This window comes from Rutidosis leptorrhynchoides, chromosome 1 (genome assembly GCF_046630445.1).
Source record: "Rutidosis leptorrhynchoides isolate AG116_Rl617_1_P2 chromosome 1, CSIRO_AGI_Rlap_v1, whole genome shotgun sequence".
NCBI classification, from domain to species: domain Eukaryota; kingdom Viridiplantae; phylum Streptophyta; class Magnoliopsida; order Asterales; family Asteraceae; genus Rutidosis; species Rutidosis leptorrhynchoides.
The window spans coordinates 512,624,734-512,696,822 of record NC_092333.1 but is presented as its reverse complement, the minus strand read 5'-3'; the positions used below and the strand labels follow the sequence as shown (position 1 = coordinate 512,696,822).

General features: G+C 33.9%; 3 protein-coding genes across 6 annotated transcripts; 1 reads left to right on the top strand and 2 right to left on the bottom strand.

Moving 5' to 3' along the window:
- Positions 1–23,969: 23,969 nt before the first annotated feature.
- LOC139876422 (mitogen-activated protein kinase homolog NTF6-like) lies at positions 23,970–26,908 on the top strand. 4 transcript variants are annotated; one of them, XM_071863746.1, is made up of 7 exons: positions 23,970–24,205; positions 24,537–24,666; positions 24,778–24,915; positions 25,032–25,364; positions 25,627–25,810; positions 25,889–26,109; positions 26,584–26,908. In XM_071863746.1, the coding sequence occupies exons 1-6, from the start codon at positions 24,039–24,041 to the stop codon at positions 26,065–26,067; spliced, it is 1,131 nt and encodes a 376-aa protein (XP_071719847.1). In that variant the 5' UTR covers positions 23,970–24,038; the 3' UTR covers positions 26,068–26,109; positions 26,584–26,908. The 4 variants fall into 4 exon arrangements, with proteins under 4 accessions (XP_071719847.1, XP_071719842.1, XP_071719836.1 ...); XM_071863741.1 differs by having other exon boundaries at positions 26,566–26,908; XM_071863735.1 differs by having other exon boundaries at positions 26,563–26,908.
- Positions 26,909–27,180: 272 nt separating this feature from the next.
- On the bottom strand, positions 27,181–31,173 carry LOC139876412 (enoyl-[acyl-carrier-protein] reductase, mitochondrial-like). The gene is made up of 10 exons (XM_071863727.1): positions 30,979–31,173; positions 30,794–30,891; positions 30,262–30,393; positions 28,661–28,804; positions 28,477–28,579; positions 28,298–28,397; positions 28,136–28,212; positions 27,974–28,052; positions 27,747–27,865; positions 27,181–27,468 (listed from the first exon to the last, which is right to left on the bottom strand). The coding sequence occupies exons 1-10, from the start codon at positions 31,119–31,121 to the stop codon at positions 27,375–27,377; spliced, it is 1,089 nt and encodes a 362-aa protein (XP_071719828.1). The 5' UTR covers positions 31,122–31,173; the 3' UTR covers positions 27,181–27,374.
- A 22,763-nt stretch (positions 31,174–53,936) lies between these two features.
- On the bottom strand, positions 53,937–57,177 carry LOC139876403 (enoyl-[acyl-carrier-protein] reductase, mitochondrial-like). The gene is made up of 10 exons (XM_071863715.1): positions 56,956–57,177; positions 56,742–56,839; positions 56,259–56,390; positions 55,624–55,767; positions 55,436–55,538; positions 55,254–55,353; positions 54,945–55,021; positions 54,777–54,855; positions 54,369–54,487; positions 53,937–54,210 (listed from the first exon to the last, which is right to left on the bottom strand). The coding sequence occupies exons 1-10, from the start codon at positions 57,120–57,122 to the stop codon at positions 54,117–54,119; spliced, it is 1,113 nt and encodes a 370-aa protein (XP_071719816.1). The 5' UTR covers positions 57,123–57,177; the 3' UTR covers positions 53,937–54,116.
- Between the last annotated feature and the right edge of the window lie 14,912 nt (positions 57,178–72,089).

Here is a 72,089-nt window from a genome sequence, read left to right as displayed (position 1 = left end):
CACATGGATCTTTTAAACAAGCTTAACGCTATATTTTTAAAAACTATATTTGTAAAAATACAAAAATATATATAAGTAGTATTATTATTATAAAAGGGGGTTTTTACCGTTTAATGACCGGTTTGTCGATTTTTAAAACTTTAGTTGCAGTTAAAACCTAATGTAAAATATTAAAAATAAATATAACTTAATTTAAAGCGTAAAGTAAATAACGATAATGAAATTGCGATAAATAAAAGTGCGATAAAATAAAATTGCGATAATTAAAGAGTATGATAATTAAAAGTGCAATTAAATACAATGACAATAAATAAAAGTGCGATAATTAAAAGTGCAATTAAATATGAAATAAAAGAAATTAAATATGAAATAAATGAATTATGCTTATTTAAACTTCCATAATCATGATGTTTGGCATGTTGATTTTTAGTTTATTCCCATGGGTTAATTGTTCTTTGTCCTGGATTATTCAATATGTCCATACGGATTTGTCCATAATAGTCCATCAGTAATAATCATAAAATACGGAAGTCTTCGTCAAATTATTCTTATTCCAGAAGTCAAATATTCCAACTAATTGGGGATTCGAATTGTACCAAGGTCTTAATACTTTGTTTAATAAATACACCATGATATCGACTGCGTGTAAACCAAGGTTTTACTACTTTGTTAACAATTACACCAATTACCCTTGAATGTAATCCACCCCTGTTTCAACATGTCTATTAACTATTAATCCAGTTCCGTGTCCGGTAAAATGAACAATTATTGGTATTTATAGATATCCCGCCCACCGTACCCAGTCAAGCGTATGTGGTTATATATAAATACGTCAAATTATAAGTCTATATATTAAATTAATGAGGTATCGTTTAGTTAATATAAAGCCCATTAATAGCCCATAGTCTAATTTCCACAAGTGTCGTTCTTTTATCCAAACCCCAATTATGGTCCAAAGTCCAATTACCCAATTTTAGTATTTAGCCCAACATCATGATTACTTCGGCATTAAATAAGCATAATAATAACTTAGCTACGAGACATTAATTTAAAAATAACATTAACCATAACTTACAGTGATTAAAAATAGCGTAGCGTTACACGGACAGAATTTCGACTTACACCCTTACAACATTCGCTAACATACCCTTATTATTAGAATTTAAAATTTAAAATTAAAATTATAATATATATATATATATATATATATATATATATATATATATATATATACGTGAGTGAGATAGAGAGATGATAGATATTATGATAAAATTCGTCCAAAACTCGCGAACTTTATAGGACCTGACCTGATACTGTTAGCCATGCGATCGCATGGAAAATGGTCATGCTGGCCATGCGATCGCATGGCCCTGGAATCCAGCTCACATGTCTTTGTTTGCATTCTGCCGACGGTTTTTATTATAATATATAATATATAAATAATTTATATAATTATTTAAATATTATATTTTATTCTTGTGCATAGTTGACTTGTAATTTTTAGTCCGTTGCGTCACGCATTGAGAGTTGACTTTGGTCCCGGTTCCGGATTTTCGAACGTCCTTGCGTACAATTTAATATCTTGTATTTTGCGTTTCGCGTCTTGTACTCTTGTAATTTTGAGACGTTTCTCACCAATAATTTGAAACCACTTTGATTGTACTTTGTACTTTTGTGCTTTTTGGTCGTTTGCGTCTTCAATTCGTCGAATCTGTCTTTTGTCTTCACCTTTTATTATTTAAACGAATATCACTTGTAAATAGAACAACTGCAACTAAAAGCTTGTCTTTCTTGAGGGATAATGCTATGAAATATATGTTCGTTTTTAGCATTATCAAATATTCCCACACTTGAGCGTTGCTTGTCCTCAAGCAATATAGTCTTGAAATAAAAATACTAGAATCACTTCTTTATTCTTCACACTTTGTACATTAGTGATTTCTATACGGCGGTATAAACAATGGTAGTAACGTTGTGGTTTACAGTCCCACATGACTATAAAAATTTAGATCCTTTAAGGAAATTGGATCTTTATGAAAACATTTGATCTTTTGAAAATTTAATCTAGCTTTTACCCTAGATAAGTTTTCCGAAATAACCCTTCACCGGTGTTTGCAAATTGTTTTTGTAAATTTTAGCTCAAAACTTGCGGTTTTGTGTCACCCACTTGCTAACCTTGTATTGGGAAAGCAACACATCCAGTATACTTGCTCCGTATATTACCTTTCGATAAACTACCGTCCAGTTGTAAAGGAAAGCGTTGAACAAGCAACTGTTTAGGCAATGTCCCCTGACATGCTTTTAATTATGGTCTATAACGTGTCAAATGCAATTACTATCCTTGGTAGGAGCAATAGTAAAGCTCACCCTTATAATTTTTCGGTTTGGCACAGGTCCTGTCTTCGACCATACTATGCAACCACCGTTCTTACGGTTGACACCCGATTTGGTTCAGGTGACCTAATGAATTCCAGGTGAATTCCTAGGATTTTACGTTCAATGGTAATGAACGCATTGAAAATAGATTTTCAGAAAACAAATCGGTTTGTAATTTTGATCAAAATATTTTCTCGTTCAAGCTCGAGTTTAGGTATCATCGAATTCCATGAGATTGTAATTCTCAATCTTTAAAAATCAATCTCAAGGATTGAGTAATATCAGTCTTAAAAGCTGATTTTTGATCTTTAAAGGAGATTATCCTTTTCTGGGGGTCTGATTCATTAGTCTTATCAAGCTAATTTGCACGGCGTCCTCCCCATTTTACGAGACAGATCCTGTCATGGTTAGGATAAGTCTGACCACTTGGAGACCCTATTTGATGTTGAGGTCCGTGGATTTCCTGCTGATTTTAGTGATGACTTTTCTAGATTTTTCGTTAACCTACAGCTGGTCTGGACGACAACTTCATGACTTAAATCAAGAAGCGCGTTTCTTTTTCGGAAGACTTTACTTCCTTTTAATGATGGAATTGATTCATCGTGTAGATCCATCTTTCTTTCAAATATATTATAAGAAATTGGGTAAAACTGATAAAATTGTCCAAAACAAAAGTATCTTCAGTTATTTGTATAAAAATATGTGATATATGTTTTAAATAACTTGGTAAATTTTTCTCACACTTGGCTTTTATTTTCCTTTCTTCGCCTTTTTATTGTCCTCTATTCCATTTTAAATGAATTCTAACATTTTGGGTTGTTTCTCAATTTATGTCCTTTCTGAGGTAACAATAATTTCGGTATTAACACCTAGTTTTATCGTTCATAAATATGTGTAAACATGATTTTGAATTCATTTAATTTGAAAATTTTTACTAGAATTGGGTAGTCAGTATATAAGACTAGGGTTGTTCTTTATTATCAAAGAGCACTAGATTCTAATACAACTACTGTGTTACTAGTATTTTTAATGGTAACCAAGTGTATAAGTCAAAAATTTTAAAAATCCGAAAGAATTTAACCCCTTCCCACACTTAAGATCTTGCAATGCCCTCATTTGCAAGAAATCAGTAACAATTTAAATTATTGAGGGTGATTAGCGTAGAAAAACAATTAAATTTTACCAAAGTTTTCAAACATATTGTTGTTTGTTTGTTGAATGATAAATGGTGCACATCATTTGTTCATTCCGTCTTGTTGTTACATCACTTTTGTTTTTCGTTTTGTCATCAAAAGTACTAGCTTTTGCTGAACTTAATGCCAGTCTTTGAAAATGCGTTGTTTTACCCTGTTGTGTACAATTGACAATATACATACATACGAATATAAACATGCATGGTAATTTGAAATGGGACTTAAAATCCCACTTTCAAATCAAATATGAAATATTAGTACAAAATAAAAATATTAAACATTAAAAGTATCATAATATAATGTGTTTAAACATAAACAAACAGAAATAATAAAAATAAAAGTCATAAAAAATACCAACAGGAACTAAATCAATCTGGATAGGGGTTCCAGTTCATGTCATCATCTGGGTTCCATGGTTGGTGATAGGTGTACTGGTATGCCTGGTTAGGGTCGTAGAGAGTAAATGGCGGTCTCATCTTGGGCTGGTGTGGAGGATAGTAAGCGGTTCGGGTCGGAACGTAGTGATCCTGAGGTGACAGCCGGCTCATAATCTGACGCTGATGATAGTCCCATCTATCATGTTGTCGTTGCCTGGAATGCACATAATCATTCCGGGCTTGCCACTGCTCCATCCGACGAAATCTCTCCGCGTTTGTCATATCTACCTCATCTACACGCTGGTAGACATCAGTCATAGCCTCCCGAATGACATCCCTAATGTCATCCGCTTCCTCCATTTCCTCGTCTGAGCCTCTCTCTACCTGAGGATGACTACCTTCATAGGGTATTGTCTGGTTGCGTCTACTCTTTAATACCTTAGCACCCGCATAAACTCTCAATCTTAAAAGCTCAACCTGTTCCCTACATTCCAAAAGTGGACCCCCTTGGTCCCTATCTACACCCAAATACTCTCCAATTAGAGTAACAAAATACCTCCTCCTATTATCCCCCCTTCCTGTATTCCTTCCACCATCTTAGACAAATAAAAACCAACACAGTAGGGGATATTAACAAAGCTTCTTGGGTCTCGAATACACTTTAGGTAAAATAAATCATGTAAGGTCATTTTCTCCTTGTTGTGACCTCTCTATGTAATTGAGTTAGCCAAAAATCTATGAATTATACGAAGTTCAGCTTTTTTAATATGTAAGTAGGAGTGTTTTCCTCCCAGTGTAAAAACATTATAGTTTGGCATACGCCTCCAGACGGCGTTCGCGTCAAAATTCCTGTCTACCCTTTCACCACGATAAATCAAATTCATACAATCGGGTAGTAGCAATTCACTAGGAGTGTAAATATGTAATGCCCTGGCCATGTCCAGCATGGACATCCTGTACATCCTACGGCCAAGTATAAACCTAAGAAAACTTCTATCATCTAACCTATCTACATCTGCATTTAATGCTATAGTACTCATAAGCTCAATACACCATTCCTTATATACAGGTCTACGAATGGTGAATAAACGTTCCCAATCGGTAAAAGAAGAACTGCCATACCTTTGGATCAGATGCTCCCTAACTGAGTTAGCTAGTTGGACCCTTTCCAAAGGATCCCAATCAATTACCCTAGGCACCTCTAAATCTTTTGGTATCAGTTTGAATTTGTTACTTTGATATGATGGGTAATCTCTCCAGCTTCTATCGAATCTCAGATTAGGATGCAACGTGTGTTCAGGAATCGTTGGGTATTCTACTGGTGGATGTATCGGAAATACTATAAAGGCATTAACAAGTTGTAGCGAATCATAATAAGGCACGTGTTGATCAGGTTGTTGTTGTGGTTCCTGTTGTTGCTCCGGTTCTGGTTCATATTGCATTTCTGGTTCTGGTTGTGGTTGTCTAGATGATGATGTTGCACCATCAGTATCTGTAAATCTCTATAAAACACATTAAACACAAAATTTGTGCATCCAAATACGCATTAGTGTTAGCAAAATAACAAATTAAAACAATTACAATAAAATGTTAAATCAAAATTAAACTTATACACATTTTCACAATTTTTACAATTCTACACTTTTTTAAATAAGCATATATGAAAATGTATACAAAGTTCATAAGCTTTTAACTCAAATAACATGTCAAAATAGTCATTACTAGCAATTAAACAAGTCTCAAATGACAATTATATCAAATTAATCAAGTTCATGAATTTTTTACCTAAAAAGTCCACTTTAATTCTCAAAAATTATGGTTAGGATCAAAGTTTGGATCATTTAGCTACCTAAACATGTTACACTACTTAATTTAGCAATAATTCATGACAAAAATCGACCATAACCTGTTTATATCAAAAAGCCCCAAATTACTCAAGAACACAAACCCTAGATTTCTAAAATTTTTGAAGTTTTTGGCTTCAAATCATGTTAAATAGCATCAATCTAGGTTATACATTCATAAAATACTAACAATTTAACACTAATTACACTAGAAATTAACAAAATCAAATTAGGTAAATATTGGTAATTATCACAAAAACTAGAAAATTTATGAGTTTAGGGGTGTAATTTTTACCTTCTTTGAAAAGCTTCTAAACAATTTCATGATTAGAGCGAGAAATTTGACGAATTATGGTGAAAATTTGCGAATTTTTGAGAGGGTTTTGAGTGAGTTTCGTATATGTATGTGTGAATATTGTGGTAACAGAGAGCAGCTCGCTGAGCTCTTGTATCTGACCAGAATTTTCTATCCATGTGATCGCATGGCTCCAAAGGCCAAACTCCATGCGATCGCATGGAGTCCGGGTACAGTGACTTTTGCCCTTTTTTTTTTTTTTATAAAAACCTTATAACTTTTAAAACATATATTAATAAAATTTTAAAAATTTGTTTCTTTTTAGGATGAGGGCGTTTCGGAACGATGTCCTAGTCCGTCCCTCGACAAAATTTTAAAATTTGTCATTTTTAAACTCAGTTTTAAAAGCAAAGATTTTTGGATTTTTGGATTTTTAAATGTTTTTGGCATACTTTAATTCAATGAGGCTAAAAATAATGATAATAAAAGTTCTCGTCCATCCCTTGGGTAGAGCATTTCGGTTCAATGACCTAGTTTTCAACTCACGACGAATTTTAAAAATCATATTTTTAACTTAGCGAAATAAAGTAAATTTTTGTTTTTAAATTCACACCAAACTTAAATTTAAAATGCATAAAATTAAAAATTCATATTAAAATTAAAAATTCACACCAAATTCATATTATATTTTTGTTTTTATACATACAAACTTATATTAAAAATATTAATTTTTTCAAATATTTACAAACTTAAATATATTGATTCTAAAAAGTTCACAATATTAATTTAATTTTTAAATATTAATTTTAAAAACATGGTAAAAATTAAAATTAAAAATCTTTTTGGTCTTTTATCCCACTTTAATCAATCAAATATTATCAAAAATATACGCCCCTCTTTTCGGTAAAGTAATTTCGGCTATATTACCTAGTTTTACTCCTGACGAATTTCTGAAATATTTTGGGTTGACTGATTAAAGATATTTATACCTTAAGAATAAACGGTAAATTTCGCAGTGATGTAATAAATTTTTGTATGATATCAATAATTTCGGTCGCAAAACCTAATTTTATTGAGTATCAATTTAATACTTTATAGCGAACAATTTAGCGTTTAATATCAAAAGGTTAAAATCAATAAAATAAAAATAAAAACTGTACATACTTACCTGTGAAATAGAATTCTTAGTGACCTGCTTTAGCCCACTCATAAGATAGTCGGACTAATTGGTTTTCCATAGCTACATAGGCGTAACCTCGAGCATTTAACGTTTTTTCTTCGAAACATATGAAAGGTCCATCTCTGCATAAAGTAACGAATTCGGTATTGAAATATGTTTGATTCGTCGAACATTTTCCTTCGTGTGACCATTTTCCGCATTTGTGACATCTTTCAAGGTGTCGTGCTCTTCTTTTCGCTGCGGATTTTGATTTTCCTTTACCAAATTGTAACTTATTATGATCGTTTCTGAGTTCTTTTCTTACTCCATCCAATTTGACTCTTATTACTGATACCAGGTCACTCGGGAGTGTGTCATTATTACGTTTAGTGATTAAAGCGTGTAGCATTAGACCATGGTTTAGTTCACAGGAATTCTTCATCTCGTAAAACCTAAAAAAAAATAAAAAATTCAGAATGGGGGGAGAAGACTAGTTCTTTAGGGCCTGCTAGGGAAAGACCATTCGGATTCCATTCTCGAGAACTACACGAAGACAGAAAATCTAACTCTAACAGAAATACATATTACCCTAAAAAGATTCGAACCTCCCTACACTTATTTGAAATTGTGATTAACGTTATTTTCAATTGGATCATCAACAACTTGTATATCTCTGACTTTTGTTTCAATCCATTTGTTGATTTCCTCCGTAACTTTCACAAATTCAACTAACATTGCCTTTTCTTTTGGCGATAAATTGGATAGTAATTGGTTACATAACTTAAAGTTTCCCTTAATCTTAGCATCGTGAATCTGTTTATAAAGTTTCTTTGTTGAACTGTTAAAAACAGGTTCATCTAATTTCGTATCATCAACGGGGTTCTTTGTGATTGGATCATCATCAAGTGTTTCTTCATCTTCCCCTACACTTATGTGTTTTTATTGGTCTAACAGTTTTGGTTGGTGGAGATTTAAACTTTCGGTTCACGAAGGTGATCGATGTATCACCATCCCTAAGTGTCATTCTACCTTCTCTTACATCAATGAATGCCTCGGTGGTTGCTAAAAATGGGTGACCTAAAATTAGAGGAATATCAAGGTTTTCCTCTATATTAATCACTATGAAGTTTGTAACAAAGGTCAAACTTCCCATGTTAACAAGTAAATTATTTGCCATTCCAACAGGGTGTTTAATGGTTAGGTCAAATGATTGAACACCTATTTTGGTTGGTTTTAATTTACCCATACCTAATCTTTTGTATAAGGAAAGAGGCATAATATTTGCACTTGCTCCTAAATCTGCTAGTCCATTATATACAGCACCGTCATTAAGCAAGCAAGAAATGATAAATTCACCTGGGACTCGTGCTTTAGTAAGTCGAGTTGGTTTGTAAACCTTTTTCGGGTGTTCTTTTCTTGGTTCTTTCACTTCTATTTGAACTTCTTGTTCACATTTTTCTTCGTTTCTTGGAATGGGAGGTTTGTATAAGAATTCTTCTTCATCACTCCAATTTGAATCCTCCCTATTTTCCAATTTTGATTTTTCATATGTTGTTGATAACATATTTATGTTTTCATTTTGAGGGTTTTCTTGGGTGGTAAAATTATGATTGACTTCATTGTCAACTTCCATCGGACCATATATGTAATGTTTAACTCTGTGACCATTAACTTTAAATTCAATCCCATTTGAATTTATTAACTCTACTGTTCCATATGGGAAACTCTTTTGACTATGAATGGTCCAGACCATCTTGATTTCAATTTTTCAGGAAATAGCTTGAATCGTGAATTGAAAAGAAGAACTCTGTCTCCTTCTTTAAATTCTTTTGAACTTCTGATTCTTTTATCATGCCATTTCTTCGTTCTTTCCTTATAGATTAAGGAATTTTCATATGTTTCATGTCTTAATTCTTCTAATTCGTTTAATTGACTTAACCGTAGACATCCGGCTTTATGTAAATCAAGATTACATGTCTTCAAAGCCCAAAATACTTTGTGTTCAATTTCTACTGAAAGATGACATGATTTTCCGTAAACGAGTTTGAAAGGTGTGGTTCCAATTGGAGTTTTGTAGGCTGTTCTAAAAGTCTAGAGTGCATCCTCCAATTTAATGGACCATTCCTTCGGATTTGATCCTACGGTTTTCTCAAGAATACGTTTTAATGCTCGGTTGGTATTTTCAACTTGTTCACTTGTCTGTGGATGATAAGCAGTGGAGATTTTATGAGTTACTCCATATCTTTTAAGAACTTTCTCAAGTTGATTGTTACAAAAATGAGTACCCCGATCACTTATTAAATCTTTCGGTGTTCCAAACCTATCAAAAAGACGTTTTAAAAAGTTGACTACAACTCGTGCATCGTTAGTTGGGAGAGCTTGTGCTTCCGCCCATTTAGATACATAATCAATGGCAACGAGAATGTAAAGATTATTATGAGATTTTGGAAATGGACCCATAAAGTCAATACCCCAAATGTCAAATACTTCACATACTTGAATGACATTTTGTGGCATTTCATCACGTTGATTTATTTTTCAGGCCCTTTGATAAGCATCACAGGATTTGCAAAGAAGGTGTGCGTCTTTGAAAATTGTAGGCCAATAGAATCCCGCATCGTAAACTTTTCTTGCTGTGAGCTGAGGCCCATAATGCCCTCCTGTTGGTCCTGTGTGACAATGGTTTAAGATTTGACTAGCTTCATCTCCGAATACACATCGGCGTATTATTCCATCGGGACAACTTTTAAACAAATGTGGATCTTCCCAGAAAAAGTGTTTTATATCACTAAAGAATTTCTTTCGTTTTTGGTACGATAATCCTTTTTCAAGGAATCCACATACTAAATAGTTTGCATAGTCTGCAAACTATGGAATTTCATTATAATCTATCTTCAATAGATATTCATCAGGAAAGTTGTCTTGTATGGCCGATTCATTTAAAACTTCTAATTCGGGATTTTCAAGACGAGAAAGATGATCAGCGGCGAGATTTTCTGCTCCCTTTTTATCTTGGATCTCAATATCGAACTCTTGTAAGAGTAAGATCTAACGGATTAATCTTGGTTTAGCATCGTGTTTCGAAAATAGGTATCTAAGAGCAGAATGGTCGGTATAGACCACCGTTTTAGCTAGAACGAGATATGATCGAAATTTGTCAAAAGCAAAGACAATAGCAAGGAGTTCTTTTTCAGTAGTTGTGTAATTCGTTTGTGCTCCTTGTAATGTCTTACTAGCATAATAAATAGGTTGAAATCGTTTTTCAATCTTTTGTCCTAAAACGGCTCCCATTGCAAAATCACTTGCATCGCACATTAGTTCAAACGGTAGATTCCAATTTGGAGTTATCATGATCGGCGCATTAGTGAGTTTTTCTTTAAGAATATTAAAAGATTTGATGCATTCATCTGAAAAGATGAATGGAGCATTCTTTTCTAGGAGTTTATTCATAGGAGTGGCAATTTTAGAAAAATCTTTTATGAAACGTCGGTAAAAACTGGCATGCCCTAGAAAACTCCTAACTCCTCTAACATTGATGGGATATGGAAGTTTAGCAATTACATCTACTTTAGCTCTATCCACTTCAATTCCTTCCTTTGAAATTTTATGACCAAGAACGATGCCTTCTTTAACCATGAAATGGCATTTCTCCTAATTAAGTACTAGATTTGATTGTTCGCATCTAATAAGCATTCGTTCAAGATTAACTAGACATGTTTCAAATGTATCACCGAAGACTGAAAAGTCATCCATGAAAACTTCCATGCATTCTTCTATCATGTCGTGAAAAATCGCCATCATGCACCTTTGAAAGGTTGCAGGGGCGTTGCAAAGTCCAAATGACATGCGTTTGTAAGCAAAAGTATCATAAGGGCACGTGAATGTGGTTTTCTCTTGGTCCTCGGGTGCTATTGGAATTTAAAAATATCCAGAAAAACCATCAAGAAAACAATAATAACTATTTCCGGCTAATCTTTCCAACATTTGATCAATGAAAGGTAAGAAAAAGTGATCTTTTATGGTGGCGTCATTTAATTTTCTATAATCAATACAAACACGCCATCCTGTTACAGTCCTAGTAGGAATAAGCTCATTTTTCTCATTTGTGATGACAGTCATTCCACCCTTCTTAGGTACGCATTGAACTGGCTTACCCATGGACTATCAGAAATTGGATAAATTAAACCTGCATCAAGCAGTTTAATAATTTCTTTCTTAACAACATCTTGCATATTAGGATTTAGTCTTCGTTGGCGTTGTACATACGTTTTATGACCTTCTTCCATAAGGATTTTATGTGTGCAATACGAAGGACTTATTCCTTTAATATCATGAATTTTCTATGCAATAGCTAGTTTATGAGCTTTTAGCACAGAAATGAGTTTAGATTTTTCATTTTCAGTAAGAGAAGACGATATTATTACAGGTAATTCAGACTCACCATGTAAATAAGCATATTCCAAATGGTTTGGAAGTGGCTTTAACTCTAATGTCGGTGGTTCTTCTATTGATGATTTATATCGATATCTGTCTTCTTCTTTTAGCATTTGAATTTCTTCTGTTGTTGGTTCATATCCATTAGCCATAAGTGTAGCTAACATTTCAGTTTCATCAATTGGTTCAGTACTTTCTCCTAAAGAACATTCTCCTGTTCCTTGTAATTCTGGAAATTCTTCTAACAATTCTGCATGTGAATCTATAGTTTGAATATAATAATATGTATCATCTGCAGATTGCGGTTGTTGCATGGCTCTATCAACAGAAAAGGTAACACTCTCGTCCTCTATACTTAGGGTCAGTTTCTTACCAAACACGTCTATTATTGCTTTAGCCGTGTTTAAGAATGGTCTTCTTAATATGAGAGGAACTCGAGAATCTTCTTCCATGTCCAAAATAACAAAATCTACTAGAAATACTAAGGTACCAACTTTAACTAGCATATTCTCCATTATCCCTCTAGGATATTTTACTGATCGATCGGCTAGTTTTATACTTATTCGTGTTAGTTTCAATTCTCCAAGGTCTAGTTTAGCGTATAGTGAATACGGCATTAAATTTATACTAGCACCTAAGTCTGCCAATGCTTCTATTGAACTAAGACTTCCCAGAAAACATGGAATTGTGAAACTTCCTGGATCTGATAATTTTTCTGGTATCTTATTCAACAGCACTGCAGAACAATTAGTATTCATTATAACAGCTGAGAGTTCTTCCATTTTCTTTCTATTTGTGATTAGATCTTTCAGAAATTTAGCATATCTAGACATTCCTAAAATTACATCAATGAAAGGAAGATTGACATTTATTTGTTTGAACATATCCAAGAATTTGAATTGCTTGACTTCAAGTCTCTCTTTTCTCATTTTACTCGGGTAAGGAAGTGGTGGTTGGTATGGCTTAACATAAGGTTTAGCCTTAACTGTGTTATCTTCATTAACCTTTTTAACTACCGGTTCTGTTTCCTTATCTTGCTCAGACTGTGGTTCTTGTGGAGTAGGAATAGCTTCATCGGAAATTACAGGTATTTCAGGTGGTTTAAGTGTAATACCACTTCTTGTGGTAATGGCTTTAGCTGTTTCATTTCGGGGGTTAGCATTAGTATCGCTAGGTAAACTTCCCGGTTTTCTTTCACCTATTAACCTTGCTAGGTTGCTCATTTCCTGTTCCAAATTTTGAATAGAAGCTTGTTGATTTCTAAATGCTTGAGCATTTTGTTCATTGGTTTGTTTCTGAGATGTGAAAAACTGTGTTTGAGATTCAACTAGCTTCGACATCATATCTTCTAAATTTGACTTTTTATCATCGGTTTGTGGTGGTTTATTTTGAAAATTGGGTCTTTGCTGATTGTAAGTATTATTGGATACTTGTTGATTACTTGGACCTTGTTGGTTGTTGTATGGAACATTTCGGTTATAATTCTGGTTTTGATTGTAGATCGGTCTTGGCGGTTGATAATGAAGGTGTTTCGTATGCCCGAGATACATATTAAATTAACGTGGCTAACGTGTTATGATCCAAGTCGGGTCATACCCAATAACAAACTTACTGACACCTTATTCGTATTTGATTTTAACGATTGGTTCATTGATCAAATACGCGACACTTGAACTTTAAGAAAAATGGTTTTCTTAAATATTACTTGATGTGTGTATATATATATAAATTATGGAATAATTTATATAATATGAATTTAATTATTTATAGGTAAATAATTAATAATGTTATATTACATTTTGTATAAATTGGTTTTATATAAAATGCACATGTTTATATGTGGAAGTTTATAAAAAGGGTTTTATAAAAATTAATACTTTTATAAAACTTATTTTATATAAACAAGTTTGAAGTGGCATTGGGAGTGAAGTGCACATGCTAGAGACTCTTGTTTTTAGTTGGTCATGCTTTTGTATTGATCCATAAAACTTGTCCCTTGACTCATGGTAACCAAGGCATGCAAACACACTTCAAATACACATAAAAAAGATCAAAAAAAAACTGCACAAAGGGGTTGTTGCAGCTGCTGAATGCCGTAGGCCTTTAGGGTCCAAAGAGGGTTCATATTTTGATCTTTGCAAGCTAATTTCAAGTGCAAATAAATCCTATCTAATAGCAAGGGTGTTGGTGCATAGTTTGGGGTATTATCTCTTGAGGTTTCATGCTTTTGGAACTTGCATTCATCATCATTTCTTGAGAGCTGCTGTCCAGAAATTTTGAGTACATTAAAGTGGGTTTCAAGCTAGATTAACAAGGGTGTTGAGGTTACAAAGTCTAGCTAACTTAGGGGTGGTGTTGGAGGATCAAAAGCTTGAAGTTCTACACTCTTGTTCATCATCCTACTACCATTTTGGACAGCCCTTAAACTTAGTTTAAGGAGGTATATAACTCTTCCTTTTCTTGTTAGTTTGTAAGCTTATGTTCACAACTTGATCCATGGGGTTTAGCTTTAAATTGGTTTAAAGATTAACAAGTTTAATTGGTAATTACACGCTTCCATTTTGTTTTAATCTTAAATGGTTTTAAGAGTTTCAAACTTGTTAAATCCCAACAGATAATTATTCTGATAATTATTTCCAAGCCTTTGGTTTATGTATGAAACATTCTCTCTTTGTTCCATTGTTAGTTCAATACTGAGACAATCTTTTGCCAAATGTAGTCCTCCACACTGCTCACAACTAATTCGTATTGAGTGGATATCTTTAGTCATCTTTTCCATTCGTCTCTCGACAGCATCTATCTTTGCAGAAATGGAATCAAAGTCATGGCTAGAATCGGCTCTAGCTGCTTTAGATGATCTAATGATATCTTTTTCTTGGTGCCACTTATTTGAGTGGGAAGCAGTGTTATCAATAATTTTGTAAGCATCAGTTGCTGTTTTCTTCATAATGGAACCACCAGATGCTATATCGATATCTTTTCGTGTAGTGATGTCGCATCCTTGGTAGAATATTTGTACTATTTGACAGGTGTCTAAACCATGTTGCGAACATCCTCTTAATAACTTTCCAAATCTTGTCCACGCCTCATATAGAGTTTCATTTGGCTTCTGCGTGAACGTAACAATTTCTCCTTGGAGTCTCACGGCTTTAGTTGCCGGAAAGAATTGTTTAAGAAAATTTTCAACTAAAACGTCTCATGTATCAATCGCCCCTTCAGGTAATGATTCTAACCAATCTTTGGCTTCTCCCTTTAAAGTCCAGGGAAATAACATGAGATATATCTGTTCATCCTCAACTTCTCACATTTTAAATAGTGTGCAGATCCTATTAAATGTACGAAGATGTTCATTCGGATCTTCCTTCGGTGCACCACTAAATTGGCATTGATTAGTCACCATGTGTAGAATTTGTCCTTTGATTTCATAATCTGGTGCATTAATGTCAGGTTGAGTAATTGCGTGACCTTGGCCAGTGCGTTTAGCTCGCATTCGGTCTTCCATACTTAGAGGTTCCAGATTCTCCATAATTGAATTTGTTGAATCTGAATCACTAGAGGATTCTGATTTAATGGTTGGTTCCTCGACAATCTCTGTTTGAATGATTGGTGGTTCCGGAGGAAAAATTAATGGTTCAGGATATATGAATTGTCCCTGAATATCTTTCGGATTCTCAATTGTGAGGTCGGGTTCAAAAAATGGATTATCGGAAATTTGAATTGGAGTACTTGGTCGACTAGACGACGATTCTAAAGAAAAATCAACGGCGACAATATTTGCTAGATGTCTTGATCGAGTTACAGGTGGTGAACGTACAAAAGGTGGTGAACGTTTTGCTCGGTGCATTCACTGAATATCCTATTAGTTATAAAAATAAAAATTATATAAGTTATCAAATTAATAGACTTTTCTGATTTTGCCCACGTTTCGAATAGCCAATAGATGCAGCAGGTAGTCAGGACTCTTTAAATCGGAAGCCCACAACTTGCCACTAACAAATCCAACTATTATTACGAACCAGAAAATTTAGGATGTCTATTAATTTAACCGCTTAAAATAATTTTTCGTTGAAATTTAAGGAAATTTTAGAGAAGAAATAGAAAATTCTATGTCCTAAAACTAGAATGTCGAGAAATAAGAAAGAAAAAGAGCGCGTCGAAAAACGTCGAAAAATAAAAGGCGAAAAATAATAATAAGAACGTAGCGCGTCGAAACTTAAAAAGGAACTAAAATTTATAAACAGCGTCGCAAAATTCTAGAGCACCTAAATCTTAGTCTAAAGAAAAAGCACTTAAGGGATTTTACGGCAAAATCTAAAAATCTAGAAATAAAAATAACTATGGCAAAAACGTTATTAAAACTAAATACGAGCGAAAAATACAAATATTACGCTAAAACAAATAAAAAGATACAAAATATAAAAATAAACTTAAGGTTGTAAAAAGTACAATTTTATAAAAATATTATTTTTATATTATTTATTTTATAAAACTATTAATTTTAAAACTAATAAATCTAATTAAAACTTAAATATACAAAATAAACTAAAACTAAACTAAATATTAAAATATACTAACCCTAATTAACTAATTAATTAATAATAATAATTATTTAAAACCTAACCCTAATCTGGTCGTCTGAGGTTTCAGACATGTCCAGTCAACTCATGCGATCGCATGAGTTTTCTGTTATGGAGCCATGCGATCGCATGGGCCTTGGATCTGGTTCAGTGTTGGGCTGCTACAGTACCAGGCCGAATAATTTTATTATTATTTTTTTATTTTCTGTTTTACAATATATATAAAATATAAATATAACTTAAATAAAAATTTAATTTTAAAACTAAAATAAAAACACTTATTCACTTTATAAACTCTTAAAAATATAAATGTATTTTTCTTTCTTTTTGTATTTTTGAATATATTGTATATTTTTTTATTATTTAAAAAAAACGTATATTTTTATAAGAAAAATAATAATCTTTTTTTATAGCGTTGCGCTTCTGGCGTTTAAGCAAGATTTCCCCGGCAGCGGCGCCAAAAATACTTGATGTTATGCTAGGGGTATATGAAATAGTTATATTTTTACAAGGAAATACTATTAAATACGATACAATTTTACACAAGTTAATTTTTTATTTATAGAGTGGATATACCTAAACCTTGCTATAACACTTATAGGCAGTGTACCTAATCGTACAGTAGTGTAGTTTTTAGTAAGTCCGGTTCGTTCCACAGGGATCTTTTAAACAAGCTTAACGCTATATTTTTAAAAACTATATTTGTAAAAATACAAAAATATATATAAGTAGTATTATTATTATAAAAGGGGGTTTTTACCGTTTAATGACCGGTTTGTCGATTTTTAAAACTTTAGTTGCAGCTAAAACCTAATGTAAAATATTAAAAATAAATACAACTTAATTTAAAGCGTAAAGTAAATAACGATAATGAAATTGCGATAAATAAAAGTGCGATAAAATAAAATTACGATAATTAAAGAGTATGATAATTAAAAGTGCAATTAAATACAATGACAATAAATAAAAGTGCGATAATTAAAAGTGCAATTAAGTATGAAATAAAAGAAATTAAATATGAAATAAAGGAATTATGCTTATTTAAACTTCCATAATCATGATGTTTGGCGTGTTGATTTTTAGTTTATTCCCATGAGTTAATTGTTCTTTGTCCTGGATTATTCAATATGTCCATACGGATTTGTCCATAATAGTCCATCAGTCATAATCATAAAATACGGAAGTCTTCGTCAAATTATTCTTATTCCCGAAGTCAAATATTCCAACTAATTGGGGATTCGAATTGTAACAAGGTCTTAATACTTTGTTTAATGAATACACCATGTTATCGACTGCGTGTAAACCAAGGTTTTACTACTTTGTTAACAATTACACCAATTACCCTTGAATGTAATCCACCCATGTTTCAACAAGTCTATTAACTATTAATCCAGTTCCGTGTTCGGTAAAATGAACAATTATTGGTATTTATAGATATCCCGCCCACCGTACTCAGTCAAGCGTATGTGGTTATATATAAATAAGTCAAATTATAAGTCTATATATTAAATTAACGAGGTATCATTTAGTTAATATAAAGCCCATTAATAGCCCATAGTCTAATTTCCACAAGTGTCGTTCTTTTATCCAAACCCCAATTATGGTCCAAAGCCCAATTACGCAATTTTAGTATTTAGCCCAACATCATGATTACTTTGGCATTAAATAAGCATAATAATAACTTAGCTACGAGACATTAATTTAAAAATAACATTAACCATAACTTACAGTGATTAAAAATAGCGTAGCGTTACACGGACAGAATTTCGACTTACACTCTTACAACATTCGCTAACATACCCTTATTATTAGAATTTAAAAATTAAAATTATAATTATATATATATATATATATATATATATATATATATATATATATATATATATATATATATATATATATATATATATATATACACGTGAGTGAGATAGAGAGATGACAGATATTATGATAAAATTCGTCCAAAACTCGCGAACTTTATAGGACCTGACCTGATACTTTTAGCCAAGCGATCGCATGGAAAATGGTCATGCTGGCCATGCGATCGCATGGCCCTGGAATCCAGCTCACATGTCTTTGTTTGCATTCTGCCGACAGTTTTTATTATAATATATAATATATAAATAATTTATATAATTATTTAAATATTATATTTTATTCTTGTGCATAGTTGACTTGTAATTTTTAGTCCGTTGCATCGCGCATTGAGAGTTGACTTTGGTCCCGGTTCCGGATTTTCGAACGTCCTTGCGTACAATTTAATATCTTGTATTTTGCGTTTCGCGTCGTGTACTCTTGTAATTTTGAGACGTTTCTCACCAATAATTTAAAACCACTTTGATTGTACTTTGTACTTTTGAGCTTTTTGGTTGTTTGCATCTTCAATTCGTCGAATCTATCTTTTGTCTTCACCTTTTATTATTTAAACAAATATCACTTGTAAATAGAACAATTGCAACTAAAAGCTTGTCTTTCTTGAGAGATAATGCTATGAAATATATGTTCGTTTTTAGCATTATCAATAACCCACACATATATAAAGTTTAAGTACTCGTACCTAGTATGTAAAACGTAAAATGCGCATGTATTCTCAGTTCCCAAAAACAAGCTTAAGTAAAAAGGGAATGCTATAACTCACAATGATAAAGTAGCGGTAAAGTATGACTCGGAAAATAAGCAAGTGTGTAGGTCCGGAAAGTCCTCAACCTAAGTCAAATAGTACTAAGTCAGTAAATCGTCCAAATAGGTTTAAATGTATGTAAATTAGATCTTAATGGTCATCATCATTCATCATCAAACAAAAGGTGTAAAGTAGGTTTTGTTCATGAAAGAAGTTTAAAACAAAGTATGACTTCGGCCAGTCACCATGACCTCAATACCTACTGAAATATGGTGAGACCAGTGGCCATGGCTCCGTATATGAGTCCTCTAGTTGTGGTAAAAATTCCAGAAGCAAACTCGTCTTCGTTTGACCGTGGCGACGGTCTAAGTGCGAGTAGGTCAGAATTTTCAGCACAACGTTTAAAGGACATAGTGACGATCGGAGGGCCATAAATCCTAGACCGTAACTCGGATTAAGAGGAGTCCTAAATGAAAAGTTATCTAATCGAACAGAGCTATCTGAAAATCATCTTTACAGTAGCCCAGGTAGTACGGGTCAGACCCAGAAACAGTAAAACAGTAGGTCCGGTGGGTTCTTGGTGTTCGATGCTTATCACGGTTCTCATCCTTAGTTCATATAGCTTCAAGTGTACAACTCGTTGATGTGTTTGCATCATCTTAACCAAGGTTTCACCATCATAACACTTGTGCAAGTCCAAGACATGTAGCACAACTCATTTAAGTGTTGCAAGTGTTGCAAGTGTTTTGATGAACCAAAGTTACATCAAAGTCTTAGATTTAACATATACATGAACTATAAAAGTAATATTAACCAAGTTTTGACTATTATGACACAAGTGTAGGTCTAAGACATGTAGCACAACTCACTTAAGGGTTGTATGAAGTTTGATGAACCAAAGTTACATCAAGGTCTTAGATCTAACACATACATGAACTTTAAAACTAATATTAAGTTACAACTTGAAAATAAACTTATAAAATCAAGATCTTAAGTTGTAGAACATAGTTCTTAGTTAGATCTTGAAGATCCTAGACCTAAAAGTCTAGATCTAACATGAGTGTACCAAGTTATAATTAAAGAAAGCTTACTTACATGTTCTTGAACTTTTAAAGTTAATTTTAGTTCAAGAAAGTATGAGATCAAGACTAACTTGTAATACTTGACCATTTAAACCAACAAACATGAAATTAAAGTACATAATATAAAGAAATAAACTAAGTAAACAAGCAACAAGTCATGGTTGTTCATACTTTAAAGATTCAAGCAAAATTCTTGATCTTTAAGAATGTAAACTTTTAAGTTTACAAACATGAATTACAAGTATGGTTTTTGCAACACATGAACTTTAATCTTTACAACAATAAGTGTAGAACATAAACTAGAAAGTTTATGTTCTTGTATGTCTTGTAAGAACAAGATGATATGAAGAATCAAACTAAAGAGTTTGATTCTTAGTAACTAGTAAGTAACAACTTAACAAAGACAAGTAACAAAGCAACAACAAAGAACAAGTAATCAACAAACAAGAATGATGATGATGAGGGTGTTAGCTTCGGTTTTTCAAAGAAAAGAAGAAGAGAAATTGTTCATTATGCTTACAAGTCTTTGAGAGAAAATGAGAGGAAAAGATGAAAGAAGAAGTGAAGTGTTTTGTGTGTGTGAGATAGTGAGGTAATACTAGTGAGTAAGTAATGTAAAAAAAATTAAACAACCTCCCTTGTATCCTTCCAATGCCGACGGTTTCTCAATGGGGGAGGGAGGAGAAGTTTGTCCATAAGGTTTATGCATGTAAATGTCATAAAAGTTGATTACAAGAGGTGATTTTATGGGAAAGATGTGGTAACTATATTCCAAGCAAAGTTAACTCATCTAGTTTCATCTTAAATGATACTTACATGTGTAATTGGGCTAAAAAGTCCATTTAGTTAAGTTGAGTGGGCTAACAAGTCCACTAATACTAATAAAAGCCCAAGTTCCATTAATTAACAAATTAATCCAATAAAGGCCCAAGTAATTAACTAGTAACCATAGTTAATCAAAAATGATTAATAAAACTTAATCATGAATGTAAATAATATTCTAAAATATTATTCGTGTAAGTTTCGTGTGTCACAAAGACGTTTCGGGCCATTAAAGTCAAGTATGATCAATCAAAGTAACAAGTAAATGTAATAACATACATTCGTTAAATCACAAGTATTAATAATAAATATTAATAATAAACGTTGGAAAATCCAGGGTCGTTACAGTTAGGATCCATTTCTTCTAAACAAAATGGCAAAGTTTTGAAATTCTTCCTTAATACCCTTGCTACTCTACAATTGTAAACCCCGTGCATGTGTTTTTCCAGATCGGAGAATGGATGTGTGAACTCTTGATCCTTGTGAGATCTTGTTTTCATACACCAAAGGTACCTATCACAACACAAACACAAGCGGTTTATCCAAACAAAAATAATATATAAAACGTGAAAAGTAACTTTCGTAAGGGTAAACCCCTACGAAAGGATCGAACAATTAAAAGTTTAAACCAAATATCCAACTAAGCTAACCGCTCCCCTGCAGCGGCGCCAAGAAAGTATGATGGTGTTGTGCAACGATATACATCTTTTACCCACTAAATTTATATTTGATTCAAACACTACAAATAAGCACACACAACTAATGAGCACTTAGAACTCGGTTATTATAGTACTTCAATGTAAGTATTCTTATCAAGTTCGTCCCAAGAGAGTCAGTGTATGTCGAATATTTGAAACTAGCAATTGTCCTAGAGTTTGTTTGATTTGGGGGGGGGGGGGGGTGGGGGTTGATTGATTTTGATTAACAACTAAAACATGCACAATTAAATAAACTTAAACTTAACAAGTAAACTAGTAGCAAGTAATAAGTAATGAAATATTAAGACTTAAATCAAATTAACTAAGTAGTGTTCACTTATCTAATCCTCTCTATTCTTGGCTTGCCCCGTTTTGCCCAAATTGCTATCACACTAGTTGTTGAACTATTAAATGTTTAGCATTACTACTAAACCTTAAATCAAATAACACTCCATGAATTCACATAAGCATTGTATTCTAAGATCAAGTTAAGCATGACTTGGTTATTAAGATTATGCTTGGGTTGAAATCACTTAAAACCCTCAACTATCGAAATCATTTAAGATAATCGGCATTACTATGTTGACTAAAGGGCAATTGAAAACCAACCTAGATCAAGAACACAATCACTTGAAATTCTTAAGCTAGTTGTCTAGATCACTCAAGGTGTTGAAGCACACATTGATTCACTTCTCAAATCACTAAGAGAGCTACTCAATATATGTAATCAAAGTAAAGCCTAAAACAAACTCATAACAATGGATTTCTAGCTAACTCAACAACACATGATCATGTAATTCATTCAAACAACATTATTCAATTGATTTTGGGGCAAACACATGCATTAGAGATTCATAGATAAGCAAACACAAGAGATTTAGCCAATCATGACTAAGATTAAACTAATGATAAACATAGAAACATAAACAGTCATCATCTTAAAGTGATTACAAGTAATTAATGCAAAATATGTAAAGTAAAGTGAAGATTACAACCCAAAATGTAAAAGATGAAGATCTAGAGTAAATCTAAGATGAATCTTGAGCTAGCTTCCTTGAATCCACCCTTAAACACCAATGGATGATGAAATTAGGGTTTTGTAGGTGAAATTCGGAGTTGGAGTAGCTGCTATCTAAAGATACACATGAAAAATGACCTATTCTTGTTCCTTATATAGTGCTGAAAATCTGGGCTGAAACAACGACAGGAGCGCCATTTTTGGCTCAGGAGCGGCGCTTTTGGCTTAAGTGAGGAGCGGCGCTTTTGATCAGGAACGCCGCTTTTGGCTTCATTCAGGGGCGGCGCTTTTAGATGAGGAGCGCCGCTTTTGTCTGGATAGGAGCGGCGCTTTTGACTGCTGGAACGGCGCTTCTGGCCACTGGTGGAAAATGGAGCTGAAATGTGCATAAGAACGTCGCTTTTGATGTTGGTGCGGTGCTTTTGCTCCACAGGAGCGACGCTCTTAGTTGAGGAGCGGCGCTTTTGATGCTGATTCTGCACTTTCCAATTCCTTTGCCACTTTTGATCAAGATTTGGTCAATTTTACACCAAATAAAGTCCTTAGCCCCCAAATTGCCATTTAGCTTAATAGCACACAAAATAGGCTCCAAGATCATCAAAAACCGGACAAAGTGAGTGAGATATCACGAGATAAAACATGTATAAATTGAGCGATATCAGCTGTGTAAATGGGTCGTAATTACCCACTTGTTGTGTAACGGGTCAAAAGACGTCGAATTGTATGTTTTGGATTTAATCAAATGTTAACCATGTATTTTTTTGTATATTGAGCACGTTAAAACTATCGTTAAACGGATCTTGCATTATGATGTATTTAACTTTAATGAGACCTAACTTATAAAAAAAAATGTGCTTCGTGTTTGGTAAACGAATTTGGGTCGTTACAACTACTCTTATCCATGAAACATGTCATACAACCACATTATCCCACATCAACGCCACCTCAGCAATTTCTTCATAACACTAAACTCATCACACTCTACTAGTATCCATGACACTTGTCTCACAATCATTTTGGACTCACCTAAATTAATTAATTGATACAACGTACCTCCTTTAATTGAAAATGTACAACAAAAAGTTTTCAAGTGCTCCGTGATCAAACATGTTCAACAACGGCTTGGTGAAGCATAGCCATTCAATGACGCTACAACCACATTCGCTATCACTGACGTCTTGGCAACGGAGTTACAGGGGAGAAAGATGTGAAAGGGAAGAAGAAAAATAGACAAATATACCCTCACACGTCAGGCACCTGACACTATTTAAGAGACGTCGGTTTTACGGACCATCAACGAAACCGGTGTAAACCACAAAGACCAACCATGTCAAAAAAGTTTCGGGATAATCTTGCAATTTGTTACATACTACAGGGACCAAATACGTAATTATGTCTTCTTTTTTCCTACTCCGTATTTGTTAGCAAAATTCCAATGCCAGTCAGTGAGAGTCAATCCAAAATTCAAATTCAAAACCCTCCAAAGTTACTGCAATATTTCACTTTCTGATCTAAAATCTAAAATTCAAATTAACAGAAATCAATGGAAGGTGATGAGGAATGTAAAGGTGAAAGTGTAGTTTTAAAAGGAGTTCCGGCGTACGGCGGTAAATACATTCATTACAACGTTCTCGGAAACCTATTTGAGGTTTCTTCTAAATACATTCCTCCTATTCAACCTATTGGTCGTGGCGCCTACGGCGTCGTTTGGTAATCAATTCTTATTTTTCAATTTATCTTTATTTAGTTTTCTTTTTTATATACCTTATTTGTAAATGTTTGACCTAGGGCACTTTGAACTGAATGCTAAGTAGATTAATTGAAATTAAATTATAAAGTTGATTAACAAGAGTTTTGTGAGTTTTAAACACTTCTTTTTTGTTAGTTAATGAAGTACTATATTTCATTTCTTTTTATGAAATTGGGATTATTAGGTAAATGGATTTAATTTGTTATACAATTTGTTTGTGTGTTTGTATTTTGCTTCTAATTGCATAATGAAAATGAAATGAAACTAGGTTTTACTATTTACTTATTGCAGTTGTGCTAAAAATTCTGAAACAAAGGAAGATGTTGCGATCAAGAAAATTGGGAATGCATTTGATAACAATATCGACGCCAAGAGGACTTTAAGGGAAATCAAACTTCTCTGCCATATGGATCATGAGAATGTATGTACATTTTCAATTTCTTATATGTCTATGTATGCAATGCCAAGTTTGATAAGTCTGACATGATCAGTACATTGAAGTGATAGTGTGTGAAACAAAATTATTTTGTAGATTCTTACAATTAAGGATATTATTCGGCCACCAGATAAAGAAAAATTCAATGATGTTTACATTGTTTCTGAGTTGATGGATACGGATCTTCATCAGATTATTCGCTCTTCTCAGGCACTAACAGATGATCACTGTCAGGTGAGTTTATGCATTTTTTCCTGTATAGTTTTTAATAATTTGTATATTTACTTTCTTGTCTTTACAGTTTTAAATAGATGTTAATGTGTTCTGATAAATTGCATTGCACTTGGCAGTATTTTCTGTATCAGTTATTACGTGGGCTAAAGTATGTACACTCTGCAAATGTTTTGCACCGTGATCTAAAACCAAGCAACTTGCTTCTTAATGCAAACTGTGATCTAAAGATTTGTGACTTTGGGCTTGCAAGAACAACATCTGAGACAGATTTCATGACCGAATATGTGGTCACCAGGTGGTATAGAGCCCCTGAGTTGTTGCTTAATTGCTCAGAGTATACTACAGCCATTGATATCTGGTCGGTTGGTTGCATTCTAATGGAGATTGCTTTGAGAAAGCCTCTATTTCCTGGAAAAGATTACGTCCAGCAATTGGCTCTCATAACTGAGGTACTGCTTACACCTTCCCATTTTTATTCAGATCAAAAATTGGATTAAACTTAACATGATATCTGTACCCCAAGTATTGCTTTAACGATTTATGTGTTGACAAACTCACAACAAGTAATGAAGCAATTGTAATATTGTAACTTTTAACTTCCCAAAGAAAATAGCTATGTTTATGAACACACCATTCATCTAAAGAAAATTGTTCCAGCATATGTTATGATTCCCAAATTGGAATGAATTACAAATTGAAAATTCAATGCAGCTTTTAGGTTCGCCGAATGACTCGGATCTTGAATTTCTGAGAAGTGATAATGCTCGCAAGTATGTCAAACAGCTTCCTCATGTCCCAACGAAGACGTTCCAGAAGAAGTACCCAAATGTGTCTCCCGTAGTGATTGATCTTGCAGAAAAGATGTTAGTTTTTGATCCATCTAAACGCATAAGCGGTAAGTTTCATTTTCATTGTAAACTGTAAACTGCCATAAAAAGATATTAATGTTATGTTAATGTGTTTTTTTATTTAGTTGAGGAAGCTCTTAATCACCCTTTCTTGCAAAGTCTACATGAGATCAACGAGGAGCCTACTTGTCCATCACCTTTTGTGTTTGATTTTGAGCAAGCATCTTTAAGTGAGGAGGATGTGAAGGAGCTCATTTGGAAAGAAGCTTTGAAGTTCAATCCAGATAGTGTAGTGGCGGAGTAATCTCAACTCTAAATCCTTTGATTGTCTATCGATGACTTACGGGTATGATCTCTGTAGTGTTTGTATGATATGTTTTTAGAAACAAGAGGCAATCTCACCCGTTTACTTACGAGTGGGACATATGGGTTATGTTTCATCTCGAATGGGTGAAATGGGTAGAAGACTAGTAGGGGTTAGCATGTTGCCCCAGCACATTCATGAAGTTTGCAAACGCTTTAATCATTTTATTGAAAAAAAAAAGCCTTGGATATTATTATTAACAATGTGAAGGTGTAATTGTATCTAGCAAAATTATAATTTTGAAATTTTGAAATCTATTATAAAACGGGATAAAACTGCTTGCAGGTCAACTGACACACGTTGATCTGTGCGACTGCTAAAACCTACCTGTTTTCACCCAAAATTGGGGCTAATGTTCCCAGCTCCGTTCATCAAGAAACTGGGATACCATTAAGCAATCAAAATGATTCAAGTTAGTTTCTTGATGTACCAAAGCAGGTTTGCCTTTTCTTTCAGGATCAAGAACACTAGATGGAACCATTTTGATTCAGTTGAAAGAACGCAAAATGTAATCATGGCTGTACCTAAAGGATGTTTTTTTGGTTTCTTTTTTGTCATTTTATGTACTGTCAATTTCAGATTCGAGGCTCGGTTTCTGTTTGTTTCATTGATATTGAAGTTATGCTGTATACTTCTTTTTTTTTTTAGTCAGGGGAAGTAGAATGGTAGATCAATGGTGATAATGTCTTCCCTCATGGCAAATATCTTGAAATTGTTAGTGGATTGTACTTTATGTATTGAATATTAATCAACTGTTCATGTACTTGAACAAGGAGTTCAATTGTTCTTTTTTTTTTCTGGTTAAATGAAGTGTCATGAGATTGGGTTAGTTCAAAAAAATACATTTGAGAGATGTTTTTAACGTCGGTTGTTTGATCTAAATGAGGTGTTAAGGTGTATGTAGCATTTAAATTTTTATGTAATGAGATCATTTGCCACGTTGGAAATTTTGTATTTGTTAGGGCAAACTCTTAGGAGTCCATCTTCTGGATTCATTTACACCTAATGTGATTCATACATATTGAAATTTGAAAGAGGAAAAAATGAGTTGCTGTATTATTGAAAGAAGAGCATATACATCTGATGGTACATATCTGCTTAGAAGCTTATTTAGCTGTATTAGGACCTATCCCAAAAGGTGCCTATATTAACAACTAAATAACTATCAAACCAAACTTCTCATAAAGTTTTATAACAGCTTATGACATACATTGTAGCACATAATCCATGTAGTAGTGGTTATATTGCTAAAACTTTATGACTTGCTTAGGTTGGCTGCCGAGCTTTCCAAGTGATTTGTCTAATGCTGTGTGAAATTCGTTAAAAGGAACAAGCTCCATGCTGCAAAACCCAAATTTATGTGTATTTAGAACTAACCAAAAGACTTGAAAGCCTTTTTTACTACGTGAGTGAAAGATTAGGAGTCCATCAATTCCATTTTTCAAGAAACACAAGTATGCAAAAAAAAAAAAAAAAAAAAAAAAATTGGAACGTTGTAATGGCCAACTAGATTTGTGTGTTTTCGTCTGGTAAAATGTAAAACAGAGAAAAGCCTTGTAAATGTGTTTTTGTGCTGGTAGGATACCAAACAGATACTACTGTACATTTTAGTTACTTACTCATATTTCAATTTTCCTTCACGTATCAAACCCAATAGGTAATCTAACATTTCTCTGCATTCTTCTGTTTTATCTGGATTAATCCATTTTTGCAAGTAGAATCCTGTCAAAGTAAGCTCCTGCAAAAGCAATTATGAAGATAAATATTCACAAGGAACAAGCTGAATATCTTGCTTATTATCAGCATAATCACCAGAATCTCAAAGTGTATAAAACTGGGCACGTACCTTGAATATGAAGGATGAAGTTGATACAGTTACAGGCTTCTTAGCCATACCACCATAGGTCACCATTGTTCCACCATGCCTAAAACCATAATTAGTATTCATGCTTTAAAAAAACCGTTCAGTGTATAACTTTAAGATGAAAAATATATAACCTAACCTAACCTTAAAAACTTGAGAACCAGAGTAGCAGCATCACCCCCAACACAATTAAACCCTAGAGTAGGTTCGGGTACATTACCCTACAACATGAACCAGAACAAGTTTCAAAAAAAAAAAAAAAAAAACAGTAGAATACAACTTTCAATGTTTTTTAAAAGAACATACCAAAAGACTCTTGACATTTTTCACATTGAGTTGGCTTTCAGTATACACTTCATCAGCACCAAGTTTCTTTAATTTCTCTTTCGCTAAATCTGACCCAGCCCTAAAGGTAAACATAATAGTAAGAGAAACCTAAATGCTACTTTTTATTACTAAACGTAGACAATAATTTTTTTATTAACCTGTCTCTTATGATATTAATAGTATGAATACCACGGAGTTTAGCAAGCTGAATGACACATTGCCCAACCATACTGGTTGCTCCATTTTGCACGACTGCGTCCCCTATTCAATTTTTAAACTTAGACTAATTAGTTTGAAATGCACTGGAATATGCACATTTGATATCACCAGACAATGTAGCACCTGATTTGAGATTCACGTAGTCCTCTATCATTCTTAGGGCAGACAATGGATTAATAGTAACTGTGGCTGCATATTCGGCTGGTGTACCTTTATCAACTTTGTGCCAGAAGCTTTTATCTTTGACAACGTGTGTCTGCCACGTACCTAAGGAACGAAATTAGTTCGCTTAATCAGCATGGACTAACTCATATATAATAAAAAAAAAATCTTGTGAAACAGATCTCTGAAACAGTATTTGTGGTGGAAATGGGAATAGTGAATTAGTGGTAGAAAAAGACGGAGACAACCATGTATGAGACGACGATCATCTCCTAAAAAATGTTACTATAATGGTGAACATCAATAGCTGCCTCCAATTTCTCCCGAACCGTTTTACTTTGGCACATGAGGTGGCGGGCAAGATTGGTTGGATTAGCCCCCTTGAACAAAAACGTTGATCTCGAAAAAAAAAGAGAAGTGACCCACGAAAGGAATGAACGGGATTCGGAGCTAGACCTAACTTGCATGAGATTCAACACGAAGTTACGATGCCACAGAGATAGACAATGAGAATATTGAACCACGTCTACAAAGGAGGGATTGATCAACCAACTTGACCATATAATTTTCAATGAGTTTCTTGTTCATTCTGGTTTGGTTATTTTGAAAGAAAGTTGCGAACGGACAAAATGAGGATGACTGACAGTCACGGGATTTTGAAAGCGACGCATCTCGACGTTAGCTCAGCAGGTGACGAATCAAATTATTGTCCACGTTTTATTGGAAATTTTGGGATTCTCTATGGCCTCCCACCGTTCACGACGCAACACTGGTTCTTGACAGTTGATCGGTTGTTAGCAAGGTCGGAGAGCCGTGTCATGGGTGAAGGGAAGTTCCTGGCCGGGAAGGAGCCAAAAAAGGCCGTGGTTCCCCGAGTGCCAGCGGCGGATAGGAATGCCATCGACAATAAGAAAAACTCCACTGGCGAAGGTTTAATTGAAGACCCTTCACCATTATCTTTCTTCTGCAATCGTTCCGATCAGGACAAGTGGGTTGGACCAAGATCCCCTATTAAAAACTTATATGTAGATCATCGTTCGTACCGGGATTGATTTCCTACTTCCAGCGGATTTGTCAACGGTTGTGCTGATGGCAAATCAAAGACATAATAACTTCTAGACAAAGTCAAATAGTGATGAAGGATTCATATAGGTGATCACAATGGGAGATGGTGAAAAAGGTCCTCAACTAGCGTAATAGCTCGTAGGTCCTAGATGCTTGCAGGATTTTCCCTTTTGCTGCTTTCTCTAATTTAATCTTTCACATTTGGTTTCAACCATGGACGAAGTATCATACATTATCAACAAGATAAATTGTTTTGTGAGAAGTTATCGGCATCACAAGATGGCCTAGTGGTTGTAATCCTGATATCCTCACAAGAGATCTAAGGTTCGAATCTCAATGGCAGCACATGGAAAGGAACGGAAACGGTCACATACTCTCCTTCCTCAGTTAAACTCGAAAGGGAAAACCTCCACCGTTTACCCATTTAGTTATCGTCATCAATTGAAAATAAGTATTAATAACTTCACAAAAGTGGAACTAAAGAGTACAAAATTTACCGGTTGATGGTGGAGATACCATAACCAAATCACCAGGAGAAAGTCCTTCGACAGCTGATCCTACAGAGTGTACTTCTCCAGCACCTTCATATCCCCCAACAGCCGGTAGCGGCGGCCTTACAGGGTACACACCTACACAACAAACAAAACTCGTACATCTCAACACTCATAGCGCTATATTATACTTCAAACAACGAAAAATCAATAGGTTTTAACATAATACAATAATAATTATTATTTCTACATTTTTTCTAGTTAAGTTTATACATTAATTAGTACAAAACAAAGGTAGCCCAGTGGTTCGAATCTTGTGGTGATCGTGGAAGGGTTCGAAACGAGTAATCTTGATGCGCGTATAGTGGGAAAAACGTGAATCTTTAGTAGAAAACATTTAATAACGCAATGTGAATATAATGTTTTAGGGCATATATTCCAATGTTAAGTGATTGTCAGCTAATATAACTAAAAGAATAATTATTTAGATATAACAAATTAAAGAATGAGATTAATAAAATAATATCATCAAACAAACCTTGAATTCTGTTATAATCAGATGGATTAATAGGAGCAGCAAGCATTTTAACACAGACATCGTTTGCTTTAATTTCAATTGGTGGAAGCTGGACTACCCTGCATATAAATTAAATCAAGTTAATAACTTTGTTAATAGAAAGATGATTATTGTAAAAATGAAAGAATGAGAGTACAGAAAATGACTTGGTGACAGTATCTGGAGGACCGTGAGTCTCATAGAGGACTGCGGTGGAGGGTGGTGACATGGAAAAGGCCCTAATTTGGCCGGAAGTTGGCCGGAGGAGATGGTGGAAGGGTTTAAAAGTCAAAAACCTAACGCACGCCATTAATGAAACTGAATGGTTTAGTGGTTGGCTACCTGAAAACTGAACTCGGAGTGTTTGTATTATTACAACGCAGCGCAGGTAGATGTAGATGTGGATTTGCTGACATGTACACATTTGTTGACTAAAGTTTTGGAGTTTTTTTAAGTGGAAAATAATAGATGAAAAGGGTAAAGAAAAATGAGGAAGAAAATGTAATACGAGTAATAAACATGTATTTCTCGATAAAAGATGAAATATCCACTTTTATAATTAAATCATTTATGTTGTAAATTTAGTAGTTAAATATGGATGGTAATTAGTCAAATATAGATAGTAAAATTTGTACTATATATATGTGCATAATGTAAGTTACAAAAACACACATATACATTCAATACATCACACCTCTCTTCAACCTCTTTCTCTCCTATATCTTCTACAACACATCTCTGTTTTATTGGTTCTTTCAATTTGAATATATTGAACCAGGCCACTAAAGGTAGTTATAAGCATACTGAAATATAACACGTTATCAGCACGAAGTGCTCCGTATAATCAAGGTTTATTTAAGCAAGCACATGTCACTAATCAAGGTAAGAAATTATCTAACTTTTATTAACTTCACTAACATTTATATTTATGTTATTTAAGTTATATATGGTCGGTTATACCGCCTGAATTATATTTCTGTAATCTAACTTTTATTAACTTCACTAACATTTATATTTATGTTATTTAAGTTATATATGGTCGGTTATACCGCCTGAATTATATTTCTGTAATCTAACTTTTATTAACTTCACTAACATTTATATTTATGTTATTTAAGTTATATATGGTCGGTTATACCGCCTGAATTATATTTTCTGTAATCTAACTCTTATTAACTTCACTAACATTTATATTTATGTTAATAAGACCTCATGATTGTACGCAACACGTCATTTGACAACACGGTACTTTATGTACGCAACACGTCATTTGACAACACGGTACCATGGGTCGAGATTAATTCCGATCAATACGAATACGATGGGGTCTTTATATGTTATCTAACATTTATGATTACTTATGCAATTAATCATTATTTATTTCATGCATACTAATGTTTATTCTTAAAAGTAAATCTTAAAAGTTAAAATAAGAAAAAATGGTTTGTATTTTTATTAAAAGTAAATCTTAAAAGTTAAAATAAGAAAAAGTAGTTTGTATTTTTATTAAAAGTAAATCTTAAAAGTTAAAATAAGAAAAAGTAGTTTGTATTTTTATTAAAAGTAAATCTTAAAAGTTAAAATAAGAAAAAGTAGTTTGTATTTTTATTAAAAGTAAATCTTAAAAGTTAAAATAAGAAAAAGTAGTTTGTATTTTTATTAAAAGTAAATCTTAAAAGTTAAAATAAGAAAAGTAGTTTGTATTTTTATTAAAAGTAAATCTTAAAAGTTAAAATAAGAAAAAAAAATCTTGTCCTTTATATTACTCATACGCGTTTTGATATAGTGACTTTATTCGTTAACGTCAACTAACGACGTTACAATGGTCATATATACATAACGGTTGTTAACGTCAACTGACGACGTTACAACAACTATATTTTTTAAATATAAAATAAACATCTCCGTTTTCACATTTTCACAAATCAATCTTCATTTTTCAGATTACTACTCTCAAAAAGTTTTTGTAAAAATGATTCACACAAGGATGATTTTTCCTATTGTATTGGTCATATTAACTATCATCATTGTTGCTAATATACCACGGGGTGAACCTATATTCTATCCTGCCCTTGTGGTTTTATTATTTGTAATCATACCATTATTCTGTTGTTTGCTACTTATGAATTTAAAATGATTCTAATTTCATTTAATTATTTGTCTATGAATAGAAGTTGATTATGATTATGATTTATGTTATTCATCTTTTTGATAATAGAAAATGTCGAATTTGAAAAGGCTTAAATTTGCTCATTTAGAACAAGTGGGAACAACTACTTAACATAGGTTATGAATGTAGGTTATGAATGTAGAAAAACATCTCGAATCAAACGGTATTTTAGAAACCCTGAATGAAAATAACAATTATTCCGAACAAGAGAAAGCAATAGTAAGTATTTTTCTTAGCAAACATATTGACGAGTCCTTAGAATCTACATATTATATGATCGAAAATCCAAGTGTATTATGGAAAATACTCAAAGATATATACGATATTAATTATCAAAAAAAAAAAAAAATAATAATAACGGTGATCCATGAAAGAATAAAATTAAAGATATTAGTAGATGCTCTCATAAGAATTCCGGATATTCTTATTAATGATCTGGTAACGTGGATCATTAGTCTAGTATTTCTTGAATGCATGAACATCTTGTTTAGCTCTACAAATAAGTCCCAAAAGAAAAGAAAACGAGAGTGAATCTGTTGACAAATCTTGATTAAATTAACCCTGAGCTACCTTGAGACTTGAATGGTTTGAATTTTCTAAGATGCCTAGTTTTTTTTTTTTTATGTATCACTCATAAATAAATGGTTTTAGACCATAACGCATATGTTTTATTAAGTGTTATCTTTTATGTACTTCAGATTATAACTTGTTTGCAGGTAATATAATTTGATTATCTTGCTGAAATATAACTCATTATTTGCTTATCTTATTTGAAGTTTTAGTATGAATCCTGCTGAAATACAACATCAATTAAATGGTAAAGACCTATGTATTGCAGATAGTAGTAACATACACACTATGATCAAATCTAAGAAATATTTCATTGATTTAAATCAAATGAAGGAATTATAAATACTATATCAGCTCTTGCAAACTTGATATAAGGAACGAAAAAGGCAAAATTTCATATTACCAAATGGTACGAATTTTTTGGTAAACAATGTCTTGTTTTCTCCCAAATCAAAGAGAAATTTGTTAAGTTTCTCTGATATATATCATAATGGATATGATTATCAGTCAATGATAATCGAAAATGAGAAATATCTATGTAGCACCGAAAAGCGCATATGATAAAAAGCGCATATGATGAAAAGCGCAGCGCATAGGATTAAAAGCGCATATGATAAAAAGCGCATATGATGAAAAGCGCAGCGCATATGATTAAAAGCGCATATGATAAAAAACGCATATGATGAAAAGCGCAGCGCATATAATTAAAAGCGCATATAATGAAAAGTGCATATGACGAAAAGCGCAGCACATATGATTAAAAGCGCATATGGTGAAAATGATATATGATGAAAAGCACATATGGTGATTAATGAAAATCACATATGGTGATTAATGAAAAGCACATATAGTGATTAATGAAAAGCACATATAGTGATTAACGAAAAACACATATGGTGATTAATGAAAAGCACATATGGCGATTAATGAAAAGCACATTGAGAAATAATCACCAATGTTTCTTGAAAGAATTCAAGGGTATATATATGGACCAATTCATCCATCATGTGGACCATTTTTCTAATAGACGCATCTAACGCATGGTCTCATGTTTGTGTGTTATCAAGCCGTAATATGGCATTTGCAAAGTTTCTTGCACAAATTATTAAATTAAGAATACATTATTCTGATTACACCATTAAAAGGATGAGACTTGATAATGCTGGTGAGTTAACATCTCAAGCTTTTAATGATTATTATATGTCTACAAGGATTGTTGTTGAACATCCAGTTGCTCATGTGCATACACAAAATTGGTTTAGCTGAATCAATAGATAAACGCTTACAGCTAATAACTAGACAATTAGAAATGAGTACAAAACTCTCAATATTTATATGGGGACATGTAAATTTACATGATGTGACATTAATTCGCATTAAATCAAGTGCAAGTTATAAATATTCTCCATTACCAACTTAATTTTGGTGGAGATCGAATATTTTCCATCTTAGAACATTTGGTTGTGCAGTGTATTTTTAATTGAACAATCACAACAAATGGTTCCTCAAAGAAGGATTGAAATATATGTTAGATATGAAACATCTTCAATCATAAGATATATTGAACCCATGACGGGTGATGTTTTTACAGCAAGTTTTGTCGATCGTCACTTTAATGAAACATTGTTCCCTATATTAGGGGGAGAAATGAAATATAAATAAAATGATGTTTCATGGTGTGAACATCAATTAAGGAATATTGATCATCGCACAAAAGAATGCGAAAAGAAAGTTCAAATATAATGCATATGCAAGAACTTGCAAATTAATTACTTTATGCATTTAAAGATACAAAAAATAAGTGACTAAATCATATATACCATGTAACATCCCGCCTTTTTCCATTTACTTTTACGTTATACTAATTTAAACTCCGTTATATGTTTATAACATCTCCCGTTGATACGCGTTTTAAATTATCTCGTTTAGGTAATTCACGCACCTGAACGTAAGTTGAGAGACTAAACTTGACAAGGGATCAAACCCTTGACTAGGTCAAAGGGTCAAACCCCTTTCACCCATTCATTATCATCTCCATCTCTCTCTCTCTTTCTCTCTAGCAAGAACACACACCCAATTTCCAAATTCATTCAATCATCATCTAAATTCAATCTAGGAGGCTTACAACAAAATAAATTACATATTCGTGATCCTCTCTTCATCCTCTTCATTTTGGTACCAACTTCATCTCGTTTGGGTAACATTTCTAAAACTCTAGATTTTGTGTTCTTGATGTTTTTAACTTATAAAAGTGTTAATTAGTGTCTATGGCTCAAGTCTAACATGAATATATGAATTGTATGCTCGATCTTGTTGTTTTGAAGTAACTAGCATGAACTTGAATTTTGGTGTGTTGTTCTTGAGTTTTGGATGATCATATGTTGTTAGATGTTAAAAGTTCATGTTCTAATTGTGTTCCCAGTATCACTAGCTTCAATTTGATGTGTAGGTTGCTTTAGAAAAGTTCATGAACTTGATTTATGATTTTGGTGAATTTGGGTTAGGGTTTGATGAACTTGAAATGGACTTTTGATGCATTGAATGCCATGGATTATTATTGGTAAGTGTTTAGTTGGATTGTATGCTTGATTACCTTCGAAACGGCATATCGTTCATGTAAATTGGTTGCCGAATCATTGAATTGCATTTATGAACTTGTATGCGGTTAATGTTAAGCATTAGATGCGGTTTTGGTTGTTGTAAAAGTAAATGTGATTGTTGAAATGTGTTTAGTTGTTTTCCTTGTCAAAATACCTTTCCGATGATATAAGATACATGTTTTGGTTGTTTGCGGGTCATAAATGGTGATTGTTTGAAGTTAGGTTCGTGCATAAGACTTAAAAACTACCAGATTTCTCTGCACAGGTAATGGCGCGGCGCGCCATATACCCGCGCGGCGCGCCAAAGTGGTTTGTCCAACTTTGTCAATTTTCGAATAATGTTTGCTATGCTACGCACCTCCGATTCACACGTAACTTGTTCTAACATGCTCATACATGATTAAAAACCTCAGAAAAATAGTTCGGGACCCGACCTGAACGTGTTGACTTTTTCGTTGACTTTGACCGACCAAATTTTGACTTTTTGTCAAACTTAACCAAATGCTTATGCAACCTTCCTAACTTGTTTATATACTTGTATCTTGCATGAAACTTGACAATTTGATTTCACATGCTACATAATCGAGTCTTAACGAGTCATAGGACTAATTGAACATCTTTGACCTATCGTGTTTACCGTTATTGATACAACCTATTGTTTAGGTCAAGACTAGCATTGTTCTTTGCACACGTTTACTTGTTGAAGTACTTTACTACTCGTGCACTCAAGGTGAGATCATAGTCCCACTTTTACTCTTTTTGAACTTACATTTGGGATGAGAAAACATAAACATTTCTTTACTAAGTGAACACAAGTACAGGAAAACAAACATTCTACATACGAGTTTAGAACAAAATCCTCAATTCGATTATCATTAGTTACACTTGCCGGGTGTAAGCGAGAACTTATGTTGTATGGATCCATATGGGTTTGACAAACCCTCATACAAACGGTTCGCTACCGTTTACGAATGAAATATATTTTCGAGAAACAGTGTATGTTCTAGCACTAAGTGATGGGATTCTATGGAAGGAATGTTAAGCATTGATAATTGGGTGCTCGTGAAACAAACTTTTGGAATGTATTACTATTATTTCATTGATGCAAATCTTGTGGTTCATTTGTACTTACTTACTTAAACCTATGATTTCACCAACGTTTTCGTTGACAGATTTCTATGTTTTTCTCAGGTCCTTGAACGATACATGATACATGCTTCCGCTCATTATTTTGATACTTGCATTGGATGTCGAGTATATATGCATACACAGAGCGTCTTTTGGCTACTTTTAAATTGTGTCGCATAAGTTTCATTTGTACTTATAACTTTGTAACGTAACTTGTGGTGGAACTATTCTCGTAAACTTTGAACAATCTTTACATTTGAAATGAATGCGACACATCTTTTGGTCAAACGTTGTTTAAAGACTTATGACCACGTAACCGGACCTAAGTAGACGGCGCCGTCAATGACGATTTTGTCGGGTCGCTACAGATGGTATCAGAGCGTTGGTTGTAGGGATTTAGAGTTCATTGGTGTCGACCCCGAGTCATAGGGTACATTGGTGAGTCTAGACTACAACCGGCATATAGACTTGAAGTAGGAATTACTTGACTACTTGTGCATTTATACTCGAACGCTTCTACTCATATCTACTCTTAGTTCATCTTAATCTCATGTTGTTTAATTTGATTGACACGCCACCTTGACTATATGAAATGATGTCGAATGCACATATGAATCAGGGTAATATAATTTCCGGGATTATATTACGGTGACTCATATGAACGTTCCGACATTATGGCATAAAGAATTTAAGGCGAGTCGAGGAAAAACTTCTCTTTATCCTTATTCTATATCACGGTTAGTATTATTGAGAATACTAATCAATGATATTCTTGTGTCTTGAAGGAACAATGGCTCCTCGTCGTGTACGCCGCAATGAAACTCCCGAACAAGCTCTCGAACGGATGATAGCCACCGCCGTAGATGTGGCCATGGCCGGTCACTCATCCAACAACAATAATAATAACAACCACAACAACAACCACAACAACAACAACAACAACAACAACAATGGAGCCAGAAACTCAAACGAGGGATGATCCTATAAAGCTTTCATGGGGTGCAAACCTCACACTTTTGATGGAACCGGGGGACCAGTCGTGCTCACCCGATGGTTTGAGCAAACGGAAGCCGTCTTTAGCATAAGCGGTTGTCGGGACCAAGACAAGGTCAAATACTCCACTCACACCTTCGCCGGTGTCGCTCTTACATGGTGGAATACTTATGTACAATCGGTGGGTACCGATGAAGCTCACGCCCTCTCTTGGGCCGACTTGAGGGAAAAGATGATTGTCGAATATTTCCCTCGTGAAGAAACCCGAAGGCTCGAACAAGAGCTAAGAACTTTAAAGGCGATCGGAAATGATCTCAAGGCTTACAATCAACGATTTTCCGAACTAGCCTTGATGTGCCCAAATCTTGTGAACCCCGAAGCTTTAAGGGTTGAACTTTACATGGATGGCCTTCCAAAGAGTATCAAACACGGAGTAATGTCATCCAAACCCACTAATCATCAAGAAGCTTTGAACATGGCCCGCAAATTGATAGAAACGGTTGACGAAATCGTAGTTCCGGCACCTAAAGCCGAGGACAAGTCGGGTAACAACAAAAGAAAATGGGAAGCTCCCCAATCAAGCAACAACAACTTTGCCAAGAAATCTTTCACCTCCGACGGCAAGAAGGGTTATGCCGGAATTCTACCTCTTTGCAACAAATGCAACAAACATCACTTTGGCGAATGTAGTAAGCTAATTTGCCATCGGTGCCAAGGAATTGGTCATAAGGCCAACGATTGTAAAAGTGCCACTCCCGTCGCTCGAAAGTGGCCCAATGCACCAAAGACGGGCACTTGTTACGAATGTGGCCAAACGGGCCATTATAGAAATGCATGCCCGAAGAGGAAAGATAACCCCAATACGCGCGGCCGAGCTTTCAACATCAACACCGAGGAAGCCCGGGATAACACTGAACTAGTCACGGGTACGTTTCTTCTCAACAATTCTTATGTCTCTTGCTTATTCGATTCGGGTGCCGATAAATGCTTTGTATCCAAGACTTTGACTCATTCTTTTAGCACTCCACCTCTTCCATTAGATACCACTTATACCATTGAAATGGCTAACGGGAAACTATTAAGTGCCGACACATATTACCGGGGGTGTACGTTAAACATTTTGGGTAAGGAATTTGAAATTGACTTGATACCCATGGAACTAGGAAGCTTTGATGTAATAATCGGTATGAATTGGTTAGTCAAAACGAAATCTCACATCCTTTGTGATCTTAACGCAATCCGAATTCCTATCGAGAATGGTGAACCTTTGATTGTTTATGGCGATAAGAGTTGCACCAGACTCAACCTCGTTTCATGCCTTAAAGTTAGAAAACTACTCCGTAAGGGTTGTTTTGCGATCCTTGCCCATGTTAAGAAAGTCGAGTCCGATGAGAAGCACATCGATGATGTGCCAATTGTTAGTGACTATTCCGATGTATTTCCCGATGAATTGCCGGGTCTTCCACCTCATCGACCGGTTGAATTCCAAATCGATCTTATTCCGGGAGCCGCACCCGTAGCACGTGCACCATATAGACTCGCTCCATCTGAAATGCAAGAATTGCAAAGTCAAATCCAAGAACTACTTGACCGTGGTTTTATCCAACCTAGCCATTCACCTTGGGGCGCTCCGATTTTGTTTGTTAAAAAGAAAGACGGATCCCTACGAATGTGCATTGACTATCGTGAACTAAACAAATTGACGGTTAAGAACCGATATCCTCTTCCTCGCATCGATGACCTCTTTGATCAATTACAAGGGTCTTGTGTATATTCAAAAATCGATCTCCGCTCGGGTTATCATCAATTAAGGGTTAAGGGGGAAGATGTCTCCAAAACCGCTTTCCGGACTCGTTATGGTAGTTATGAATTCCTTGTCATGCCATTTGGTCTCACTAACGCACCGGCGGTGTTCATGGATCTTATGAACCGCGTGTGCAAACCGTATCTCGATAAATTCGTTATTGTGTTCATCGATGACATATTGATCTATTCTAAAAATGAAGAAGAGCACGAACAACATCTCCGACTTGTGCTTGAACTCTTGAGACAAGAACGACTTTATGCCAAATTCTCCAAGTGTGAATTTTGGTTAAAGGAAGTTCAATTTCTTGGTCATGTTGTAAGTGATCAAGGTATTAAAGTCGATCCCACAAAAATCGAAGCCATTAGTAAATGGGAGACTCCTACTACTCCTACTCACATTCGTCAATTCTTGGGTCTCGCCGGGTACTATCGTAGATTCATCGAAAACTTCTCTTTGGTTGCACGTCCTCTAACCGCATTGACTCACAAGGGAAAGAAATTCATTTGGGCGACCGAACATGAATCCGCATTCCAAATCTTGAAAACGAAGCTAACCACCGCTCCTATCTTGTCACTTCCCGAAGGCAATGATGACTTTGTTGTATATTGCGATGCCTCGAAACATGGTTTTGGGTGTGTATTGATGCAACGAACGAAAGTCATTGCTTATGCTTCTCGACAACTCAAAATTCATGAACGAAACTATACGACACATGATCTCGAACTCGGAGCCGTTGTCTTTGCACTTAAAATGTGGAGACACTATCTTTATGGAACCAAGAGTACTATCTTCACCGATCACAAAAGCCTTCAACACATCTTTGACCAAAAGCAACTAAACATGAGACAACGACGGTGGATTGAAACTTTGAACGATTACGATTGCGAGCTTCGTTACCATCCCGGGAAGGCAAACGTAGTAGCCGATGCCTTAAGTCGAAAAGAAAGAGCGGTGCCTCTTCGTGTCCGAGCCTTAAACATCACCATCCACACAAACCTTAATAGCCAAATTCGGGTAGCCCAAGATGAGGCTCTCAAGGATGAAAACATCTCTCTCGAACACTTGAACGTCCTCACCTCTCGATTCGAAGTTAAAGAAACCGGACTCCGATATTTCGCCGGAAGGATTTGGGTGCCTAGTTATGGGGACCTACGAAGCCTTATTTTAGATGAAGCCCATAAGTCACGATACTCGATTCACCCCGGTGCCAATAAGATGTACCACGACCTTAAACAACTATATTGGTGGCCGAACATCAAAAGGGACGTAGCTACTTATGTTTCCAAGTGTTTGACATGTTCCAAAGTCAAAGCCGAACACCAAAGACCGTCCGAACTACTTCAACAACCCGAGATCCCGCAATGGAAGTGGGAAAGGATAACGATGGATTTTATCACTAAGCTACCAAAAACGACGGGCGGTTATGATACCATTTGGGTTATTGTTGACCGTCTCACCAAATCCGCACACTTCCTTGCCATGAAAGAAACGGACAAAATGGAGAAACTTGCACAACTTTACATTAAGGAGATCGTAGCCCGACACGGTGTACCTTTATCGATTATCTCCGACCGAGATGGCCGTTTTGTTTCTAGATTTTGGCGTACTTTGCAAGAAGCATTGGGAACGCGTTTAGACATGAGCACCGCATATCATCCACAAACCGACAGACAAAGCGAACGCATAATTCAAACCTTGGAAGACATGCTACGAGCTTGCGTTCTCGACTTTGGAAAAGCTTGGGATAAGCACTTGCCTCTTGCCGAATTCTCCTACAACAATAGCTATCACGCGAGTATTAAAGCCGCACCTTTTGAAGCGCTATATGGCCGCAAATGTCGTTCACCTCTTTGTTGGGCCGAGGTAGGCGACGTGCAAATCACCGGACCCGAACTCATTCACGAAACCACCGAAAAAATCGTTCAAATCCGAGATAGGCTTAGGACGGCCCGAAGTCGTCAAAAGAGCTATACCGACAAACGACGCAACGATCTTGAATTTCAAGTCGGTGACCGAGTAATGTTAAAAGTCGCACCTTGGAAGGGTGTAATCCGTTTTGGGAAACGCGGGAAGCTAAATCCGCGGTATATTGGTCCCTTCAAAATCTTGGAGCGTATTGAAACCGTTGCTTATCGTTTAGATCTTCCGCCTCAACTGAGTTCCGTTCATCCTACCTTCCATGTATCTAACTTGAAAAAGTGTCTTGCCGAACCCGATATCGTCATCCCTCTCGAGGAACTTACTATTGATGACAAACTTCATTTCGTGGAGGAACCGGTTGAAATTGTGGACACCTCCGTCAAAACGTTAAAACAAAGCCGAATTCCAATTGTCAAGGTCCGTTGGAACGCCAAAAGGGGACCCGAGTTTACTTGGGAAAGACAAGATCAAATTCAAAGGAAGTATCCTCATCTATTCGTGATTTCGGAAACACAAAATCCCGAGGAAGAAACAACGACTACTACGCCTACTTAAATTTCGGGACGAAATTTCTTTTAAGGAGTAGGTAATGTAACATCCCGCCTTTTTCCATTTACTTTTACGTTATACTAATTTAAACTCCGTTATAGGTTTATAACATCTCCCGTTGATACGCGTTTTAAATTATCTCGTTTAGGTAATTCACGCACCCGAACGAAAGTTGAGGGACTAAACTTGACAAGGGATCAAACCCTTGACTAGGTCAAAGGGTCAAACCCCTTTCACCCATTCATTATCATCTCCATCTCTCTCTCTTTCTCTCTAGCAAGAACACACACCCAATTTCCAAATTCATTCAATCATCATCTAAATTCAATCTAGGAGGCTTACAACAAAATAAATTACATATTCGTGATCCTCTCTTCATCCTCTTCATTTTGGTACCAACTTCATCTCGTTTGGGTAACATTTCTAAAACTCTAGATTTTGTGTTCTTGATGTTTTTAACTTATAAAAGTGTTAATTAGTGTCTATGGCTCAAGTCTAACATGAATATATGAATTGTATGCTCGATCTTGTTGTTTTGAAGTAACTAGCATGAACTTGAATTTTGGTGTGTTGTTCTTGAGTTTTGGATGATCATATGTTGTTAGATGTTAAAAGTTCATGTTCTAATTGTGTTCCTAGTATCACTAGCTTCAATTTGATGTGTAGGTTGCTTTAGAAAAGTTCATGAACTTGATTTATGATTTTGGTGAATTTGGGTTAGGGTTTGATGAACTTGAAATGGACTTTTGATGCATTGAATGCCATGGATTATTATTGGTAAGTGTTTAGTTGGATTGTATGCTTGATTACCTTCGAAACGGCATATCGTTCATGTAAATTGGTTGCCGAATCATTGAATTGCATTTATGAACTTGTATGCGGTTAATGTTAAGCATTAGATGCGGTTTTGGTTGTTGTAAAAGTAAATGTGATTGTTGAAATGTGTTTAGTTGTTTTCCTTGTCAAAATACCTTTCCGATGATATAAGATACATGTTTTGGTTGTTTGCGGGTCATAAATGGTGATTGTTTGAAGTTAGGTTCGTGCATAAGACTTAAAAACTACCAGATTTCTCTGCACAGGTAATGGCGCGGCGCGCCATATACCCGCGCGGCGCGCCAAAGTGGTCTGTCCAACTTTGTCAATTTTCAAATAATGTTTGCTACGCTACGCACCTCTGATTCACACGTAACTTGTTCTAACATGCTCATACATGATTAAAAACCTCAGAAAAATAGTTCGGGACCCGACCCGAACGTGTTGACTTTTTCGTTGACTTTGACCGACCAAATTTTGACTTTTTGTCAAACTTAACCAAATGCTTATGCAACCTTCCTAACTTGTTTATATACTTGTATCTTGCATGAAACTTGACAATTTGATTTCACATGCTACATAATCGAGTCTTAACGAGCCATAGGACTAATTGAACATCTTTGACCTATCGTGTTTACCGTTATTGATACAACCTATTGTTTAGGTCAAGACTAGCATTGTTCTTTGCACACGTTTACTTGTTGAAGTACTTTACTACTCGTGCACTCAAGGTGAGATCATAGTCCCACTTTTACTCTTTTTGAACTTACATTTGGGATGAGAAAACATAAACATTTCTTTACTAAGTGAACACAAGTACAGGAAAACAAACATTCTACATACGAGTTTAGAACAAAATCCTCAATTCGATTATCATTAGTTACACTTGCCGGGTGTAAGCGAGAACTTATGTTGTATGGATCCATATGGGTTTGACAAACCCTCATTCAAACGGTTCGCTACCGTTTACGAATGAAATATATTTTCGAGAAACAGTGTATGTTCTAGCACTAAGTGATGGGGTTCTATGGAAGGAATGTTAAGCATTGATAATTGGGTGCTCGTGAAACAAACTTTTGGAATGTATTACTATTATTTCATTGATGCAAATCTTGTGGTTCATTTGTACTTACTTACTTAAACCTATGATTTCACCAACTTTTTCGTTGACAGATTTCTATGTTTTTCTCAGGTCCTTGAACGATACATGATACATGCTTCCGCTCATTATTTTGATACTTGCATTGGATGTCGAGTATATATGCATACACAGAGCGTCTTTTGGCTACTTTTAAATTGTGTCGCATAAGTTTCATTTGTACTAATAACTTTGTAACGTAACTTGTGGTGGAACTATTCTCGTAAACTTTGAACAATCTTTACATTTGAAATGAATGCGACACATCTTTTGGTCAAACGTTGTTTAAAGACTTATGACCACGTAACGGGACCTAAGTAGACGGCGCCGTCAATGACAATTTTGTCGGGTCGCTACATACCAGCAGTAAATGCTTCAGCTAGAATTGAAATTACAAAAGCTGGCAATAATGTCACTTATGAGTCTTTGCTACGGCAGAAACGTGGGAGACCAATTGGTTCCAAAGATAAAAATCCTCGAAAAAGAAAATCAGCTGATAATGAGGTAAAAGAAAGTGTTCAACAAGAACCACAAATCAATACTCCTTCTGCAGAGGATATTGATAAATGTAAATACATAAATTGCAATAAATTATGCAATATTATGAAACTGAAATGAAATAAAAAATCTTGATGAGATATTTTCATATAATGTTACAATGACATCATGAATAAAGATGATGATCTGGAACCAAAATCTGTCATTGAATATCAAAATAGACGTGATTGAACTCAACGGAAAGGAGCAATACGAGCTGAATTAGAATCGCTCAATAAAAGAAAAGTTTTTGGATCAATCGTTATCACTTTTAAAGATGTGAAACAATGGGATACAAATGAATTTTTATCCGAAAAGAAATGTGCAAATGAAGTTACAAGGCAAAACTAGACTTGTAACTCAAGATTTCCCACAAAGACCAGAAATGAATTAGGAGAAAAACTTATCCTCCTATAATGAATATAGTTACTTATTAGATACTTAATCAACCTGGTAGTTATTTAAATGCATCTCATGGATGTTGTTACTACTTATTTGTATGGATCACTTAATAGTGATATATATATATATATATATGAATATACCTGAAGGGTTAAGGTATCATAAGCATCTAATGCAAAACCCAAGGGAATATATTCCATTAAATCACAAAGATTTCTAAATGGGTTTATACAATCGGGACGTATGTGGTATAATCGATTAAATTACTACTTGATAAGAAAAGGGTATACATATAAACTTATTTGCACGTGTGTTTTATAAAAACAATATTCGGATATGTGATCATAGCTGTTTATATCAATTATCTTAAATAAAGAAATCTATGAAGCCGTTCAACTTCTAAAGAAAGATTTTAAAATAAAAAAAAATCAAGTATTACGTTGATTTACATATTGAGCATATAACTAATGACTTACTTATACATCAAACAACTTATACCGAAAAGATTTTAAAATATTTTAATATGGACAAGACAAAAACCATTAAGTACTCATATGGTTGTTAGATCTTAATATTGATACTAATCCATTTCATCCTCTAGAAGATCATGAAGATCTTCTTGGTTCAGAAGTTCCATATTTTAGTGCAATTGGGGCTCTTATGTATCTTACAAATTATACAAGATCTGACATTTCTTTTGCAGTTAATTTGTTGACAAGGTTCAGCTCAGCCCCTACCAAAAGACATTGGAATGGGATCAAACAAATAGTTTGATACCTTCGGGGAACTACTGATTTATAATTATTTTATTCTAACAACTCGAAACAAGATTTATTTGGTTATACAGATGCAGATTATTTATCTGATCTACATAAAGCTAAATCTCAAACTGGATATGTATTCCTAAATGGAGGCACCGCAATATCATGACGTTCTCAAAACAAACACTTGTTGCAACATCATCAAATCATGCCGAAGTGATTGTGTTACATGAAGCTACTCGGGAATGATTTTAGTTAAGATCAATGATACAAATCATTATTGATTCTTGTGGACTAGAACGCTATAAAAGCCCAACAACTATCTATGAAGATAATACAGCTTACATAGTACAAATGAAAGAAGAGTATCAAAAATGACAGAACAAAACATAAATGCTGACGAGGCACTAAAGCTATAAACGGTCTTAACGGTCATAAGTTTGATGGAAAAGAATGGTATATTGGTAAGGCTCATAAAAAGACTGAAAGGGAATAGGAATTGAAACAACAGTTTGAGCAAACCATGAAGGAGACTGTAGATAAATCACATGGGTCAAACTTGTACATATTTAGATGATACAGTTTCAGATGAAAACCTCAGATTCTTCTCATATACTCAAGATCTCGTAAAAGACAACCAGATTAAAATGAGATACGTTCAATCAACAACTCTGCTGATCTTTATACCAAAGCACTGTCAATCGCTGTTTTCAAAACATACGTTCACAATATTGGCATGAGGCAAGTTCAAAAGATGTGACGACTCAGCGTTGTCTACTTGAGGGGGAGTCAACTCTATGCTGCACTCTTTTTCCCTTAGCTAAAGTTTTATCCCACTGGGTTTTCTTTAGCAAGGTTTTTAATGAGGCAGTATTAATTGCTCTTTAAAAAAATTACCATCCAAGGGAGAGTGTTGTAAATTTAGTAGTTAAATATGGATGGTAATTAGTCAAATATAGATAGTAAAATTTGTACTATATATATGTGCATAATGTAAGTTACAAAAACACACATATGCATTAAATACATCACACCTCTCTTCAACCTCTTTCTCTCCTATATCTTCTACAACACATCTCTGTTTTATTGGTTCTTTCAATTTGAATATATTGAACCAGGCCACTAAAGGTAGTTATAAGCCTACTGAAATATAACAATTTACAATATTTGAACTAAATAATTTGTAAATAAACCATATGATATGATCATATACAAAATCAAACCAGTATTTAACTGTTAGTATTATGCATATTACAATTACAATTTTTGAATACGGGGAAAAAATATAGATAGACGACCTAGTTAATTTTTTTCATTATTTTATGTTGCTTAAAACAAAAATATGTTGGTTATGAGATAGTATGATTTTAGAGATAATATAGAGCATATGTCTTTACGGTTCTATTATTTGAGTTAACAGCAAGCGTCGAATTATTGGTGAGTTGACTGTCGCTTAGAGCCTAAATTGAATTTCAGTCAGGATTTAAAACTCATGAAAATTTGATTCTACTATTTTCATGGCGTCTAATTTTTAATTTTTTATTTATTTTATAGTTTATTTTTTAGAATTTTTTTTCCTACTTCTCTCGGAATCAATCTCTATCCATATAATATTGAGAGAGACGACTTTCTCTACTCTTGGTGAGTGTTTCACTTCGAGTGGAGAATCTTTATTCTCGGATAAATGAATAAAGAGAAATCATTTTAATAAATATATTATACATAGATTCATTTGAAAAACACAAAAGGACAAGAAAATGGCACTATTCATTTGAAACTTTTTTTTTAATTTTGTCACCTTTCCCCCCCAATTTTTACATTATGCTAAATTTCACCCCTTTTGACTAACTTTTTATTTTTCCCTAGCCCTCTAATTTTAAGATATATACCTTTCTCCCCCAGTTTTTACATTATGTTAAATTTCACCCCTTTTGACTAACTTTTTATTTTTTCCCAACCCTCTAATTTTAAGAGATATAACTTTCTCCCTGTGATGGCCCCGTCAAAACACTTAACGGCTCTGTCACTTGGTCCCATAGCTTGATCGAACTTAAATGAATTTAACAAACGACATTGCATTCTTTTATTTCAAAAGTTTTCCAAAAAGGAAAGCATACCAAAATATGTAGTTTAAAAGTAACCCAACATATTAATAATCCAAAGTTGACACAAAACATTGTCAACAACTCACAAGAATTAATTATTCAAAAACCGAATGCAAGCCAAAGTTTCATAAATTATTTCGTTAAAAATCTGCCCAAATGCATGCAGACTCTTCTAAACACAGCGGAAGCATCACATAAACTCAAGTACCTGTGAAAACATGCGAGTAAACTGTCAACACAAAGGTTAAGTGAATTATAGGTTTAAATAACCGAATAAACTTTAGACCACAAGATTTAAAAATGTTAGAAAACATTAAACATTATTCCATTATCAATGAGCCACCTGGTAACCACTTAACCCTTTATTTACCCTTGCCAAACACAATAAAAATATACACTGGACAGTGTATCTACAACAAAATACGAAGTACTAAACATTCCGATTATAAATTGCTAGCGCGACTAGCTCGAAATGGGGTTGTCAAACCCGATAGATCTATCCGTAGGATTCGCGTTCACCGGTAGAAACCAATGATTACAGTTACCAGACTAGGGAATATTTTTGTCCAACTCACAATGAATAATTTAAATTTAATTGTCACTTGTGTCTAAACGTGAAATAAAATGCATGTAATCACATCCCAAAAATATACTTTGAAAAGTATGTAAAAACGGGACTATAACTCACCTTAATAGTAACGAAGTAACCAACACAATTAAGCGAACAGCAAAAGTAGTACAGTGATCAGGATTGATCACAACGCCGACCTATAAATAAAGCAGGTCGATATAAATAACTAACTTAGGTCAATTCTTAGTATGATAGCTATTGTACATGTTGCAAGTAGACATAGAACAATACTCAATATGCATCGGTTTGATCGGAACAGCTTACGGACACACACTTTCTATTTTTAAAAAGTTTCTATTTTTAGCAGGTTTCCATTTTTGGAAAGTTTCTATTTTTGAAAAGTTTCTATTTTTGGAAAGTTTCTATTTTAGGAAAGTTTATAAGTTAGAAAAGTTTCCTTAATTAGAAAGTCAACAAAAGTCAACTGAAAGTCAAAGTCAACCGAAAGTCAACTCAAAAGTCAACCTTGGTCAAACATAGTCAACGTAAATTTTAAATGTGTAAGTTATAATAATAATATAAGTTATAACGCTTATTAAAGTTAAATATGTCTAATTATATCATAACATAAGTTTAATTAAATTAAAATGATTTATTAAAGTTAATATAAGTTTAAATGATATAATTAATATAACATAAGTATTTAATTAATTAATTAAATATTAGTCATAATATAATTATTATTAATTAATAATAATTTTTAAATCATATCATAAGTATCTTTAATTAATAATGAATTATTAATCATATCACAAATTTCTAATTATAATTATTAAATCATAAATATTTAATAATTAAATTATAATTAAATAATAACTAAGCCTTATAATAATTAAATAATTAATTAATTCTTATTATAAGTCTTATTATAGTAATCTCATAATGTAAGTTTAATACTTATCGTAAGTATTTTCCATTAATAATGAAGTGTTATTAATCATAAGTTTAATTAAAATGTTAATTAAATCATAAGTATTAATTAAATGATATAATAAATACATATCATAAGTCTTAAATAATAATAATTACCTTTTTATATCATAAGTAATTAAATTATAATGAAATTCATTATTTGTATCATAAGTTTCATAATTAATCAAAAGTTTTAAATCAAAAGTTCATTGGGTCGTATCCTGAGCCCCGGGTGTCGGTTTTCGGCGAGCCTTACATATATCTCCGCCTAAGCAAACCACCCGACACTTTGATACACTCAAGATAACCCCAAGAACAGTCCACAAGTCATGATGTACAGCCATTACACTACTTGGAACTTCAATTCACTCAAAATCGTGTTTTAGACGTAACGGGTGATTCGTGGCTCGGATTGAGATGACCCGAACATGAAAGTTCGCCCCACCATCAGTCCTAACACACTAACACACCCTAAAGTCACCAAATATGGTCACAAAGTCTGACCAAACCTGGTTCATACCAAAATCACATTTCAATCTTAACAAAATACCACTTTGATCATATCTAGGGCTCCGGAAATCGAAACGACATGAATCCGGAGTCTAAAATTAATGTCTTGATGAGAGGAACTCATTTATATACTTTATTTTATGATTAACATTAGTTACAATATCAGAAACACACGAAAAAGTTGATGTCCCAATTTTTATCAAACCGAAAAATATGCAATCGAGCAATTCTACGCATACAATCAACATTACAACAACTAATAATCATCATACTAATAATATAAACATAAAATACAGAAAAATAAATAAAAATTAAAAGTTCTAGGGTTAGGGTTTATACCCTAATCAAGAAACGATTGGTATGATCGCGTAGAGAACGGAACGAGGAATCCGATTGTATGAACGATCTCTAGATCCAAGCAATATTTTTGGTTGATGATGATGATGATATGGTGATGGTGGTCGTCGCCCAAAAAGAAAGAAAGAGAGGAAGAGAGCCAAAAAATAGAATTAGGTTTTGAGAGGATATTGATAAATTGGAAATAAAATCAAAAGTGAGAAAACAAGGGAGTAATACTCCCTCCCTCCCCCCATTCGGCCGAATATGGGTGGGGTGGGCCCCATGGTGGGCCAACTTGCTAAATGGTTATTTCCTGATGGCCCGAAAGCCCGAACGAGTCCCGAAACGCGAAAACGCACTTACGCGATTAAAAATCCGGAAAGATAACAAACGCGCGACGAAAAATAAATATAAACACACTAAATAATAATATGATCTTAAAATATCATATTTAAAATAATTAGGATTTAAATATCCCAAAAACGCGTCCGTTGGTTTAAAAACCGAAAAGATTCGCCGGATAGAAATCCGCGATTCGTATAAAGGTACGTTTTAAAATATGAATACATATATTCACATAACACATAATAATTAATATATTATTATTAATATAATAATATAGGTCATAGAAATGACGTAACACAATTAACAGTTAACGGTCGTTAAATAATTAACGATAAAAGATAACGGAAAAAGTAGGGTCGTGACAGTCCCCCAGTTTTTACATTATGTTAAATTTCACCCCCTTTGAGTAATTTTTTATTTTTCCCAAACCCTCTAATTTTAAGAGATATATATTAAACAAACTATAAATTTATCATAATGAATACGTACAACAGTTGGTAAGGATGTTTGTTGAAATCTTAAGGGACGTAGGTTCCAACCTTGAAGTTGCCCTTTTTTTTTTTTCAGGCTACCGATTTTGGGCCCAACGAAGCGGGCCGACCCGAAAACTTGTTATTATAATTAGATTATATATATATATATATATATATATATATATATATATATATATATATATATATATATATATATATATAATCACCCATAAGATGACCTGTCCAAACAATTACTCCTAGTTTAAGTATGCCAAACTTGTCTAGCACTAGTAGCAGCATTAATTAAGATCCAAAATACATAGATATTTTCTTAAAACCACGGATAATGGTGATTGTGACGTGGAGTGGATGAGGTGCACTTTTTGGAACAAGTCAGTGACTAGACCATGGATGGAAAAGGGGGGAGTTGTTATGTGGGTCTTTTGCCAAAGGATGACAATGACGTGACATTTTATTTTTGATTTTATTTTGTGTTGTATTAATTAGATTTTATTTATTAAACTAGTGAAATGACCCGTGAAATCACGGGTTTGTTCAAACGAAACAATTTAATGACATGTTTTAGGTACTAAGTGAATGTAAATGCTAAACTCATTTATTTTAATTACCCGTTTGACTTAGAAGGTTGTCGTTATTTTTACAAATATATAGAGACATGTATTTTCGCATACATATGTAAAATAATTAATTTCGTATAAAGGATCCATATTTGAATATTAATAATATAATAATTATAATTATAATTATTATATTAAAAGTAAATAATAATAATAATTCGCTCAAAGTTTAGTATTTATATTTATATTTTTAATAATAATAATAATTATTAGTAATAATAAATGCCTTTTAAATTTTTTTAGAAAATTAAAATACAAATATTATAAATACTAATTTATTAATAAAGTAGAAGATAAATAATTACTCCTTTTTAATTAATTTATTTTAATTAGTGTTTATGACATCATCTACATGTCTTCTAATTTTTTCTTTTTTCTTTTGATTTATTTTTATAAAGGATAATTGCTTATTTATGACATCACAAGGATAGAGATTTAATATTAACTATAGATAAGATAAAATAAAATAATATATAAATAAAAAAAGTTACATTAATAAAAAAAGCGTTACTTCGAAAAAAAAAACGTTACATAAAAAAATAAAAGACAATGTCGGGTGCTTGGGATGTCGGTTGCGATTGTGATTGCGTTTGTTGTACGGATTGCCTTTGCTGTTGGGATGTCGGTTGCGTTTGTTGGTGACCCGAAGTGAACATATTTAGTTGACGAGCTTGTTGATGCATCATTTGTTGTAAGTTATATTGTTGAATTTGTAATTGTTGTTGTTGCATTAGTTGTTGTTGTTCAAGAGTCAATCGTTGACTCGGATAGAAACTTTGAAAGTTAGGATATGGCGAAGCATTCGGGTTGGATGAAGAGGTACCAAAGGTGTGCGGGTAAGATGAACCATATGTGTTCGGGATGGAAGTCCCGAGTAGAGAAAATTGGTAAACGAATTCGGTAAACCGGAGAAATCCTTTTCATTTTCGTTAAAATTTGAGTTTGAGTTATTGTTGGTATTTGCCCTTTGGTTTAAAAAAAATGAAGAAATGAGAGTGTTTTATGTTGTTGTATGTTAAATATGTGATATATATATAGGGTAACATTAACCCCCCCCCCCCCCCCCCCCCCCCCCCCCAACACATTTTATTTGGTCCAATCATGCGATGACACGTACACAAGCCGCCCATCTCTCCTACGCGTGATCCGGTGACAAACGCCTCGGGACGTACCCCACAAACGCCCATTTCCAGCGTTTGTGGTGCCACATGGGAGGCGGTGGGGAAGAAGCCGCCGCGTTATCTGTGATCTAAAGGAGTAAACCGATAGTCTAGCAGCCCCCACCGATCAACATAGAAAAGCAAAATCGTGTAACTCATTGTTAAGAGAACATGGCCCTAGGATTGAACTCGTGACCTCCGCGTTGTGATGCATGTACGCTATCATCGTGGGAACATCCAATAATATATTATCCTAAAGGGAATTAGTGTTTTGGTTCTCAAGTTTGTGGTCTTTTAGTCGGTCATATACACATCTCACAAAACAACGATTGTAAAAATTACTACTCGGTGGGGAATCCCTTAGGGAACTTTTTTAGGGAGTACGAAAACTCGCGGGAGATACTCGAATGTTGACCTAGACCATGTGACCGTGTTTTGATTGACTTTGACTGATTTTTCGAGTAATCCCGAGTTTTGACCAAGTAGTCCCGAGTTTGACCGAGTTTGACCAAGTAATCTGACTAATAGGATTGAGTAATAGGGAGACTTTTTTTGCCGAGTGCTCCCAGGTACTCCGCGTTTTGCAACAATGAACATAACCATTTAGAGTAAAAAGTTGTCTTGCTCTGGGCTTCTCATTAGTATGTCCCCGATCTTGTAAAGAGTTTGTGATGCATCATCTAAGTATGGGATGCATGGTATGTGCAATTCTTCATTTCCATTATTACTGTTTTCTAAACATAATAAAGAGTAAGGTTACAAAATTTTGCATACATGGTAGTAACTTGAGGTGCTTATGAATTAAAACTTTATGACTTGCTTAGGTTGGCTTCCGTGCTTTCCAAGTGCCTTATCTAATGCTGTGTGGAATTCATTGAAAGAAGTAAGCTCCATGCTGCAAAACCCACATTTGTATATATCAAATATTCAGAAACGTAAGAGCAATCGTCGATGAAAAATAACTGAAGTATAAATCATCCTTCTCTTATTTCAGCTTTTCGCGAGAAAAGTATAGTAACAAAGAGAACAATTATAGACAAATAAATGACTTACTCGTATCTTAATTTTCCTTCACGAATTAAGCTTAGTAGGTAATCTAACATTTCTCTGCATTCTTTAGTTTTATCTGAACTTATCCACTTTTGCAACCAGAATCCTTTTAAGCTAAGCTCCTGAAATATAAAGTTTAAGATTGATAGATATACAAACCCAAACCTACAATTTTTGTACATATTTCTTTAATGGGTCACATCACGCCCAAATGTGGGTTCTAATTCTTACAACCTCTTATATTGGTTGATTTTGCATTAATAAATAATATGAATCAGGCAATATCACTTCCCTCATAATCATGAAAAAGGTACGGAGTAATATTTTATTGCCTGCAATAACTTTGATAAAAAAAAAAAAAAAAAAAAAAAAAGAAAAGAGTTCAGATGAATGACAAGATTGGTTACGTACTTTAAATATGAAGGATGACGTTGATACAGTTATGGGTTTCTTAGACATACCACCATACGTCACCATTGTTCCACCCTGCCTGAAATCATCATTAGTATTAGCATTTTAGTATTCTAATTGAAAAACAAACTTACCGATTGAGGTAACGTATATAGAGCCTAATCTCACCTTAAGAATTTAAGAACCAATGAAGCAGCATTGCCACCAACACAATTAAATCCTAGAGCAGGTTCAGGTACATTACCCTACAGAATAAACGATATGTATTCATGAAGGAGACAAACCTAATATCATAGGTGAAGGTATAAACAATAGAGGCTGCAAGCAAAACACAGTTTTTGCACTGACAAATTAAATAATCATTACTCAAACGCCCCTTTACTATGTGAGTTCTCCACAATTATAAGCCAGAACCGAATGCACCTAATAGCAGCATTGCAGACTAATTATCTTTAACAAATTCAAGTAAAACTATACCAAAAGACTCTTAACATTCTTCAATTCAAGTTGACTCTCGGTAAACACTTCATCGGCACCAAGTTTCATGAGTTTCTCTTTTGCTTCATCTGAACCAGGCCTACAACCCACAGTTCAGTTAAGAAAACAAATCAAACTAACAAAATAGTATGAGAACCTAAATATGCCACTTCTTAATTGACCTGTCTCGTATAATATTGATGGTATGTATGCCCCGGAGTTTAGATAGCTGAATGACACATTGCCCAACCATGCTGGTTGCTCCATTTTGCACAATTGCATCCCCTGTTCAATTTATAAACTTAACCTCATTAACTAAAAACACACCAGAAAATGCAAACTTAATATCACCAGAGAATGTATGTAGCACCTGATTTGAGATTCATGTAGTCCTCCATCATCCTTAGGGCAGTCAAAGGATTAACTGTAACCGTGGCAGCATATTCAACTGGTGTGCCTCTATCGATTTTGTGCCAGAAACTTCTATCTGTCACGATATGCGTCTGCCATGTCCCTAATATAAAATGAATAATCAACATGTTTAAATAACACCCTGAAGGAAAATATTATAAAATAGTTCACTGAAGATAAGCACTTATGAAACCACTTTATGCTAACCTGTTCCTTGAGTGACAGACAAAAAGGCATGGATTGTGACAATACTGTAAAATAGGTATGCCAATACATATAGAATCACTTTGGGACACGGCCATATTGAGGTACCTAACTATAGTAAAACCCTAATAGCACACTGATTGAAGACACGACACAAGGCAGAATTAAACTTTGTCCTGCTTATCCAATCATTTACATGTTTTCACGTTTACTTTCAACTAGATGATGTAATGATGTATGATGTATAATGCAAAACCAATTAATACAACTGTATTTGCATCATTTTGTACTAAGAAGCTATCCTCAATATTGGATATCGTTAGAAATGAAACTAAAGAGCACATAAGTAACAAAACAAATATATAAAGATTGATGATGGCAAGTATTTACCGGGTGACGGTGGGGACGCCATAACCAAATCGCCTGGAGAAAGACCTTGTACCGCAGACCCTACAGAGTGTACTTCTCCAACACCCTCATATCCTCCAACTGCAGGCACCGGAGGCCTCACAGGGTACACACCTACAATACCAAAATACAAACAAATCATCTTCAAGCATATTCATACAATCATACATATGTTGCATTAATTAAAAAAAATAAATAAATAAATAAATACAACTATATGCAACTTCACAGTATTTTAAAGTGTAAATAATTTATTGATAGGCACAACTTGTTAACGGTTTACTCATTCAATCCGTGTTACCCAGGATTATAAACTAGTATGTGTTATATATAACACCAATGCACATACATCGCAACATAAATAGAAATATAAATAGCTAGTCATCAATCAATATAACTATAACTATATAACTCATTATAAAAAGAGATACTAAAAATTAATATAGTCATAATTAACAATTTCACCTTGAATTCTGTTAATATCGGATGGATTGATGGGAGCAGCAAGCATTTTAACACACACATCGTTTGCTTTGATTTCAATTGGTGGAAGTTGGATCACTCTGCACATATAAATTTAGCTAAATAACTGAATTCATTTGTTAACTGATTAGTTGGAAGTAATAAAACATTAAATTTAAAAAAAAAAAAATAGTGAAGTGTGAGAAAGTAATATGACTTGGTAACAGTATCAGGAGGACCATGAGTCTCGTATATGACAGCCGTAGACGGCGGTGACATGAGGCCGGCGGAAAAAGCCCTAAGTTGACTGGAAGTTGGAAAACGAGGGCGGAGGAGGGTTGGCGACATGTAGGGTTTTAGATTTAAAAACCTCACACACGCCATTGATGTTGAACTATATTGATGATATTGAGATGAATCTGCAAATTTTATCTGTGTTGTTAATAATCTACGAGTAGTTTTTTAAAGCTCTGTTCTCCGGTTTAATTATAAAGAAAAATGTAATTTGGATTTTGGAGATCAAAGTAATTATCTTCATACCTATTACTTTTATTGTAATTATAATAATATAATTATAATTATAAATTATAAATTATAATTATAATTATAATTATTATAGTTAGAATAATAATAATACAAGTTAAACATTGTAAATTAATCTAATAACTGTGAATTTTATGAAATAAAATATACATAGTGTTATAAAAGTCAATATTAGATGCTAATTTTATTATTATTATAGAATTATAGATATTGTATAGTAGATTTTTTTGAGTATATATATATATATATATATATATATATATATATATATATATATATATATATATATATATATATATATATATGTGTGTGTGTTATGAGTTCATAATGTACTCACTTCAAAAATATATAAAACACATACTTCTCTAATATTCCCTCTATATACTTATTAGTCACCAGACCACAAAAGGTAGTTATAAGCCTACTGAATTATAACACGTTATCAGCACGAAGTGCTCCGTATAATCAAGGTTTATCTAAGCAAGCACACGTCACTAATCAAGGTAAGAAATTGTTTAACTTTTATTAACTTCACTAACATTTATATTTATGTTATTTAAGTTATATATGGTCGTTGATAATGCTAAAAACGAACATATATTTCATAGCATTATCCCTCAAGAAAGACAAGCTTTTAGTTGCAATTGTTCTATTTACAAGTGATATTCGTTTAAATAATAAAAGGTGAAGACAAAAGACAGATTCGACGAATTGAAGACGCAAACGACCAAAAAGCTCAAAAGTACAAAATACAATCAAAGTGGTTCCAATTATTGATGAGAAACGTCTCAAAATTACAAGAGTACAAGACGCGAAACGCAAAGTACAAGATATTAAATTATACGCAAGGACGTTCGAAAATCCGGAACCGGGACCAGAGTCAACTCTCAACGCTCGACGCAACGGACTAAAAATTACAAGTCAACTATGCACATGAATATAATATAATATATAATTAATTCTTAATATTAATATATATATTATATTATATTATAAAACCGTCGGCAAGCTAGGAGCCAAGCTTGTGTGAGCTGGAATCCACAGCTCCGCACTCGCGGAGCTTATAAAGGCAAAAACCTCCGCACTCGCGGAGGTCAAATAGTATTACGTGGGCCTATAAAAGGCCGAGCATTCGGCCGAAATTTACACATCTTTTTCTCATTCATCATACGTAAAATATATATATATATATATATATATATATATATATATATATATATATATATATATATATATATATATATATATATATATATATATATATATTTTAATTTTAATTTTAATTTTAAATCCTAATAATAAAGGTATGTTAGCTAATGTTGTAAGGGTGTAAGTCGAAATTCTGTCCGTGTAACGCTACGCTATTTTTAATCATTGTAAGTTATGTTCAACATTTTTACATTAATGTCTCGTAGCTAAGTTATTATTATGCTTATTTAAAACGAAGTAATCATGATGCTGGGCTAATTACTAAAATTGGGTAATTGGGCTTTGTACCATAATTGAGGTTTGAAAAAAAGAACGACACTTGTGGAAATTAGACTATGGGCTATTAATGGGCTTTATATTTGTTTAACTAAATGATAGTTTGTTAATTTTAATATAAAGATTTACAATTGGACGTACCTATAAATAACCATATACACTCAATCGGACACGATGAGCTGGGTATTTATATGTACGAATAATCGTTCATTTAACCGGACACGGGAATGAATTAATAGTCTATGGAATTATTAAAACAGGGTTGAAATTATGTACAAGGACACTTGACATAATTGATAACAAAGTATTAAAACCTTGGGTTACACGCAGTTGATATCCTGGTGTAACTATTTAACAAAGTATTAAAACCTTGTTACAGTTTAAGTCCCCAATTAATTGGAATATTTGACTTCGGGTATAAGGATAATTTGACGAGGACACTCGCACTTTATATTTATGACTGATGGACTGTTATGGACAAAAACCAGACGGACATATTAAATAATCCAGGACAATTAACCCATGGGAATAAACTAAAAATCAACACGTCAAACATCATGATTACGGAAGTTTAAATAAGCATAATTCCTTTATTTTCATATTTAATTGCACTTCTAATTATCGATCTTTTATTTATTGTCATTGTATTTAATTGCAATTTTAATTATCGTACTTTTTAATTATCGCACTTTTATTCATCGCAATTTTATTATTGTTATTTACTTTACGCTTTAAATTAAGTCTTTTATTTATTTAATATTTTACATTAGGTTTTAACTGCAACTAAAGTTTTAAAAATCGACAAACCGGTCATTAAACGGTAAAAACCCCCTTTTATAATAATAATATTACTTATATATATATTTGTATTTTTATAAATTAAAACAAATATAGCGTTAAGCTTGTTTAAAAGATTCCCTGTGGAACGAACCGGACTTACTAAAAACTACACTAATCTACGATTAGGTACACTGCCTATAGTGTTGTAGCAAGGTTTAGGTATATCCCATTCAATAAATAAATAACTTGTGTAAAATTGTATCATATTTAATAGTTTTTCCTAATAAAATATACACTATTTCATATACGCCTCGCATAACATCAAGTATTTTTGGCGCCGCTGCCGGGGAACAAATCTAGCTTAAAAGTCGGAAGCGCAACGCTATATAAAAAAAATAAAAATTTAACCCCTTCCCATACTTAAGATCTTGCAACGCCCTCATTTGCAAGAAATCAGTAACAATTTAAATTATTGAGGGTGATTAGCGTAGAAAAATAATTAAATTTTACCAAAGTATCCAAACATATTGGCGTTTGTTTGCTGAATGATAATTGGTGCACATCATTTGTTCATTCCGTCTTGTTGTTACATCACATTTGTTTTTTCATTTTTGTCATCAAAAGTACTAGCTTTTGCTGAACTTAATGCCAGTCTTTGAAAATGCGCTGTTTTACCCTGTTTTGTATATGAGATAAACTACAAACACATATATACATATTTTTGAAGTTGGGTTTTCACACCAAATTCAAAAATTATTAAAATATAATAAAGTTAGAAAATTATAAAAGCTATTATAATAATAAAATAAGAAATAAGAAATAAGAAAATTAAGAATTAGTAACATTACAATAAAATAAACAAAAATAGAAAATTACGGATGAGGAGGATGGTTCCAGTATGGGTCCCAAGCGTATCCATAGATGCTGTAAAATGCTTGGGCCGGGTCATATGTAGGATATGGTGGTCGGCTCTCTAAAGTCCAAGGAGCAAATTCGGGCATAACGGTAGGAATGTAGTCTCTACCTACGTGTGTACAATGACTTATGATTTGGCTTTGATGATACTGCCAATCTTGAAATGCTTTTTGTCTAGCCATTTCATACTCGTGTCGAGCCATAAAAATTTGCATTTCCGTCATTGGATTACCCCCTCCCGATTGACCTTGCTGTTGATCTCTCTCAACCTGTGGATGCCTGCCATCATAACGTGCTGCTGCGTTGTTTCGTTTCTTTAAGACCTTAGCACCATGATAAACACGCAAATCTATTCTATCGCGGGGTTCTGGTTCTGCCATTAATAATCCCCCCCGACTTCTATCCACACCGAGATATTCAGCAATGAAAGTAATAAATATACCACCTCCTATTATGCTACCACGCCTCATACCCCTAACCATAGTCAATAAATAATAACCCACACAAAAAGGTATACTTACAGCGCTCTGTGGGTCTCGAATACACATGTGGTAAAACAAATCCTGTTCATTTACCTTTTCCTTATTCTTACCTCGTTGTGTAATCGAATTGGCTAAAAACCTATGGATTACTCTTAATTCAGCTCTATCAATATCAAGATAAGAGTATAACCCCCCCTGGAATTGGCGATGGCTAGTCATCCTACTCCATACGTCATTTGTATCAAAATTCTCATCCACCCTCCTACCATAAACTATTAACCTCTGGAAATCATAAGATGCTAGCTCCTCGAGCGTATATATACCTAAAGCCCGAGCCATGTCTAGTAAAGACATATGGCACATCTCCCCTCCTAATAAAAATCTAATAAAACTACGATCGGTTAAAGTATCTACCCGATCATTTATTTCAATAGTACACAACAACTCTATACACCATTCTCTATATACAGGTCTACGCATGTTGAATAAATGTACCCAATCACTAAAAGTAGAATTACCATACCTTTGAGTAAGTAATTCCCTGATTGGCTCGGCCAATTCCACTACCTCTAATGGTTGCCAATCTATAACTCTGGGTACCTCAACATTATTAGACACAAGGTTGTGCAGGTTCTTTTGATATTTTGGATAGTCTATCCAATATCTATCAAATCTCAAATTCGGATGTAAATTTGCCTCATGAATGTTTGAATATGAAACAATTGGGTGAGGCATATCTTGTCGGTAATGGTTATTAATTTTCTGTTGATTTGCATCTTCCGGAGGAGCATTGCGAGCCTGGGATGAAGATTCACCCCTTTCAGTCTGTGAAATATATTTCTTAGTGATATGCTCTAGGCCACTCATAAGATAGTCAGACTAATTGATTTTCCATGGCTACATAGGCGTAACCTCGAGCATTTAACGTTTTTTCTTCTAAACATATGAACGGTCCGTCTCTGCATAAAGTAACAAATTCGGTGTTTGAATAGGTTTGATTATTTGAACATTTACCTTCGTGTGACCATTTTCCGCATTTGTGACATTTTTCAAGGTGTCGTGCTCTTCTTTTCGCTGCGGATTTTGATTTTCCTTTACCAAATTGTAACTTATTATCTTCGCATCTGGATTCTTTTCTTACTCCGTCCAATTTACCTCTTATTAATGATACCAATTCACTTGGAAGTGTGTCATTATTACGTTTAGTGATCAAAGCGTGTAGCATTAGACCATGGTTTAATTCACAGGAAGTCTTCATCTCGTAAAAACCTAAAAAAATAAAAATTCGGAATGGGGGGAGAAGACTAGTTCTTTAGGGTCTGCTAGGGAAAGACCATTCGGGTTCCATTTTCGAGAACTACATGAAAACAGAAAATCTAACTCTAACAGAAATACATATTATCCTTTAAAAGACTTGATTCTCCCCACACTTAGTTAGCTGTGGTGTCGAAATTGTGATTAACTTCGTTGTCAACTTCCATTGGACTATCTATGTAATGTTTAACTCTGTGACCATTAACCTTAAATTCAATCCCATTTGAATTTATTAATTCTACTGTTCCGTACGGGAAAACTCTTTTGACTATGAATGGTCCAGACCATCTTGATTTCAATTTTCCAGGAAATAGCTTGAATCGTGAATTGAAAAGAAGAACTCTGTCTCCTTCTTTAAATTCTTTTGAACTTCTGATTCTTTTATCATACCATTTCTTCGTTCTTTCTTTATAGATTAACGAATTTTCGTATGCTTCTTGTCTTAATTCTTCTAATTCGTTTAGTTGACTTAACCGTAGACGTCCGGCTTCATGTAAATCAAGATTACATGTCTTCAAAGCCCAAAATGCTTTGTGTTCAATTTCTACTGGAAGATGACATGCTTTTCCGTAAACGAGTTTAAAAGGTGTGGTTCCAATTGGAGTTTTATAGGCTGTTCTAAAAGCCCAGAGTGCATCCTCCAATTTAATGGACCATTCCTTCGGATTTGATCCTACGGTTTTCTCTAGAATACGTTTTAAAGCTCGGTTGGTATTTTCAACTTGTCCACTTGTCTGTGGATGATATGCGGTGGAGATTTTATGAGTTACTCCATATCTTTTAAGAACTTTCTCAAGTTGATTATTACAGAAATGAGTACCCCAATCACTTATTAAAGCTTTCGGTGTTCCAAACCTCGCAAAAAGACGTTTTAAAAAGTTGACTACAACTCGTGCATCGTTAGTTGGGAGAGCTTGTGTTTCCGCCCATTTAGATACATAATCAATGGCAACGAGAATATATAGATTATTATGAGATTTTGGAAATGGACCCATAAAGTCAATACCCCAAATGTCAAATACTTCACATACTTGAATGACATTTTGTGGCATTTCATCACGTTGACTTATTTTTCCGGCCCTTTGACAAGCATCACAGGATTTGCAAATAAGGTGTGCGTCTTTGTAAATTGTAGGCCAATAGAATCCAGCATCATAAACTTTTCTTGCTGTTAGTTGTGGCCCATAATGCCCTCCTGTTGGTCCTGTGTGACAATGGTTTAAGATTTTACTAGCTTCATCTCCGAATATACATCGGCGTATTATTCCATCTGGACAACTTTTAAACAAATGTGGATCTTCCCAGAAATAGTGTTTTATATCACTAAAGAATTTCTTTCGTTTTTGGTACGATAATCCTTTTTCAAGGAATCCACATACTAAATAGTTTGCATAGTCTGCAAACCATGGAATTTCATTATAATCTATCTTCAATAGATATTCATCAGGAAAGTTGTCTTGTATGGCCGATTCATTTAGAACTTCTAATTCGGGATTTTCAAGACGAGAAAGATGATCAGCGGCGAGATTTTCTGCTCCCTTTTTGTCTCGGATTTCAATATCAAACTCTTGTAAGAGTAAGATCCAACGGATTAATCGTGGTTTAGCATCTTGTTTCGAAAATAGGTATCTAAGAGCAGAATGGTCGGTATAGACCACCGTTTTAGCTAGAACGAGATATGAACGAAATTTGTCAAAAGCAAAGACAATAGCAAGGAGTTCTTTTTCAGTAGTTGTGTAATTTATTTGTGCTCCTTGTAACGTCTTACTAGCATAATAAATAGGTTAAAATCGTTTTTCAATCCTTTATCCTGAAACGGCTCCCATTGCAAAATCATTTGCATCGCACATAAGTTCAAACGGTAGATTCCAATTTGGAGTTATCATAATCGGCGCATTAGTGAGTTTTTCTTTAAGAATATTAAAAGATTTGATGCATTCATCTGAAAAGATAAATGGAGCATCCTTTTCTAGGAGTTTATTCATAGGAGTGGCAATTTTAGAGAAATCTTTTATGAAACGTCGGTAAAAACCGGCATGCCCTAGAAAACTCCTAACTCCTCTAATATTGGTGGGATGTGGAAGTTTAGCAATTACATCTACTTTAGCTCTATCCACTTCAATTCCTTCCTTCCTTTGAAATTTTATGACCAAGAACGATGCCTTCTTTAACCATGAAATGGCATTTCTCCCAATTAAATACTAGATTTGATTGTTCGCATCTAATAAGCATTCGTTCAAGATTAACTAAACATGATTCAAAAGTATCACCGAAAACTAAAAAGTCATCCATGAAAACTTCCATGCATTCTTCTATCATGTCGTGAAAAATCGCCATCATGCACCTTTGAAAGGTTGCAGGGGCGTTGCAAAGTCCAAATGGCATGCGTTTGTAAGCAAAAGTACCATAAGGGCACGTGAATGTGGTTTTCTCTTGATCCTCGGGTGCTATTGGAATTTGAAAATATTCGGAAAAACCATCAAGAAAACAATAGTAACTGTTTCCGGCTAATCTTTCATTTGATCAATAAAAGGTAAGGGAAAGTGATCTTTTCTGGTGGCGTCATTTAATTTTCTATAATCAATACATACACGCCATCCTGTTACAGTTCTAGTAGGAATAAGCTCATTTTTCTCATTTGTGATGACAGTCATGCCACCCTTCTTAGGCACGCATTGAACTGGGCTTACCCATGGACTATCAGAGATTGGATAAATTAAACCTGCATCTAGCAGTTTAATAATTTCTTTCTTAACAACATCTTGCATATTCGGATTTAGTCTTCGTTGGCGTTGCACATACGTTTTATGACCTTCTTCCATAAGGATTTTATGTGTGCAATATGAAGGACTTATTCCTTTAATATCATGAATTTTCCATGCAATAGCTGGTTTATGAGCTTTCAACACAGAAATGAGTTGTGATTTCTCATTTTCAGTAAGAGAAGACGATATTATTACAGGTAATTCAGATTCACCATGTAAATAAGCATATTCCAAATGGTTTGGAAGTGGCTTTAACTCTAATGTCGGTGGTTCTTCTATCGATGATTTGTATCGATATCTGTCTTCTTCTTTTAGCATTTGAATTTCTTCTGTTGTTGGTTCATATCCATTAGCCATTAGTGTAGCTAACATTTCAGTTTCATCAATTGGTTCAGTTCCTTCTCCTAAAGAACATTCTCCTGTTCCTTGTAATTCTGGAAATTCTTTTAACAATTCTGCATGTGATTCTATAGTTTGAATATAATAACATGTATCATCTGCAGATTACGGTTGTTGCATAGCTCTATCAACAGAAAAGGTAACACTCTCATCCTCTATACTTAGGGTTAGTTTCTTACCAAACACGTCTATCATTGCTTTAGCCGTGTTTAAGAATGGTCTTCCTAATATGAGAGGAACTTGAGAATCTTCTTCCATATCCAGAACAACAAAATCTACTGGAAATACTAAAGTACCAACTTTAACTAGCATGTTCTCCATTATCCCTCTAGGATATTTTACTGATCTATCGGCTAGTTGTATGCTTATTCTTGTTGGTTTCAATTCTCCAAGGTCTAGTTTAGCGTATAGTGAATACGGTATTAGATTTATACTAGCACCTAAGTCTGCCAATGCTTCTATTTACTAATTTTATAATTTTCTAACTTTATTAGATTTTAATAATTTTTGAATGTGGTGTGAAAACCCAACTTCAAAATATGTATATATGTGTTTGTAGTTTATCTCATATACAAAACAGGGTAAAATAGCGCATTTTCAAAGACTGGCATTAAGTTCAACAAAAGCTATTACTTTTGACGACAAAAATGAAAAAACAAATGTGATGTAACAACAAGACGGAATGAACAAATGATGTGCACCAATTATCATTCAGCAAACAAACGCCAATATGTTTGGAAACTTTGGTAAAATTTAATTATTTTTCTACGCTAATCACCCTCAATAATTTAAATTGTTACTGATTTCTTGCAAATGAGGGCATTGCAAGATCTTAGGTATGAGAAGGGGTTAAATTCTTTCGGATTTTTAAAATTTTTATCTTAAACACTTAGTCACCATTAGAAATACTAGTAACGTAGTAGTTGTATTAGAATCTAGTGCTCTCTGATAATAAAGAACAACCCTAGTCTTATATACTGACTACCCAATTCTAGTAAAATTTTTCAAAATTTTCAATTAAATGAATTCAAAATCATGTTTATATATATATATTTATGAACGATAAAACTAGGTGTTAACACCGAAATTATTGTTACCTCGGAAAGGACATAAATTGAGAAACAAACCAAAATGTTAGAATTCATTTAAAATGGAATAGAGGACAATAAAAAGGCAAATAAAAGAAAATAAAAGCCAAGTGTGGGAAAATTTACCAAGTTATCTTAAACATATGTCACATATTTCTGTAACAAATAATTGAAGATACTTTTACTTTGGACTAAACTAAACAGTTTTACCCGATTTACTGTAAGAAAGATGGATCTACACGATGAATCAATTCCATCACTTAAAGGAAGTAAAGTCTTCCGAAAAAGAAACGCGCTTCTTGATTTAGGTCATGAAGTTGTCGTCCAGACCAGCTGTAGGTTGACGAAAAATCTAGAAAAGTCATCACTAAAATCAGCAGGAAATCCACGGACCTCAGCATCAAACAGGGTCGCTAAGTGGTCAGACTTATCCTAACCATGAGAGGATCTGTCTCGTAAAATGGGGAGGATGCCGTGTGTAACGACCCAGAATTTTCCGATCGTTCTATACTTATGAGATTAATATTTACATAAATAAAACCTTACCAACATAATAAGCAATCCAAACTGTTGAGACTTATATTTTTGAAAAGAGTTTTACACAACGTTTGACCGTCCAATTTGACCGATGATATCACGAACTATATAACACACGATAATTATACGATTATGTATATGTACATATCTATACATATTTAACATGATTTAAGGATGGTTTAACATTTCATTGTGAACTAACAACAATGAGTTATAAGTATACTTTGAGACCACTAGCTTAAGTTTTCAAAACGATAACTATATGTAACGTTCTTTGACATAAATACTCACAATCTATAATGTGTTGTGATTTATGTCACCAATATGATTTAAGTGTAATGGGATTAATTTGTAACCAATATAATCTTGATAAATATCGAACAAGTTTGGGGAAGTGTGGAGTGCACACTTGTTTGAACTTATCTTGATTATGACGGAGGTTCGGGGGCAGCGCCCCCGATAAGCGGGGTCCAAGGGGCAGAGCCCCTGGCTGGGGTCGAGCTGCCAGGTCAGCTTGGAAAATTTTTTTTGGGCTAACATTGCTTTATTAAAAATGTCTTAAAATTTTATTTTTGGCCCGGTTGGACCCAAAAATAAAAGCCCGATTTTGAGCTTCTTTTACCGTATCATACCCATCATCTATACGTATTTACTATTGGTAAATACACATCAAATCAATATCCTTATCAGCCTTAGATCTGTCCTAGATAAGAGGGAATCTTATTTGTAAGCTAGCATACATTATTACTCAAAAATTCAACACAATAATTTGTCCTTGTTCCCTCAACAACCAGACTGTCCTATAAGTATCACCATCACCTTGGTTTTTGATTTCATTCTTACAACCATCTTTCTCTAACCAAAAACACACTCTTAGGAACTCTAACTGTTCTTCACAATCTCAGCAAATACTCATGAAGAACTAGCTTCATGAACAACCTATAATCATCATAAGAAAGTTTGATCAAGATTATTTTCTATCTTTTCCAGTAGCTTTATCCAAGTAACTTGAGGTAGTAACCTTATTCATAATCTTATTCATAATTTTGTGTTATAAAATTTTTAACAACAAGAACATAGTTTGAATGATTTCAAACCTGTTCGCAAACTAAATAGATCCTTCTAATTTGATTTTTAAAACACTTCAAAACCTGTAATATATCATATTATGACAAAATCGGATTAATCATATCTTGGCTAATTAACATAATATTTAATATATATTTACTTATGATTTGATTTTATATATTTCAGGACCACTCGTAAACAACACGAGAAGATTAATCATAAGACCTCATGATTGTACGCAACACGTCATCTGACAACACGGTACTTTATGTACGCAACACGTCATTTGACAACATGGTACCATGGGTCGAGATTAATTCTGATCAATACGAATACGATGGGGTCTTTATTTATTTTATTGAGCAACTAATTGTGGACCATTAACAACAGACTGCTAACTACGGACTAAGAAAATATTAAAAGTATTATAAGTATATATATATGTAACGATTACTTGAAAAGAAAATATGTTGATATATTATATATATGGTTAGGTTCGTGATATCTATCAGAGACCAAGTCGAGTTAAATACCTTCAAGAAAAAGGTGAGTATATAGTCCCACTTTTAAACTCTAAATATTTCGGGATGAGAATACATGCATTTTATGATTTACATTATAGACACAAGTACTTAAAAATATATTCTACGTTGAGTTGTACCACTGGCATATCTCCCTGTAACTTGGTAACTACTATTTACATGCGGTATTGTAAACGCGAATCCTGTTGATAGATCTATCGGGCCTGACAACCCCAACCGGACTGGACGACCAGTATTCAACGGTTGCACAGTACTTCGTTTCGGTGACTACACTTGGTACGGTGTAGTAAGATTTCATAATAAAGGGAATATGCGACGTTGAATAAATGTTAAGTATGGTTATCAAGTGCTCAACAACTTAGAATATTTTTATTAAAACGTTTATATATGAAATCTTGTGGTCTATATTCATAACGCTGCCGGCATTAAACCTATATCTCACCAACTTTATGTTGACGTTTTAAGCATGTTTATTCTCAGGTGATAACTAAAAGCTTCCGCTGCAACATGTTGAATTTAAGCAAGATCTTGAGTATGCATATTTGTGTCAAAAATAAAACTGCATATCGGAGAATTTGTAATGTAAAATATGTTGGAAGTCGTATTGTTATTATCACATGTAAAGTTTGTAAGTCTAAGATTATCGCTAAACGATAATCATTATTATCTTGTTTAAACCTTGTATTTATAATAAAAGTTATGGTTTGTATTGTAAAAACGAATGCAGTTTTTGAAAAACGTCGCATATAGAGGTCAATACCTCGCGATGAAATCATATGTTATTGTATTCGTCCTTATGGTTAAGGTCGGGTTTTGACACCGTGCAAATTAGCTTGATAAGACTAATGAATCAGACCCCCATAAAGGATAATCTCCTTAAAAGATCAAAAATCAGCTTTTAAGCCTGATATTACTCAATCCTAGAGATTGACCTTAAAGATTGAGAATTACAAACTCATGGAATTCGATGATATCTAAACTCGAGCTTGAACGAGAAAATATTTTGATCAAAATTACAAACCGATTTGTTTTCTGAAAACCCATTTTCAATGCGTTCATTACCATTGAACGTAAAATCCTAGGAATTCACCTAGAATTCATTAGGTCACCTGAACCAAATCGGGTGTCAACCGTAAGAACGGTGGTTGCATAGCATGGTCAAAGACAGGACCTTGTGCCAGACTGGAAAATTATAAGGGTGAGCTTTACTATTGCTCCTACAAAGGATAGTAATTGCGTCCTACACGTTATAGACCATAACTAAAAGCATGTCAGGGGACATTGCCTTAACAGTTGCTTGTTCAACGCTTTCCTTTACAACCGGACGGTAGTTTACCGAAAGGTAATATTCGGAACAAGTATACTGGACGTGTTGCTTTCCCAATACAAGGTTAGCAAGTGGGTGACACAAAACCTCAAGTTTTGAACTAAAATTTTAGATATCGTTAACCCACCAAACCCACAAAAATATTTTGCAAACATCGGTGAAGGGTTATTCCGGAAAACTTATCTAGGGTAAAAACTAAATTGAATTTTCAAAAAGATCAAATGTTTTCATAAAGATCCAATTTCCTTAAAGGATCTAAATTTTATAGTCATGTGGGACTGTAAACCATAACGTTACTACCATTGTTCATACCGCCGTATAGAAATCACTGATGTACAAAGTGTGAAGAATAAAGAAGTGATTCTAGTATATTTCAAGACTATATTGCTTGAGGACAAGCAACGCTCAAGTGTGGGAATATTTGATAATGCTAAAAATGAACATATATTTCATAGAATTATCCCTCAAGAAAGACAAGCTTTTAGTTGCAATTGTTCTATTTACAAGTGATATTCGTTTAAATAATAAAAGGTGAAGACAAAAGACAGATTCGATGAATTGAAGACGCAAACGACCAAAAAGCTCAAAAGTACAAAATACAATCAAAGTGGTTCCAATTATTGATGAGAAACGTCTCAAAATTACAAGAGTACAAGACGCGAAACGCAAAGTACAAGATATTAAATTATACGCAAGGACGTTCGAAAATCCAGAACCGGGACCAGAGTCAACTCTCAACGCTCGACGCAACGGACTAAAAATTACAAGTCAACTATGCACATGAATATAATATAATATATAATTAATTCTTAAAATTAATATATATATTATATTATATTATAAAACCGTCGGCAAGCTAGGAGCCAAGCTTATGTGAGCTGGAATCTACAGCTTCGCACTCGCGGAGCTTATAAAGGCAAAAACCTCCGCACTCGCAGAGGTCAAATAGTATTACGTGGGCCTATAAAAGGCCGAGCATTCGGCCGAAATTTACACATCTTTTTCTCATTCATCATACATAATATATATATATATATATATATATATATATATATATATATATATATATATATATATATATTTTAATTTTAATTTTAAATCCCAATAATAAAGGTATGTTAGCGAATGTTGTAAGGGTGTAAGTCGAAATTCTGTCCGTGTAACGCTACGCTATTTTTAATCATTGTAAGTTATGTTCAACCTTTTTATATTAATGTCTCGTAGCTAAGTTATTATTATGCTTATTTAAAACGAAGTAATCATGATGTTGGGCTAATTACTAAAATTGGGTAATTGGGCTTTGTACCATAATTGGGGTTTGGACAAAAGAACGACACTTGTGGAAATTAGACTATGGGCTATTAATGGGCTTTATATTTGTTTAATTAAATGATAGTTTGTTAATTTTAATATAAAGATTTACAATTGGACGTACCTATAAATAACCATATACACTCAATCGGACACGATGAGCGGGGTATTTATATGTACGAATAATCGTTCATTTAACCGGACACGGGAATGAATTAATAGTCTATGGAATTATTAAAACAGGGGTGAAATTATGTACAAGGACACTTGACATAATTGATAACAAAGTATTAAAACCTTGGGTTACACGCAGTTGATATTCTGGTGTAATTATTTAACAAAGTATTAAAACCTTGTTACAGTTTAAGTCCTCAATTAATTGGAATATTTGACTTCGGGTATAAGGATAATTTGACGAGGACACTCGCACTTTATATTTATGACTGATGGACTGTTATGGACAAAAACCAGACGGACATATTAAATAATCCAGGACAAAGGACAATTAACCCATGGGAATAAACTAAAAATCAACACGTCAAACATCATGATTACGGAAGTTTAAATAAGCATAATTCCTTTATTTTCATATTTAATTGCACTTCTAATTATCGCTCTTTTATTTATTGTCATTGTATTTAATTGCACTTTTAATTATCGTACTTTTTAATTATCGCACTTTTATTCATCGCAATTTTATTATTGTTATTTACTTTACGCTTTAAATTAAGTCTTTTATTTATTTAATATTTTACATTAGGTTTTAACTGCAACTAAAGTTTTAAAAATCGACAA

Bases quoted from the DNA above. Each gene is read 5' to 3' on its own strand.
- LOC139876422 (XM_071863746.1), top strand. From the start codon at position 24,039: ATGGAAGGTGATGAGGAATGTAAAGGTGAAAGTGTAGTTTTAAAAGGA. The intron at 24,667-24,777 runs GTATGTACATTT...ATTATTTTGTAG, and splicing joins GCCATATGGATCATGAGAAT to ATTCTTACAATTAAGGATAT. The intron at 25,365-25,626 runs GTACTGCTTACA...AATTCAATGCAG, and splicing joins AATTGGCTCTCATAACTGAG to CTTTTAGGTTCGCCGAATGA.
- LOC139876412 (XM_071863727.1), bottom strand. From the start codon at position 31,121: ATGGCGTGCGTTAGGTTTTTGACTTTTAAACCCTTCCACCATCTCCTC. The intron at 28,580-28,660 runs GTGCTACATTGT...AAAATTGAATAG, and splicing joins CTACGTGAATCTCAAATCAG to GGGACGCAGTCGTGCAAAAT. The intron at 28,053-28,135 runs GTTAGGTTAGGT...TTATGGTTTTAG, and splicing joins CTGGTTCTCAAGTTTTTAAG to GCATGGTGGAACAATGGTGA.
- LOC139876403 (XM_071863715.1), bottom strand. From the start codon at position 57,122: ATGGCGTGTGTGAGGTTTTTAAATCTAAAACCCTACATGTCGCCAACC. The intron at 55,539-55,623 runs GTGCTACATACA...TAAATTGAACAG, and splicing joins CTACATGAATCTCAAATCAG to GGGATGCAATTGTGCAAAAT. The intron at 54,488-54,776 runs GTACGTAACCAA...TTTATATTTCAG, and splicing joins CGTCATCCTTCATATTTAAA to GAGCTTAGCTTAAAAGGATT.